This window comes from Polistes dominula, unplaced genomic scaffold (genome assembly GCF_049000335.1).
Source record: "Polistes dominula isolate Pdom_NZ unplaced genomic scaffold, Pdom_raw_medaka contig_23, whole genome shotgun sequence".
Lineage (NCBI taxonomy): Eukaryota > Metazoa > Arthropoda > Insecta > Hymenoptera > Vespidae > Polistes > Polistes dominula.
In genome coordinates this window covers 5,910,737-5,975,859 of record NW_028300963.1, presented here as the reverse complement: position 1 = coordinate 5,975,859, position 65,123 = coordinate 5,910,737, and the positions used below count along the sequence as shown (strand labels likewise).

At 32.7% G+C, this 65,123-nt stretch overlaps 2 protein-coding genes, 1 long non-coding RNA gene and 1 pseudogene across 7 annotated transcripts; 3 read left to right on the top strand and 1 right to left on the bottom strand.

The window, feature by feature from the left end:
- Window positions 1-15,767: 15,767 nt before the first annotated feature.
- Window positions 15,768-17,837, bottom strand: LOC149032562 (uncharacterized). Its single transcript, XR_016176593.1, has 2 exons — window positions 17,261-17,837; window positions 15,768-16,035 (listed from the first exon to the last, which is right to left on the bottom strand). It is a non-coding gene; the product is annotated as an uncharacterized LOC149032562 (long non-coding RNA).
- A 2,104-nt stretch (window positions 17,838-19,941) lies between these two features.
- Window positions 19,942-31,831, top strand: LOC107073738 (fatty acid synthase-like). The gene is made up of 15 exons (XM_089172530.1): window positions 19,942-20,126; window positions 24,306-24,559; window positions 24,640-24,871; window positions 25,046-25,473; window positions 25,561-25,854; window positions 25,929-26,148; window positions 26,227-26,387; window positions 26,475-26,792; window positions 26,884-27,189; window positions 27,262-27,482; window positions 27,548-27,822; window positions 27,888-28,271; window positions 28,838-30,672; window positions 30,755-31,492; window positions 31,636-31,831. Exons 1-15 carry the CDS (start codon window positions 19,979-19,981, stop codon window positions 31,708-31,710), a joined length of 5,889 nt encoding a protein of 1,962 aa, XP_089028656.1. The 5' UTR covers window positions 19,942-19,978; the 3' UTR covers window positions 31,711-31,831.
- An 8,530-nt stretch (window positions 31,832-40,361) lies between these two features.
- LOC149032561 (uncharacterized) lies at window positions 40,362-41,483 on the top strand (annotated as a pseudogene).
- An 11,930-nt stretch (window positions 41,484-53,413) lies between these two features.
- Window positions 53,414-55,918, top strand: LOC149032560 (fatty acyl-CoA reductase wat-like). Of its 5 annotated transcripts, XM_089172597.1 has the most exons (5): window positions 53,414-53,631; window positions 53,724-54,655; window positions 54,790-54,930; window positions 54,999-55,052; window positions 55,140-55,918. In XM_089172597.1, exons 3-5 carry the CDS (start codon window positions 54,797-54,799, stop codon window positions 55,294-55,296), a joined length of 345 nt encoding a protein of 114 aa, XP_089028723.1. In that variant the 5' UTR covers window positions 53,414-53,631; window positions 53,724-54,655; window positions 54,790-54,796; the 3' UTR covers window positions 55,297-55,918. The 5 variants fall into 5 exon arrangements, 4 of the variants coding, with proteins under 4 accessions (XP_089028723.1, XP_089028721.1, XP_089028722.1 ...); XM_089172595.1 differs by having other exon boundaries at window positions 53,414-54,655; XM_089172596.1 differs by having other exon boundaries at window positions 53,414-54,655; window positions 54,787-54,930.
- Window positions 55,919-65,123: the final 9,205 nt, after the last annotated feature.

Below are 65,123 nucleotides of genomic sequence, written 5' to 3'. Positions count from 1 at the left end.
TAAGGAGATCGGTCATGTAGTGGTGTGAGAGTAATAATTTTGTATATTTCTCCTGGAATGTTTAAATTCGCGTTCATAATCGACCTCCTACTCGGTATAAGCCTTCTTTGACAAGGATCGGGTTTAACGCGGCGAGTTTTGTGTTACTGACTCCCCCGCTGGTGTGAATCTTTAAAATAGGAGTTTCCCCTGAGCAGAGTTCTATATATAGATCGCGGTTTGATATTTTGGCTCCGTGTGGATAATTAGCACCTTCGTCTTTCGCGAGTTGTTTTATGGTTCGTATGGCAGGAAACGGTGCTGAGACTATTCCGAGTGTTACCGTATTGAGTTCGATTATGCGAATCTATTCGTTATGCAACCAAAATATCCGTTAATACTGGCGATCGTCTGGATGAATCCATATTTGTCGATACATTTTCTCAATATCCGCCGTCAATACGTGCCGATACGTCTGGAATCGTAACAAGTGTTCTACTAAAATGTCTTATATTGTAGGTCCGACTAATAAGGTGTCGTTGAGAGAAAGTCTTTTATCATTTTTCGCGGAGGCGTCGAATACGACCCGTACCTTTGTTGTCATGCTGGCTGATTTAATGACCGCGTGGTGAAGAAGAAAGTCACCTCCTATAGGTTCGTCTTCGACGATCGACATTTGTCCTAACTCGACATATTCCCGTATGATTCGTTTGTATTCCTTCCGGAGCTCATTATTCGCGTGTAACTTCTTCCAGAGATTATGAAATTGGCGTAGGGCTATAGCGCGTAGTTGCCTATAATCGTGTCCTTCTTCGCGGAAGGGTAGACGCACAGTGTATCTTCCCGATTCATAGCGTTTTGTATTTTAGACATAATGATTTTGTCTTCTACTTTGTTTACTGAACTCCATCGCGTTATCTTAGGAACGATGAGTAGCGAAAAGTTCCGCCTATATTTATTGTCTAGTAATCGAATGGTTATCTCGATAACGCCTCTCGATCGAGTTCTGGTATAGTTGATAGCGTGCATGGAAATCGAAGGTGGTTTAATCGGTAAGTGTGACTCTTTCGCGAAATTCTCGGTATGTCGATTAACGCGTCGATTGCCCGAGCTAATAGTATACGTGGTACCTCGAATGCTTTCAGTAAGCCCCCCCCCCCACGCATCCTTTTATTTTTCCCCGGTTAATTGATAGTGTTCGATCGTTTGAAGGGCCTCGCCGCGAAGGGAGTCGCAGAGGTATACGTGTTTTTCTAAGTCTAGATTTAAATGGGATCCATTTCCCTATATTCCCGTCGAATCGCGGGATCTCGAGTCGTTGTAACTGTATTTGTTGATCGCGTGTCTTCGTAGTATCGTTGCTTCCGTTAGAGTTATTCGGGTTGTTAACTGCAGTGGTATCGCTCGAATGAATTTAGTCTCCGATCACATGATATCTCTCTATAGGCTGATCTAATTCGTCAACTCCTATCTCTCTGGCGCTATTATTATCACATTTTTCATGCAATGATTCGTAATCATCTACTTGCTTGGTAAGACGTTCGTAACGTCTTCTTAATTCATCTATACTTATCTTTCCTTCTTCAATTAAATTCTCGAAGTGCGTTTATCGCGATCCTAAATTCTGCCGCTTTTGTTCGAGATGTTTTTGCGATGCCATTATGGACTTGTATCGTCTATTCTATTCCGCGAAAGCTACTTAAATCAATTTGTGGCAAATATAAAAATCTCCTTTGTACGAATGTATTGCCGTGCGTTGGGTTCTCGATCACGCGGGTACGGTCCTGTGGCTATGGATCGTTGGAGGGGGTATCCGTTTATCGTTAGTGGTAGGCCGATGGAGGGGGTCGACCGTTCAAATAAAGGAATGCGGCGTGGCGCTGGAGCCGCCGAAAATGTTATCGTTCTTTGTACGAGGATAAAGCTATATCCGCGCGTTTAAGAAATACCTATTTATAAATATATACGTTTCTACGTTGATATTAGTAATTAAGTTATTCAAGTATCGACTTAGAGCTTCGTATGAAATTTCTTACAGAATGATGAATGAATGGATAATGATATTGGAAATTGCGAACTTCTACTGGATTCGAAGGTGCGATTTCCCTTGAGATATCTATTAATAAAAAAAGGTGTGTTCGCATAAGCGCACGCAGGAATAATTAAAAACTACTTATCTCGCTTTCAAATCCTTTGTGGTACTGTTTCGGCTGAACGGTGTAGATGTTCGCAAGATGGCAGACTTTCTCGACTTCGTTGTTCTCTAATCGGTTTGCTCGGCATGGTGATAGTCTATTCACTGCTTCGTAAATCAGAAGTCAGGAATTGGCACCTCACAGGAGGCACCGGAATGTTATGACCAAATTCCTCAATTAAGAGTCCCCTGGAAATTATTTGCTGGGGATGAGGAAGAAGGAATTAGAATAAAATTATTCAAACATGTGGTTAAGCCAAACAAAGAAACAATGTCTTTATTAATAGCTCGTCAGGGAAAAGCCTTGCGGCATAAAAACCCTGGATGATATTTGATTATAACAAGGAGAGTTCACTACGTGGTGTTGCCACGCGGGAAAATACCGTCAATGTGAAATGTATACAAAGGAAAGATCTCACCTCTCGATCGCTTTGCTTACGTTCCTTAACTAATTTAACTTAACTCCTTTGATTTAGATATATATTCACAGGCGTCCAGTGATGAAATAAAAAGAACGCTTCAATAGTTACTAGTATCGATGCTCGCAATAAGTATCGATCTATAGTTCTAATCGATAGAATCGAACGCGCGCGATTTAACTACATCTAATTACCTTACGATCATTTCGGATTGTACATTTCTGATAACCTATGACTTTACATCTTTTTTTTTCTAGAAACATCATGTTTCTAATTGATAGATAGAATAAATGATTCGATGCACTTTATACTTTTAAATCCAAAGTTGCAAGGTAGAAATAATTTTTTAAGGTCCAGCAAATCTGATAAAATAACGTAAAAAAAAAGTTATTTTTATTTATTATAGTTTTTTTTTTAAATACTTATAGAACATTTTTAAACAAGATCAAAAGGTATAAATATTAAGATAGAGTAGAAAGATATTACTTTAAAAAGCAATTAATAGCAGTAATATTTTAGATAAAATTTTATTTAATATTCTTTGTAAAGCATTATATTTTTTGTAAAGCATTTTCTTGTAAAGCATTATTTAATTATCTTTATCAAATAATAATGCTTGATAATTGTATTGATAATAGTTAGTACTGCCTTCATAAGCTTCCTTAAAAAAAAAAGAATGTTTGTACTTATGTACAAATGTAAGTATACAAATACCATGTATAATCCAATTTAAATAACTTTTATTTAAGCGTCGTTAAACTTTTTTTACAAAATTAGAAAAATTCATGTGTAAGGGTATACAAAAACATGTACCCATAAATAAATATTCCTAATTTACCTTCTGTGCTTTAATCTTATATATACAAGGATTATAATATAGTTTTTATTTGTGAGAAACGGTAAATAGTATTTGCCACTTAGTGTCTACGTAAAGAAAATAACTGATGTTTTTAGATATGTTGTATCGTGATAAATAAATCTACGCTTACTATGTGCATTAACCAATACACATACTAACACACGTATAAACATACACATGGACTATAGCAAGTATTAGGAAGTTCAGTATAGATATAAATATTTTCTGTAATCTATACTCAATATGCGACGCCTTTTCTCTCGTTTCGGCTCGGCAATATTCAGGCGCACACAAGTACACATATTAACAATGCTTAGTTGAGAAGAGTAGAGTGGTTACAAGGGACTGCATTAAGAGAGTACTGTGATATTAGGAAACGCTGTATACTGCCTTCTATCTTATTCTCCCGCAGTCTAAAGCCTATAGATGTATTTATGTTTTTCTTTTCTTGTATTTCCGTTTCATCGAATATCAAATCACTTGAATTCTAAAAAATATTTTACGGAATACGTAAGAACATATGTACGAGAAAAGATAGGTCTTTATGCGTTAGGAGATATGGATTGACCACATACCAGGAATTATTTTAGAGAAAATATGGAGAGATATTTTATTGCTCAAACCGTTTACTTACTTACTAGCTTAATAAACTCGTCTACTTTCGTTAAACGTCTACTTATATTGTAGGATGCCAAAATATTTAACATTTATTAGTTTTTTCTATATATAGAATAGGTAAATAAATTTCATAAGAATAAATAAATAAATAAATTTCATAAAATATATTTTATGAAAGAGTGTATCCGGAAACTTATTAAATACACCAAAGATCTAGACAATAGAATTCAGTTTTGATAGATTTGTAGAACGTTTTCGAATCAATATCTAACAAATGTCTGTCTTCCACAGTCGTTAAAGACAGTTTTTATATGTGAGTGAATTCGGCATTAATAATGTGTTCGCATTATTTTAATATGATACGGATTCTCATGTGTGGTTTCAAAGTTCGTCACCTGTACGAGTGTTACGTAATAATAGTAATGGCCGGATGTAGTGGAAGGGAGGTCTCACTTCTCTCCATCAAACTGTGATCACATGTTGACGTTCAATGCTAATCCAATACTGTCGAAGAGTACTAAAGTCCAAGAGTTGCTTACGTGTACATTAGATATGCGAAAGTAATTTATATTCTTAACGTCATTTAAACTTCTGCAAAAAACTAGCTAAGTAGAAAATTATTTTATCACTTTAGTTCGTTGCAAATTTTAGTATTAAAAAAATTGTATCTACAAATATAGAGCTAATAGAAACGTTATTCCTAACATAATTCAAAAAAACATTTTTGTAAAAGAGAAAACAAATAATTAATGTTTTCAAAACAAGTCTAGCGAATGCATTATAATATATTTATATTAGTATTGAATGAATTAATATATTTTTAAAGAAAAATATTTTTTAGAATTAGAGTGATTTGATATTCGATGAAACGGAAATACAAGAAAAAAAAAACGTAAATACATCTATAGGCTTTAGACTGCGAGAGAATGAGATAGAAGGCAGTATACAGCGTTTCCTAATATCACAGTACTCTCTTAATGCAGTCCCATGTAACCACTTCACTCATCTCAACTAAGCATTGTTAATATGTGTACTTATGTGTGCCTGAATATTGCAGAGCCGAAGCGAGAGAAAAGACGTCGCATATTGAGGATAGATTACAGAAAATATTTATATCTATACTGAACTTCCTAATACTTGCTATAGTCCATGTGTACGTGTGTTAGTATGTGTATTGGTTAATGCACATAGTAAGCGTAGATTTATTTATCACGATACAAAATATCTAAAAACATCAGTTATTTTTTTTACGTAGACACTAAGTAGCAAATACTATTTACCGTTTCTCACAAATAAAACCTATATTATAATCCTTGTATATATAAGATTAAAGCACAGAAGTTTAATTAGAAATATTTATTTACAGGTACATGTTTTTGTATACTCCCATACATGCATTACTATTTGATGAAGATAATTAAATAATGCTTTAGAAAAAAAAAGTATTATTGCTTTACAAAGAATGTTAAATAAAATTTTATCTAAAATATTACCTGCTATTAAATGCTTTTTGAAGTAATACATTCCTATTCTATCGTAATATTTATATCTTTTGATCTTGCTTAAAAATGTTCTATAAATATTTCAAAAATAACTAATATAAATGGTGTTAAACGCTACGCAGTATTCTTTATTTTGCGTTTATTTACCATATCTACAAAATGCAATCGATACTTTTATGTATATAAATAATATCCGATATCTAGTGTGGGACACAGAGTGTTTTGTTCAATCGATGGGCGGTCCTTCTTAATTTTGTTTTCTTTATCCCTATCAAGGGGCAGCTGCATTTTAAGTTCTTGGAGGAGAAATATTTTTCTTTTGGTTTATTCGTTATTCGTTTCTTTCTTTTCTACTGCTGATTGAGTAAAGACGTGCTTCCACCTTATCATATAAAATAAAGAGAATATTGTGTTATAAGAAAGAGTATTTCTAATATCCCCTATAACTCAATAAATAGAATTAAATTTTTTTTATACATCGTTTTAATTGATTTGTAAGACCTTAAAAAATTATTTCTACCTTGCAACTCTGGATTTAAAAGTATAAAGTGCATCGAATCATTTATTCTATCTATCAATTAGAAACATGATCTTTCTAGAAAAAAAAGTAAAGTCATAGGTTATCAGAAACCTTAGAAAAGATATTTCTTGAATAAAAGTATAATTACAATAATACAATAATCCGGATCCTGCTACCGCATAACCGTAATAACCTACTTTTTTCTTTTTTGTTGAATTTGCCTATGAAAGCAATATTTATAATTGTCTATGAATTTACCAAGTATTACTAATTAAAAACACTTTTTAAAAAATATTAAATAAAATTTAAATTTATATTTCTTGCATATAAATAATCTTTATTATTAGAAATTCTTCTCTCTATTTTACTGTAATATTAAAAGTTTGATTTTTCATTAAAAATATTCATTAGGTATTTCTAAATGATTCACATTAGATAATAGTATATTTTTTTTCATGTCTGTTTAAAAGATTTCTAAGACAAGAAAAAAGGAATTAAAGTCACCATTCATCGGAAATTTTGAAAAAGATATATGTAAGACTTATTATGATAAAAAGTATTTATTTATTTATAGATTTTAAGAAATAATAATTATAAGTAAGTATCTATAGTATAACATAATAAACTTGTAACACATTCCTAATGGCACAGAATCATAAAGGCACCCGCTGGTTGCCTTCATTGAACATATTTACCTATCATCTCTCATCATAGGTTTTCACTACTTTTAAGACTAGATCTTTCATTACTTCTGGACCTAAAAAAATATTCAAGAGACTTCAGCACTTTCATAATGCACAAAGCAATATTATAAGGTGGTGAAATATTTCAAACACGATGAAACGCGATCTTTTTAATTAATTAACGTTCACATTTACATCTCATCCACATTTGATTGCCGAACGCACACAATAAGGTCATTTACCTGACGCCTATCGATACTCCCAGAAATATTTTGGCATAAACACGCACACGTACTATTTATCTCTCATCTTTTCTCTCATCTTTATATATATTTTATGTATTAGTGCATTGACAATAAAGGTATGCGTTTTTATGCATACTATATGCATTTAAATAACAAAAAAAAATTGCATAAGGGATTATTTTAATTAAGACGTATCTGAATGTCTATAAAAAAAAAAAACGGGCTACAATATATAGTTTATTCTATAAATGAAGTATCTGTCGACAATTTCGCTCAAAACCCAAAAAAAAAAAAACCCCCCCCCCCCCCCAAAAAAAAAAAAAAAAAAAAAAATTTTATTTATATAAAATATTAATTTTTTAAATAAAATATATTAAAACCCCCTTTTTTTAATAAAAAAAAAAAAAAAAAAAAAAAAAAAAATAATTATATTATTTTATAAATAATTTTAAAATAATTAATTTTTTTTAAAAAAAAAAAAATAAAATAATAAAAATAAAAAAAAACCCACCCCCCCCCCCCCCCCCCCCCCCCCCCTAATACCCCCCCCCCCCCCCCCCCCCCCCACCCCCCCCTCTCCCCCAAATTTTTTTTATAAATTTCTAAAAAAAAAAATTTTTTTTATACTAAAAAAACGGCTACAATAAATATTTATTCTACAAATGAATATCTGTCGACAATTTCCTGGTATAGATACATTAAAAAATATAAAATTAAAAGTGTTGCAAGATACTGCAGTTGTGTTCCAATTTCTGAAATGTCTTAAAGATTCTCCAGCAGTAACGATTTCAATGATTATATGGCGAATTTAATAAATAGAAAAGATTACGTGTCTTTTAATTAGACAAGATAAAAATTAGGTTAAAATCAGCTTAATTCTTTTTTTTTTTTTGCATTTTATATTACATCAAAGTATGTTCATAATGGTTTCCATAAATTATTATTTTTATATCATTCGACTAAAGTACCATTAGGCTAGGAGCTAGCAACCGATTTTGGAAAATGACTTTCCCTACAGAATTGTTTTTCTAGAAAAGGTTGGAACGGTGTCGGCAAAAGAGTAGCCCTATCATCAGAAGGCGATCAGAAAGATTAAAGGGAGGGCTCGGCTCCTAAATTTGTTAATTTTGATAATAGAAAAAATAACTAGAGAAATGGGTAAAAAATTTACGTAGATATCCAGAAACATGAGAGAAAGCATGGAAAAAAATGTCAGAAGTGTAAATCGATGACAAAAGGGGTGTCGGAAGCTGGAAAAGTTGTAAAAATTTTTGAAGATTTACATAAAAAGAAAAATTTTTGACAACTTGTGTGTGTCTTGTTTATGTATAGAGAAAACTATGTGCAAAATGTCGGAAAAAAAGTGGAAGCATTCGTGAGGAATTGGGGTGCAAAGTATGAGAGCGCGAAACGGGGTGCGGCGCGCCGACTTAGGGACTGCTCCAGTTTTTACCCCGTACATGACTCATGCTACTTCTGACGATTTACCTGAATGTTTATAGAGGTACAAAGAACGTACTATTAAAATGTCAAAAGTCATTTGAGAGGAATTCATACATTCACTTAACTTTTAATTTAAATTTTAACAGAATTAATTTGGTTTTGTTGTTAATTGCTGTCAAATTTGTTTTATTTTTGTACGGGCTTAATTGGTTCAAGTTTCACTATCAATTGAACCCGCAAATAAAGTGCATTAGCAATTCAGAAAACGTATAATGCAATAAAAGCTGAAAACAAGAAATTAAATGAAAGAATCATTGGCAACAGACTAGGGGAAGTGGAAGAGGAAGATATAGAGGAAGAGGAAGAGAAAGAGTAAGAAGATGATGATTTGGGCGAGATGATATGAAGTTTAATTACATTTCTACAAATATGTTTTTATATATTGCTACCAAAGTAATAATTATATTTATTAAGAAAACTCAAAATTTATTAAAATTATATCCTATTTTTATGTCTAAAAGTATAGAGATTGACTGTGTCGTAATAGTAATGTGGAAAAAAAAGTAATATGCAGAAATATATTGTACTTTTTTAAGTAGAAAATAATAAGTTGTATTTATTCAAGAGGTAATATTAAATTATATGTTAATTTAGAATAAGATAAGTGAAACACAATCAACACTTCGTTCGATACCGTTCTTCTTCTCTTCTCGCGGTAAAAGTCTTATCCGTTGTTTTTATTCTCGTCTATTTAAGCAAACTTTAAAGCGTTCGTAAACATATTAACTGTCCTAACGATATCTCGAAAGTATATATTTAGATTTCAAATTCTAAACGCTATCATCTATTCTAGCGTTAACAAAATATAAAAACAAAATCGTTGAGTGAAATTATTTCCCAAGAAGAAGAATTTTCAGTTCTATCGTATTTGCTTCTATTTATAGTTTTTATTGAATTTCGTTTTTGTTATCGTTTCTGCGATGTTGATATTTATTCGCCGTTGCAACGCTAACCGTTAAAGTAATAAGAAAAATCATTTTATTCATTTAAAAATATCAAGAAAATATACTATTTAATATAATTAAATGTATGTATAAAATAAATATTAACATTTATCTACTTATATAAAAAAAAAAAAAATAATATATATATATATATATAAAGTTTAATACCTTGAAGTTTCTGCTTTTTAGCTTCAATTCTAATAAAATTTTTTTATTTTTCAAAAAAAAAATTATCAAATTGTTTGTGGGGTTCAGACATAGAACAATAACTGATGATGATGAATTATATGATACTTTATTAAATTATAATGATGTTAAGCGGTATTAACATAAGTTTACAAAAAGTCACGTATTTACAAGAAATACAGAATACAAAAGAGTTATGAATATATGACCGACTGACTGACTGATATACTGATAAACTAACTGATAAAATACGCAGACGAATATAACAGACTGAAAGTATAATTAGTGAACTGAGAACTAAGGACTAAAATAAGGAATTGATTACAGACAGACGGATATACAGACTGATACAGACTAAGGACTTGATAGACTAAGGAACTGAAGACTAAAGACTTGCTTTCTTACTTTCTTTCACATATTTATATCATAAAAGAGTAACAGACACCCCTTAGGAAAGTGAAGGAGATTATGAATATTATCGACCAATAGCAGAAGGATCCACCCCACCCCCTCTTGCCGTAGTCAACCGATTGGTATAGCTTTCGTTTTTGATAATGATCGTAGTGAAAATCATGCATAAAGTAACTTTTTTTTTAAACAACGAAATATATCGTTTCTTCTTATGTCGCATGTGTTTACTTAGAAATCCAAAACAACCCGAAGGACCCGATACTGCACAAAGGTTTTCGTCGCGCTTCGTTTCACTAGGATCGATAGCGTATTCAAACAGGAAATAAAATAAAGAAAGAACTAAATATTAATTTTATCGTCTACAATAGCGTATTTGAAAAGGAAATAAAATAAAGAATATTATTTTTATCGTCTATATCTTCAGTCTATTACCTTTTTGTATCTCAGAATGTTAAATGATTTTATTTAAATTGTTTCTTGATACTCCAAACAATTGTTTTATTACATTTGTACTTAATTGTAACTATTTATTGCTACCAAAGGAATAGTTTTATTTTTAAAAAAGATATAAAATTTACTAATATTTGATCCTTTTTTTACGTCTAGAAGTTTTCAGAAGAAAATTCGTGGTAAAGTGAGAATAGGTAATCAATTGTCGGAAGCTTTTAGTATTCATAGCGGGCTAAAACAGGGGGACGCATTGTTACCTCTTTTGTTAAACTTAGTACTGGAATTTGTAGTCAAAGAACTGCAAAAAAGTATAGATATTCTGTATTAGAACGAGACAACGCAACTGTTGACATATATGGACGATATTGCTTTGCTAGGAGACAATAAAAAGTCGTTAATTATTAACGCGAAAATAATAATATGTAAGAAAAGAGATTTGGGATTACAATAAGACGTAGAAAAAACCAAATATATGGTCACTGATCGACTTCAAAATGTTCTTAATTCTGAAACTTTGGTCGTCCGGAATAACATTTTTGAACGGGTGAGCAACTTTCGGTAGGTATTTAGGATCGATCATAAATAAGACGAACGAAATTAACGAAAAATTAAAGAAAAGAATAATTCTAGCTATTTCATATTTTTATTCGATCAATTAATTATTCAGCTTGTGATTGCTGTCTAGGCGTCTAGAAATCAGGATATAAAGGACAATCATCCTATCGGGACGAAAAGAAATGTAGATTTTTGGAAAATAAAGTTCTTCGTAAAATTTTTGGTTAAAAATGCGATGGGAAAACGAGCGAAGAGAAGAAACCCTCAAACGTAGAAGTAGACCGAATGTAAAACAAACCCGACACCATTAATGTCGTAAAATCAAGCTGAATAAGATGGGCTTGTCCCGTGGCCCTCTGTTCACCACCTCATGTGTGAGGATCGAACAGTGCATAAAATACTGATCGGTACCGAACAGGGAAAAACAAGTAGATAGACCGAGACATAGATGGGAGGACAATATTAGGAGTTATCTTAGAGAAATAAAGTCTACGAGACCGCGAATTGAGGGGTCAAGCTAAGCGTCGGGAACACTGGCGGGATTTTGTATTTGCAATAATAAAATTTCGTTTTCCTTATCTAGTTATTAATAATAATTACAAATTATCATCCTGTGGAAAGAGATCTTAAATTTTTCTTATGCTATAGTCTTTCATATAATATTATTAAACAGCTTTGCTTGTAAGACTAGTTGATTGTCGAGGAGTTAACTTGTATTTTTAAATGCATGTATTGAGATAATGTATGTCTAAGCTCCGTAGTTGCAGTCTCATGCAAACACACACACACACACACACACACACACACACACGTTGTATATGTATATATATATACAACGCGTAATAGCCAAGAGTGGGGGCTACGAAGCAGCGTACAAAGAGGAGACCAAGAATAGGAAAAACTATACAGCTATATTCTATTCCATTCTTTCGTAGGTTCAATCCTATAAGTTTGTCTTCTTTTCTCTTCTTACTTATAATAGTATCGTCGGGCCCGTTTCATTGCTGCACTGGATTTCCATGATACACTGTGCCTCATTGCCGTGTTACTCCGCGCCACGTTGCAATTTTTCAAATCATCTTCATTCTAAAGAAGTTGTCACTTCAAAAATAAGAAGTCAAGCTGATGAGACTCGATCCAGCGATCTATAGGATACGAGTTTATGTCGATACGCGTTACGCTAAAAAATATTTACATTTTAGTCCCTTAGATTGAGTTATAAGAATTTATTATGTTAATTGACTAATGCTTTCAAAGATTAAAATGTCGAGCGTAGCAGATATAAAAAAATCAGTATTGTATTTTGTTTTTTAATTACAATAGAATTTTAAAAATTTATTTGCCGCTGAAAACTTTAATATATAGAAATGTTGTTAAAGTATTAAAAATTTACAATATGTATTAATCAATGAATTTTATTTTGTGAAAATTTGTTGTTTTCTGCATCGGTTTTACACAGTTATAAGACCTTGAAAAAAACGTCCTACCTAGCAGTGCTTATTGGTTTGTGAATTTAAAAGAATAAAATGTGCCTTTAATCGTTTACGTAATACATCGTACGTAAACTTTTATATTTTTAAAAAAGAACAATGGAAATTCCCAATGTCATTGCAAGGCCTAAGAAAGACATTTTCTATATAAGACTACATCGACAATGCGTCTTGCGTAAAAGTATTTACATTGCTAAACCAAATCGCACGAGTAAATATTTGAAATTAATTTATTCGTGCGGTTACATCAAACATATGTTTAATAAAATAGCTTCATAGTAAAGTTGATCTAGATCATTCTTTATTTTTTTATAAACTACATTTGATTATGTTGTTATTCTATATTAGATATTAATAGTGCGTCATCGTTCTTATCTTCTAATTTAATTGTAATTAGAAGTGCAATACTTACAACTGCAGTTATTCTTACTAAGTAAAGTATTCCTATTAGATAAATGAAAATAGCATTAAGAATATTAATTATGAATTGAATTTATAATAAATGTTATTAAACGGTTTTCATTATTATACATTTTTATTTTATTGTAATATGTACAAGCTTTGATAAGGCATTAAAAATGTATGATAAGTATTTTTGAAATAACTACATAGAAATATATTGATTTTCTTCTCCTTTTTACAAATTTATAAGACCTTTTCGAAATACTCCTACTTAACAGCTTTTACATGTTTCTGAATTTAAAAAAAGGAAGCACTTTAAATTGTTTAACCTTTACACTGTATGAAAACATGTTATAATTAGAAAAAATACAATAGGAAGTCACAGGTCATCGAAATCGTTGGGAAAGATATCTTTAAAACAAACAAAAATCAGTTTGCTCTATTTAAAAACTTTTCTATTTTATTGAAAAATTATTATAAATTTCCTAAATACGCAAACATTATAATTGAATAATTAAAAAACACGTCTTTAGATATTTATAAGAACAATATTCTACAGTGTTGTTTAATTCTTTTTCTCCGAAGTATCTTGTAAACATATTCTTTTTTTTTTTTTTTTGTAAAATATTGCTGAAAATACAATTATTAAATTCTATATATTTTATATTTATAATTATAATACTTACAAAATAAATAATAATTTAATATTCATTTTTCAATAAAATAGAAACATTTTTAAATAGAAAAAAGAAAAATAGAAATTTAAATAATAAAAATAAAAAAAAACCACGCACCTTCTTTCTTTATTTCGACCGTCGGTTCGTTTGGACCTTATACTTTTATCGCATACCTACGTGCTTATCTCTGTTTATTCTTTTACCTTTATATCGCTCGTACCTACAAACATTTCAAGTATCAAAAGAATACGTGTCCACGCTTTGTGGTATGCAGTCGCACACAAACGCACACATATACAACCAGAAGCGATAACTACGAAGCATAGCATAAAGAGGAGACCGAGAATAGGAAAAACTGTATAGCCATATTTCGTCTCTCTCTCGCAGGCTTAATCCTATATGTTTGTCTCTCTTTCTCTCGTTATTAAGTATAGCCGCCGTTTCATAGCTTCGTTACAACATAGCTGCGTTTCTTTACTTTTCAGATCACTCCCATTCTAAAGAAGTTTTCACTTCAAAGACAGATCACAAACCTACTTTCTTTATTTCGACCATCTGTTCGTTTGTACCCTATACTTTTGTCGAATACCTACGTGCTTATCTCTGTTGATTCTTTTACCCTTTTATCGGTCCTACCTACAAACAGGTATAGGATCGAAATTATATGTGTCCACTCTTTGTAGTATGCTGACGCACACAAATACACACACATATACAACCAGGAGAGATAACTACGATGCATAGTATAAAGAGGTGACACACACAGAGAATAGGAAATACTGTATAGGTATATTCTGTCTCATTTTCTCGCAGGCTCAATCTTATATGCTCGTCCATTTTTCTCTTCTTACTTCTGTTTCGCCTTGTTTTCGTTATGCCGTAGCGTTACATTTTTTCAAATCACTCCTATCGTAAAGAAGTTTTCACTTAAAAAAAAGTGATTGAAATAGATGCTTTTGATTCTTATTAGGGTTTAAAGTTGTTCGTTTTTAAATAAATGGAAAATTAAGATCTTATTTTTTTTTTTTTTTTTGAATAATTTATTATAGTAACAAACATAAATATAATAAGTATATTTATTCTAATAAAGTAATTATTTTAAAGAAATTTAAAAAAAAAAACGTTTGAAAATAAACATGGTAATTAATATTTCTAATGATTGAAGCTACTCTCATATTCTATGGCCTTTAAATTGTCCCTTTGAATATAACTTCACAATAATTTCTTAGCCAACTTTTTTATTTTATTCGAAACATAAATTAAACTCGTTAATTTAGTTCGTCTGTCCTTTTATTTTATTTATACGAATTACAGTTATTTACAAAATTTTGTCTTTTGTGAATTTCACAGTTGTAGATAGTATAGAATGTTAATAGATATTTTTAATACATGTGTGCGAAGTGAGGTATTCTATGGCTTAAAAATCGAAACACGAGCCAAAGAAACGGCGCGTTTAAAACCGTAGACCGTAAGTGGTCTCCATTTGCTGGATGTTGGTTGTTTAATAAGCTTTCACCGCTCGTTCTTGTTATTAATTGAAATTTTGGATTGGACCAGCCTGTGATCGCTGCCTATTGAAAATTTATTCAGCACAGTTACATCCCGCACTATATCCTTTCTGTTAGATATGATAAAGTCGATTTCATCCTTTGTAGAACCGTCAAGGCTGGCCCAGGACCATTTTCACTGTGGATTTTTGCGATAGAAGCTGTTCATTGCAAATAGGTTATGTTGTAGAAGAAATTCAAGAAGCGTTTGACCTCTCTCATTCCTTTCTCCAAATCCATGGATTCCCAACGATATTTCGGTTTCGTCTTTCTTATGCCCAAATTTAGCGTTAAAGTCCCCTATTAGCATGCTGTAGTTGGTAAATTCTTGCTGTATTGCGGTATTTATATCATCATAGAATACTTCCACCTCAGTGTCCTAATGTGCTGATGTAGGTGCGTATACCTGGATAATTTTTAACGAGTATCTAGTGTTTAGTTTGTATATGAGGTACATTACTCTATTACTGATACTGTGGATCTTGGTGACATTTTGTATATGCTTTTTGTGTACTAGGAACCCGACTCCTCCTTCGTCTATGTGTTGGCCTTCTCTGTAGTATAGCAAACGGCCTGAATGAAGTGTTAGTTGTTATTCGTTTCTTCTTCTATGCTCGCTTATTCCTAGTATATCCCATTTGATATGGGAGAGTTCTTCCTCGAGTTCTTGTAGTTTCTGGGTCTTTTATAACGTTCTGGTATTTAAAGTAGCAATGGTCAGTTCCGGCGGAACTACGTTTTTAAATACATTATGCAAGTTATTTAAAGGTTGCCTACAAGCTGAGACAACACCTTCTCAATGGGATCGGGCAATAATTATAATACTTTATAAGAAAGGAGATATCACCAACCTGCAAAATTACAGACCCATTAGCTTACTGTCGCATATATATAAGCTGTTTATGAGAATTATTTGCAAGAGGTTAACAAATAAATTCGACCTATATCATCGAAAGTGAGAGGAAGATTGCATGGACAACCATTGCACAAAGCTGTGTAGAGAAATACAATGAAACGAAACACACAATCACTAGGTTCGCGCCGAACTTCCTACTAAAAAGCGAAAATGTAAATATTCTACTAAAAGAATTAAAATTAAAGTTTACAGAGGATGATCTAAAAAGAGACAGGGAACAAATCTTGAGAAATACGATTAAATCTCATAACTATAATAAGAGAATCTTTGATCTCCATAGAAAAGAACTACAGTTAGAAAGGGGAGACCGGGTTTACGTAGACAATGGAAATTGCCTAAACAAGAAAAAACTAGATTAACTAAGAATTGAACCATATAAAATAATAAAGAAGATTTCCAATTCAATCTACGAAGTCAACACCGGACATAAGAAAACAAAATCGAATCTCTTCGATATCACAAAGCTAACTCCGGCGGTAGATGGGCACGGAACAATTACTTCGAATATACGTACGTAATTGTTCCTCTTCAAGGGGGGTGGGGGGTGGTGATGTAAAGATAACCGCGACATTCGTGCAACCGTGTCATCGCTTCTCTTATGGTAAAGATCTTCATTACCGACGTTGAACCGATGATGATGTAAGAATAGGGCGTTGGCGTGATAATGACAGAAAGGATAAAAGAGTTTGCATAAGTAGAGATAAAGGAATATAACAGAGAAGATAAAGAAATTTTATAAGAGGAAAATAGAAATTGTAGGAGAATAAAAGAATCCTGGAATAAGAGCTTTAAACGTTGTTTCTTTTGTTTTACGGATAAGAGTTGGAAGAGAAATGAATTAACAAATATGTACATGGTGTAAATAAATCTTTTGTTCTACAGAGAAACGCAGTTGAGTTTTATTCTATTCTAACCTAAAATCGGAATAAGAAAAATCATATAACATGCATATTAACCCCACCAATGGTCCCAATCTTTCTCGGAATCTCTAGACTATTCTCAACCGATTAAACAAAAGACTTCTTTCTGATTTCCGGTTCGAGAATAATTGAGATATTTCGGGGCACCTACAAAACGATAACATCAGCTGATATCGCCATGCACGTTCGCTTTTCTTTCCTGCCACACACATTTGTATTCATAACGCTACATGTACTCACACTCATTCTCATATCGCTGCGTGCACTCACACTCATATCCATATTGCTACATATACTTTCAAATCTTTCAACGTTTCATGCATACCATACACTCGCACTCTTCATCTTTCTTCCACACTTACATATATATATATTTAATCCCACTCGTATACAATGTACACAATTCATATTATCAATTTGCATACAATACAACAAGAAAAAACATAGTCACCGTGATAATGTTCGTTTTGCAATAACATGGCTAATTGAGTTAATCTAAATTTTACACTGTCTCATAGCAATTCTTTATCGTAAACAATTACCTTTTTGACTACGATACACTCTCGAAAAAAAAAAAAAACAGCAATTTAGACGGCGTACAGTAGTCCCAGACTTATAATATGTAGCCAAAAAATAACAATATAGTTTAATATTTTAGAAAATTAGTATATGAATTTTTTTGGAGTAGTTGACTACAAATCTAAAATTAGTTTTTTGAACAAAATAATGGGAGACATACAACCGAGGATAAAAACTATGTTAATTTGAATGAAAGTAATGTTATTTGTGGCAAGATCGTTATTTTAAACGTGTCTCCTTTTTTATCGTAATTATCGGTAGGATTGTTAGATGTGTGCTAGATAGGTAAACATGAATTACCATTCACTGAATTATTATGACTTACCTCGTGTTTAAGACTCAACATAATAACTTATAATGTATTATATATATATATATATAGAAAGTGATTTATCAATAAAAGTTATTTATATTCATTAATCTTTTTGTATATTATTTATTTAGTGGTACGAAGGAGTAGTAATACCACAAATTTTCCAAGTGTTGCTGGTGGGTTGCAAACGAACAGGCGCACATTTTTATAGTTATATTAATAATTACAAATTAAAAGTACAAATAATATTATAATAATATTATATAATAAATTATCCTCGAGACTTGTATATTTGAAGGTTTCACTTTAAACTTGTGTGATATGCGCACATGTTTTATTTTTTAATTATATATAATAGATATATAGAAATTATATATATATTGTACTTCTTTGCATGACGTAGTACACCTTCCTCATATGCTAGATTCAATTATTTTCAACCTTTCTTTCTACACGTAGGAAAATTCCTCTTCTTTTACATATTAAATATTTTACTATATATGTACATTGTTTTATGAAATGTATTTTTAATAAGTAATTTATATCTATGATACTGAATGTTAATTAACATATTGTTGATCGGAAATTTTTTGAAGAACTTATTCTCACGTCACCTTCCTATTATTTGTAATTGGATTGAAAAGTTAATGAATTTTTCTTTTTCGTATGTAAACAATATAATAATAGTACAAGACAGTTTTTAATATTGAAATATCTATTTGCGTTACGTTTTTATTTTAAACAGCGTGATATGAAAAAAAAAAGAAAACGTAATACGAGTTGACACGTGTCCAGGCAACAATGCTTATTGCAAAAAACTTATTGCTAAATACGATTAATTTACATGGAATAAGATTGCATATAAATAGTATAAAAGAATGTGAAGTTTATTCGTCATTTATTCTTTTTTTTTTAATATAAATTATTGAAAAGGCTGCATACCTGTATTAGAATTAGAAGAGATACGCATTACACAGCGTGAAATTACGAATTTAAAATATATTCAAAAACGTAAGCACACACAGTTGAAATTTATACAAATATATTCAACGATGAATTGACTGATATTAGTACGGCTTTATCTTATTGAACAAAATTTCTTTAATTTGTTAATAAAACAAACTATATATTATAAATATGTTTATATATATATTTTTTTTATTTTTTTATTTTTTTATTTTTTTTTTTATATTAAGTTATACTCGTTAATGATGCACAATCAACTATTATCCCAATAATATTAAATAATAATAATATTTGAGTAGTATAAATAATAATAAATAAAAATAAAATTTTGTAATAAATAATAATTCATTAGAAATAACATATATGAGCCGTAATATTGTTTTTACAGTCAGTAATATTTTTTATTTAAATGCGATAAAATTTAATGTGTGAAAGCAAGTAAAATAAGTTAAATAAATAATTGTAAATGTAATAAAGTTTTGTTTAATCGAGTACGAGGTAAATAAAACAAATGGAATTGAAAAAAAACAAAAATTATTCTGTCACGTTAGTTTTGTAGAAATAGTAACGGCTAATGTCAAAGGTGTGTCACAAAAGGGTCGAATATGTAACAATTTAGTGCAGGGGTAGGCAACCTTTTTCAGCAACGGACTTATCCTAATTTTGAAATTTTTTGTCGGGCCAAAATCACATTTCTTAATAGTATTTAAAATTGCATTCATATTGTAAACATTACATTAAAAAAACACGAAATGTGAAAAAAAAATAGATTACATACAAAAAATAAGAAAAGAATAAAAAACCAATATACTTATATACTTGAAGATTTTAATGCAAAGTTTGCGTTTGGCGGGCCGCGAGTTGCTCAACACTGATTTAATGCATTTAGATATCACAAAAAAAAATTAATGACGAATAGATTTCCGTTTAAAATAGTACATTATTTGAATTGTTAATAAAATTTAAATGTTATTTAAATTTATTCTTAGAGTTCAATAAAAAGAGACAAAAGATTCGTACAAATCGCTTATATAAAAGCTTCATCGAGACAAACAGAGTTCATTTCGATAGTATTGTTCTTGTCGAATTATTCTAATAATATGACGTTAAAAGATTTTGACGATGATGCGGTTGTCATCTCTGGAATATCTGGAAAATTTCCAGAGAGTGATAATATTAACGAATTAACAGAAAATCTATTGAATGGAAAAGATTGCGTGTCCTCGGATCATACAAGATGGAAATTCAGTAAGTATAAATTAAATTAATTGTTACCTAAAATTATTAACCTGTCTGTTTACCGGGGAGTTGCCTTTTAAATTACGTAACTGTTTTTATTATTTACTTATTATTTATTATTATTTATGCCTATTATAACAGTTGGGCCTAAAAGGCTGTAGGCTAACATAGTAAAACACATTTTTTTGATAAAAATCAATTTTTTTATCCAATATATCGATTGCCTTCGAGAGTCTGAAAATTAGTTAATTAGTTTCGGCGATTACCTTCTCATCAGTGCTGAATATTTTTCCCTCGAGCATTCTTTTGAGATCTTAAAACAGGAAAAAATCATTGGGGGCCAGATTTGTTGAATACGGTTGATTGGGAAGTAATTCAAAGCCCAATTCATACAACTTTGCAATCATTTTTTTGATTGATTGTGAGCAAGCGCGGCACCAACTTTGCACACAGCTTTTGCATGTCCAAGTATTCATGTATTATATGTCCTACACGTTCCTTTGATATCTTTACAGTCTCAGCTAACTTAATGAACTTTACTTTACGGTCATACAAAATTATTTTCTGATCTTTCTTGATATTTTCGTCAGCAACAGCAACTTTCGGTCGTCCGCTGCGTGCATATACTCGACCCTCATTTCGTCTCGTTTAAGGGGATATTCTGGTCTAGAAATTTGAAAAAATTGAGTTTTTTTTTCCTATTTTTAAAGCTTCAACTTTTTAAGAATATGTCCTCAAGAGGATTTTTCAAAATTCCATTTATTTTCGGAGATATAGCTGTTTTAGTGACGCGACATCCTATATCCTACCCTTATTAAGCGAAACTTTGAACGCGTTTTTTTCGAAGCTGTTTTTTTTTTTCACAATTATCAAGATATCTCAAGTTCTACTCAACCGATTTGCTTGAAATTTAGTAAGAGTCTTCTCTATGCATTACTCTATCGTGCAATATAAAATCTTACAAAATTTTTAATTTTTACTATTTTTAAAAAAATCGAAAAAGTAAAAAAAGTGGTAAAAATAATGTATCTTGTTTCAAACAGCTGTAATTTAGCGATAAGAAAAACATTTTTCAATTCTTTTAGTTCGAACGATAGCGGCATTATTCTAAATTAATAATCCGTTTTAATTTTTTATTTCATATTACCAGGAGAGCTGCAATCTTGACATTTGTCGCGTCCCGTTTTTTTTCTTTTTTTTTTGGGGGGGGGGGGGTCCCTCCACTTCATTAGCCTATATCTTTTTCAATTTTGAATTTTTTCACTATTTTTTTTTTTTTTTTTTTCCATGTATTCTCGAAATATTTATGAATATCTTGTAACATTGTAGATAGTGAAAATATTATTCGTCTTTTTGGAATTACACTTGAAAAAGTACCTAAAATTAATGCCTCTAGACCAGAATACCCCCTTTAACTTAGCAAATAACTTCTCAACGGTTGATTTTTCTGGTGCAGAGTCCGAATAATGTTTATCAAGCCAAGCCTTGACCTAAAAAGTATTTTTTTTTTTTTCAATAATTAGCAATGTTTTATTAAAACACGAAAATCTTTTTTATTCATCTTTTTGAAAACAATAAATGCTGCTTCACTCAAAATTTTCACAAAAAAACTGCATCTTACGAACCAACTACTCGACAACTGCAAAATTTTTACTTATATCTTTTAAAGGTTAGTACTAACAAAAAATCATATGGATTTAATCCTAGTAATGCCATTTATGCATTAGCCTACGGACTTTTCAGTCCAACTGTTATATATGCTTATTATTATTATTATTATTATATATATATACGCCTAACCGAACTAAACTAACTAAATAAATACGCCTACGCCTAAGTTATTTAAATTTTAAAAACAAATGGCATAAATATCAATTTTAATTAGACCTTTGCCGAGGGCTACATAAACAACAGCTACAATTTATAGCTTTAATTGATAAACAAAGTCGTATTTGAATGTAGCTTCTGTATAGATACATATATTTACTATTTATTATTATTTATTATTATTTATTATTATTTATTATTATTTATGCTTAAAATAAATTAGATGACTATGAGCAAGTAACACTATGAAGACACTAACACGTTCCGTGTTAGGTGTACATATCACCAGTGGTACACTTACTATTAGACATATTTATTTAATGCGCTGATAATTTATGTTAACAATTGCTAAATTTTAATTAAATTGATTGTTAATCGGATTGGTTCGATGATAAGAAACTTGAAACTATTCGACTATTATTATTTATTACTACTAATTAATTCAAAATTTACATATTTTAATAGTCATCCAAGACCAATCGCAAACGCGTTTACATCACGTGGAGCTATATATACGACTAACTACGGTAAAATAAAAAGGAGTCATTCGAAGAAAGTCGGATCGATTCGGATATGTTTGTCTTTTTTTTTCTTTTTTACTAAATATCGTGGCCGTTACAAAGCCGTCCGCCGTTCCGTTGTCTCACCGCCCATCGCTCCCTTGCCGCGCAAGCCCGACGACGGTCTGTAACATCACCGCTGCGTTTCATTTCTTGAAGTGAAAACTTCTTTAGAATAGGAGTTATCTGAAAAGTAAATAAACGGAAACGCAGCTATGAAACGGCTGCTATACTAAATAATGAGAGAAAAAGAGACAAACATATAGGATTGAGACTGCGAAAGAATGAGACGGAATATAGCTATACAGTTTTTCCTATTCTCCGTCTCCTCTTTATGCTATGCTTGGTAGTTATCGCTCCTGGTTTTATATGTGTGTGTTTGTGCGCGACTGCATACTACAAAGCGTGGACACGTAATCTTTCGATACTCGAAATGTTTGTGGGTACGAGCGATAGAAAGGTAAAAGAATAAACAGAGATAAGCACGTAGGTATGCGACAAAAGTATAAGGTCCAAACCAACCGACGGTCCAAATAAAGAAAGAAGGTGCGTGGACTGTTTTTACTTTACCAAACGTGTAATTTCTTTTCTATTTAAAAATGTTTCTATTTTTTTTTTATTGAAAAATTAATATTTAATTTATTATTTAGAAAATATTATAATAAATAATTATGAAGTACTTAGAATATATAATAATTGTATTGTCTGAAATATTTAAAAAAAAAAAAAAAAAAAAAAAAAGGATTACCAGATAGATCAGAGAAAAAGAATTAGAGAATACTGTGGAATAAATGAGGAGCAGCTGACAAATTCCTATTCAAAAGCAAGTAAATTACTGTCACATTTTTATATTTTTCTTCTTTACAAAATATATTTGATGCATAAAGACAAAATATGTCTATTAAATTTGATTTCCATATGTTTTTATGAAAAATATCCAAAGAGATCTATTGACCCATGCATATATGAAACTTATATTACAAATTGTGATTTTAAGAAAGTGATATTTAAGAAACTTATACTATTTTTTGAATAAAATAAAAACATTTTAAAGATGTTGAACGCCTAGTGTGAATCGGTAGAGCTTACCACGGAGCTGAAATTTGAGACTCGTAGTGTACACAGTTGGATAAGCTGTGAGAGCGATATGATTCAATGCATTTTTTAGATTTTTCGTTGTTCAAATCTTTATTTAGACGATAGTATTTAGAAAGATAAACTTGTGGTTAAAGAATAAAGACAAGACACGTTATAAATAATAAAGGGTCTCGAAGTGTGGTAGGCTATTGAGATGGAAAAGCATTTCTCGAAAAGATCTCTATTATTAAATCTTTCATTACATCTGTACCAGATCCTTCGTTCAGTCCAGCAGTATTTTCCATATGTATTTCGTAACATTTTTATTTTGTCATTCCTAAAATGTTTGTGAATGATGAAAACCATCCTAACAAATAAAATTTTCTATCTGAGTTTCACAAAAAGGATATTCTATATTTACTTAGTTTACGACGCATTATATTTTCCTCGATAAATATCCTACGATTTTGGTGTCTATCTACGACTATCGCACTTAACATTCCATTTTTATTGCTTGAATTTGGAAAAGTGTACTTTTTATCAGCTATTCCACCAAGAGACCATACCGGTGATCTTTATTATATATGGTAATAATATTATATTATATAAATCCTACAATTATCTTACTCTTGAAACTGTGCATTCGTCTCATTCTCTCGAAACGTAGATTTTTGAAGGTTTCACTTTTAACACGTGTGATCTGCACACATGATTTTTTTTCTAGATCCTATGTCTAAAATACCATCTTGTTTGGGAATAATTTCTGGTTTAACGAAATTCGACAATGTCTCTTTTGGAATTAGTACATTCCAGTCAAATAATATGTCGCCAGAGTCAAGAATTGCAATTGAAACTACGTTTGAAGCAATCATTGATGCTGGAATAAATCCTGCAGAGCTACGCGACAAGAAAATCAATGTTTACGGGGTATTGAGTTTATATGAGTCAGATGTTAATGCTATAAACATTAAAGGAAAGGTAAGTTAATAGATTCATATAATGGATTCCATACAAATGTAAATTAACTTTATGTATAGTTCGCTTTATTTTCATAATAGAAAGATGGATATTCTTTAACTGGTAATTGCCGTGCTATGCTATCAAATCGGATTTCATTTGTTATGAGTCTAATTGGATCAAGCTGTAGTATTGATTCAAGTTGCACATCAAGTGCAGTAGCAATTCAAAAAGCTTACCAAGCTATTAAAGCTGGAGAATGCGATAATGCGATTGTATGTGGTGGAGTCTTAAGTTTATTTTCTAAAACATCCTATCAACTCTCTGAATTAGGTAAAATAAGAGTATGTCAAGAATAATTACTTCCAGTACTTACATATAAAGAAAAAAAAGGCAACTGTTTCTTGTAATTTGATCATATAAATAATAATGAAAATTTCTACATAATCAAATGAATATTTTCCTAATTTATAAATAATTTTGGGTTGTATAAATTTCGTGATTTAGGTTTGTTGTCATCCGACGGGCTAAACAGGTCTTTCGACAAAAATGCTTCTGGATTCTTAAGAAGCGAGTCAATAGGAACTATTTTCTTACAAAGAGCTAAAGATGCAAAGCGAGTATATGCTGAGGTCGTTAATATTTGTGTTAGTTACACTCCAGCAATTTCAAGAAAAACTTGTATATTTTCTACAGCTGAATTTCAAGCTCAAATAATGAAACAGACATTGAAACAATGCAGTTTAAGACCTAGCGATGTAAATTACATCGAGGCTGATGGTACAGCAATCAAATCAATGGATCTAGAAGAATTAAAGGCGATAGATCTTGTTTATGGTCAAGATCGAAGTTATTCTAATCCTCTCTTAATAGGATCTATTAAATCAAACATTGGTTATACATTTAATAATAATACATTAAATTCGATAATCAAGGTAAAATAACTGAAAAGACAAAATTAAATTTAACACAATACAAATTTATTTTCATATTCTACATTATATTCTCTTTGTAATTTCTAGGTACTAATTGCTATGGAGACCGGAGTTATACCACCGAATCTTCATTATTCCGAGCCTCCGGAAGAAGCTCAATGTCTTCAGGAGGGACGCGTAAAAGTCATTACAAAACCAACAATTTGGACGGATTGCTACGCTGCTGTTAACACAGCTGCATTAAATGGTTCCTTCTCACACATTATCTTAAAACGCCATTCAAAAGAGAAGCTGGGTAGAAAGCTTTCACAAAATAATATGCCACGGCTTTTTGTAGCTTCTTGTCGAACTCAGGAAATGATAACATCGATCTTTAATACCGTAGGTTATTTATTTTACGACAAAACTAATTATACAAAATGATTGTTAATAATATGGTATACCTACGTGTTTAGTTGAATTCGAACAGAGGAGATGATGAATTTGCTCAGTTAATTAATGATATTACTGAGAAACCATTTCCTCAATCATTGTATTCTGGATATACAGTAATTCCAGAATCTGAAGTAACTAATTCAGAACAATCGATAGAGATGATTGATAATAATTTGTCACTTCAATCTCGACAGATATGGTTTGTTTTTTCGGGGATGGGATCACAATGGACTGGAATGGGTAATACAAATTTTACATATAAATAATAAAAAAGATGTTACTTGATAGCTATTAAATTTCAAAATAAATCTTTTTTAGGTGAGTCACTGATGAAAATACCAATCTTTGCTGAAGCAATAAAAAGGTGTGATGATGTTTTAAGACCTCGAGGTTATGATATTATGCATATTATATGTGACAAAGATCCAACTATATACGATAATATTATAAATTGCTTTTTAGGAATAGCGGCAATACAAGTAATAATATATATTTAATATTTACACTTTATTATTTTTTATTTCTTCTTATCTTTGTATAAATAATTTCTCATGATTGTTACACAGATTGGTCTAGTGGATATTTTATATGCTGTTGGCGTTAAACCGAATTACATGATCGGGCATTCTGTTGGTGAGCTTGGTTGTTCTTACGCAGATGGTTGCTTTTCTGCTGAAGAAATGATTTTAAGTGCTCTTTCTCGAGGTTTGGCTTCTTTAGAAAGTGACTTAATACACGGAACGATGGCTGCAGTTGGTCTTGGCTACCAACAAATTCGAGATATTTGCCCTGAAGACATTGACGTTGCATGTCATAATGGACCAGAAAGCTCTACAATAAGTGGACCAACCGAATCAATAAATGTTTTTGTAAAAGAATTACAGGTAATTCTTAGCAGATTTTAAGTAGATTTTTTAATAGACAGTCATAATAATAAGGTTTTTTTTTAATAGAGTCCTAATTTTTCATTTTTAGAATAAAGGAATATTTGCTAAAACCGTTCCAACTAATAATATTGCATATCATAGTCGTTACATTTCTCCAGCTGGTCCAAAGTTGTTGGATTACCTAAAAAAAGTCATTCCTTTTCCAAAAGAGCGCAGTTCTCGTTGGATATGCACGTCTATTCCACAAAACGAATGGCTTTCGATGAAAGCTCAATTTTCTTCACCTGAATATCATACAAATAATCTTCTTTCTCCTGTTTTATTCGAAGAAGTAATAAAACTTATTCCAAGGAATGCTATAACCATTGAAATTTCACCGCATGGACTGCTACAGGTTTATTATTTAGAATAAAATATTTATTGTATGTTATTTTACCTATATAACTTATTACATTTTATTCATCAGGCAATTCTGAACAAATCGTTAAAAGAAAACTGCATTAATTTACCATTAACAAGACGGGGTAATAAAGATAATTCAATCTTATTACTATCAACATTAGGAAAGCTTTATAATCTTGGGTTACCCATTACGCCAGGGAAGCTCTATCCGAGTATTTCCTATCCTGTTTCTAAAGGAACGCCTTCGATCTCTTCACTTATCCAATGGGAACATAGTTCTGATTGGTGAGTATATAAAATAGACTTTTCTAAAATGAATTGTACAAACTACTATTTCATATGTTGGACAGGAACGTGGAAGGTGATAAAACGTATGAAATTCAACAAGCCGAAGAACTGATAGATCTGGAATCAGATAAATACAAATTTTTACGAAACTTTAAAATGAACGATAAAGTTACTATTTCTTTAGCTGTCTATTCGAAATTAGTTTTAAATGTTTACTTAAATTTAAATCCACACAAGCATGACAATTCTTTTATACTGGAAAATATTATAAATCACAATGAATTACTAAAAATACCTGAGAACAACAAAATACATTTAATAATTATGATATTTAAAGGTAAAAATTGTAATCATCAAAATATATTATTTCATAACTATGTTTGAAAAAATGTAAAATTTTAGGCTCAGGAAAATTTGAAGTTAAATGTAAAGAAGGAATCATGTTAGCTTCTGGAACTATACGAGTAGCAGAAACTGGAAAAGAAGTTATTCCTGAAATTATTTTACTGAAAAAGGAAACAGAATTTTTAAACGAAGAAGATATTTATTTAAATCTTCATTTACGTGGTTACCAGTACGAAGAATCTTATAATATTATTAGCAGACTTTCTACATCGTGTACCAATGGAACGTTTAAATGGAGCAGTGATTGGATGTTATTACTAGAAGGATTAATTCAAGTGCATATTATCAGCAGTAGGAACAAAAATATGTTGATACCGAGTAGGATAGAAAAACTCGTCATCGACTTGGCACAATTAACTGACAAAATGAAAGAAAATAATGGTAAGCATTTGAATGTTAATGTTAACTTTTTCGTGGTTATTAAGATGAAATATAGACCAAGAGTTGTGTGTAAAACTCTTCAAATTCTCTAACAGATAAATCAAAATTAGAATGTATTTATACTACTTTATGATCATATTAGGAGTAAAACGAAATAAATTTAATTTTCATTTATTTATAATTAAAGAATAAACAATTAAAATTTATATTATTTATTGAATTTTGCCTTGATATTAAATTATTTACAATTATTTCGTTATTTGTAATAATCGGCAGTCTTTTCGTAACGTTTTCGTACTAACAGTTATAATTGTAAAATAATAAAAAATTTATTAAAACAAAAGTCATTGTTAAGAAAGAAGGCAATATCTCTAATTTTCTTTTAAACCATATTCAAGTAATTTCTGCATTAAACATTCTCGTAAATTATAATTGTTATTTTATTGAAATACATTTTTTTAAACAATTATTTAAATATTTTTTTTGGTAAGTTCCTCCACACAAAAAAAAACGACATATATCATAGTCTAATAAATTATACAGTATATTATGATTTGTTTTCACAGAGCTATCTATGAAATTCGACAAACAGATAAATGTGATAGCTTGCCCCGGAATTGAGATGATTGGGATTCAATTTCAAGAAATAATATTTGACAACAGTCATTGGGAAATTATCGCGGATGAGCTTCGATTTATCCAGAATATAGATAAAACAAAGATGAATATTGACGACGTATTAAACGTAGTACTAGGAATAATTTCCACAAATATTAGCAAAAAAAATATAGAAAAGATATTGGTAATAAATGACTCAGAAAACAAAAATGAAAACATTTTGGAGTTTCTCGAGAATATCATACAAAGGACGAGGAAAAACCTCAATATAAAATTAATTAGCAGAGAGTTCCTTAATCAGACAATGAATGAGGATTTTATTTTGACGATTATAAATAATGCGCATTTTAAGGATATAAGAAAATTCATTAGTACTCTTGGTAAAGAATCATTTTTATTGACAATCATAGAAACAGAAGAGAAAGATAATGTGATTTCTGCATTAGCAAGTGTTGGATTAAATGTCATCTTAAAAATCAACATTTCTCTTTGTCGTATTGTTCTACTTTTACGTAAAGAAAGAAATTTAAGAAAAGCGATTGTTTTAAATAACCAAGAAAACTGTCTAGATCGGTTAAAGATCTGTTTACGAGATTCAAAATATGACAATGTTTTATTTGTGGTTAACACTATCCAGGATAATGATTTATTTGAGATACTTCAAGGTATAAGACAAGAACCGGGATATAAGAAACTCCATATTTTCGATCTACAAGATGCAAAAGCACCAAAATTCTCACTTCAAAATGAATTCTATGAATCACAAGTAAAACTCAATCTTCGTGAAAACGTCTTAGCGCCAAATGGGGAATGGGGCACATACAGATGGATGCCATTGCCAGTGAAGCTCACTTCTTCTTTTCGTAAGAAAGCAAAAATTAATAAACCAATTTCTTTAGAATGGACGGAAGACCTACCATTGTCTAGAAGAAAAAATGAAAGTGTCGTAAAAGTAGAGTTTGCAGCATTCGACTTGAGTGTTTACGAGTACTATTTAAATAGTGACGTCAGCTTAGAATCACAAATATTTCTTACAGAATATTCAGGAAGAGATGAAAAAGGTCGTAGAGTAATGGGGCTTGTTAATAATTTAACTATAAGTAATGAAATTTTACCAGATCCAGATTTAACTTGGATTATTCCAGACACTATGAGCTTCGAAGATGCTGCAACGATTCCCCAAGCTTATTTGGCAGCTTTTATTATTTTACATTCAGATAAATGGAGGTTAAAAACAATTAAAACTGTATTGATACATTTTGGTGCTAGTGATATAGGACAGGCTCTTATAAATTTATCTTTATTATATAATTTTGATGTTTACACTACTTATAAAACGGAAGCAGAAAAACGAGTGATCGAGACAATACGACCAAGCTTACCACAGACTCATATTATAAATGTTAATAATTATAAAAGTTATATTCAAAATATTACAAAAGGCAAAGGTTTTGATTTTGTAGTTGCAAACTTTTCCATCTTAGACAATATGGCAGATTGTATAGATATTGTTAAAACTTTAAAACATTTAGTAATGATTTACGATTGTAAAGGGCCTAGTTACAATCCGATACCACTATCTAATTTTATACGATTCCTAAGTATGTACGGCTACTGTTTACAAGACCTTATTAAGTTGCCAACGAAAATTAAGAGAGAAGCAGCAGATCTGATGAGAACAGCTCTTAAAATGGGCAGCTTAAAACCAATTATATCACGAAGACTTTTTCTTCAAGGAGCAACGGAAGAAAGAAGCATTGATGCTTGTGAACGTTATGGAAAAGTAAATAATTATTTATACTGTTTATCTAATAAAATTTAATTTTCTTTTTTGACAATTATATTAAAAATGCATTTTTTTGCAGGTTTTAGTCAACTTGCAAGAAGACAAAACACTTTCCAATATCATTTCTCAATTTTGGTTCTATAGTGATAAATGCTACCTTGTCATCGATGGTTTCAATATCTTTGGCAAAATTCTGATCGAGTGGATGATCGAACAAGGAGTTAAAAAATTAATCATCGCTTCTGATATGTCTATAGAGGGTCACGAATGTGCGGTCCTTAAATGGCGCGAAAATGGAGTAACGGTCATTGTCCGACATGAAGATGACTTAAGCAATGTCACATGTATTGAGAAATTATTCAAAGAAGTTTTAACTATAGGTCCACTAGATGGCATATTTGATCTACAAAGAACGAAGATTGATTCTTCAATTTCTTCGTTAAAATATTTCAAAGTTACTGAAATACTAGATGAATATAGTAGAAAGTTTTGTCTGTCTCATGTTAAATTATTTATTTTCTCTTCGTTCGACTTAAACGGAGATGGATTAAGAGACACTAATATTGAAAAATTATGCAAAAAAAGAAAAGAATCTTCCCTTCATGGTTTAATTATTTTATTGCCTAATCTTTTAGAAAATGCAGTAGCTGACAATAAATATAAAAATGTATATTACAAAAAAATGTCATTACTTTTAAAACGATTAAACTCTATACTATGCACAGAATCTTCAATAATCGCTGTTCGCCATTTAATAAAAGATAATTCCGTAGATGGCAACGAGAAAAATATTCTTGTTGGGGAGACCGAAAAGGAGGTAATTTATTTTATTTTTATGGTATAAATTTCATTATTCACTTTTTGTTTCCATTAGCTAACGATAGTATTATTATTTTAAATATTTTTATTAAATATAAGCTTTACATCTTATTAATCATGATTGTGTTTAAAATTATTTAGCTACGATTTGAAGAAAACAATCTACAAGAAGAGGAAGTACGTCAGTTCGAAAAATACATATATAACTATGATTAAATAAATACATAATATTTTAAGGAAATAATGCAAGTTACTGTACTTAAAGTATACACGATCAATACGTTTAATTAATTTTCTCTTTGTATCTTAAAAAATAAATAAACAAAATTATACTGTTTTTCGATTTTTATGGCTCTTTCTCCTCTTTTTGCGACTAGTTATTCTAAGTTATTCACTTGTTCCATGAAACACATTTTCTACTGTCTTATACGTATGTAGGTACATAGCTTTGTCCAAGCAAAAAAGTTTTCACTAAAAAAATGTTCTGCGATTAATTATTTTAGAGATGAAGAAAAAAAAAACTAATACGACATGTTGCTATTAAGGTTGTCTTTAACATTTAACGATAACTATCGGTCAATTTTATCATTTATAAACTTTTATGAAACTTTTACATTGTTACGTTCTTTTGTCTACTACCAGTATTTTATGCGCCGTTCAATCATCCCCTATGCGTTCCACGTGACATGCCCATCTTAATTATCTTGATTTTACGACGTTAATGATGTCCGTCTTGTTATACAGTTGATCTACTTATACGTTATGGAGTTTTCTTCATTCGTCCGTTTCTTCATCGCGTTTTGCACGGTAGATGTGGCAAAAAACTTTATTTTTTTAAACCATAAATTTTGTTTTGTCCCGCAACGTAAGCGACATCATTTCAACACCATAAGGGGTTATGCCTAGTTAGAATTTTCAAAAAATCAATTTTTTTTTTTTTTTTTTTTTTTTACATTCTCAGAATGTACATATATTTAAATATATTCTCTGAAAATTTAAAGCTAATCCGATAAATATTTTCGGAGATATACTTGAATTTGTAAGGCCATGTCAGAGTGTAAAGTTGTGCGTTCTGTTCTGTTAGGTACCAAATTTTTTGTAGACTTTCTGTGAAACAGATCTTGCGATAAGCCTATGAAATAAAATATCATGAAATACGATAGGTAGCAGAGATAAGATATTGTTTACCTAAATATTAAGTATTTTCTGCGATAAGTCATTGTACGATCCGAAATGATCGTACGGTAATAATCTATAAGTTAAATCGCGCGCGTCCGATTCTATCGATTTAAACTATAGATCGATACTCATTGCGAGCATCGATACTAGTGACTATCGAAACGTTCTCACAGTTACCCCCACATCTCGCATCCCAACTTCTCACATCTCTAGTGCGTACGCCCTGCTGGGCCAGTACAAAGGGGCATTTTTTCTATTTCACGACCGGACGCCTACGACGACACATCTTCAACAACTAAGGATTATAGAAGCCATATTAGACAAAAGATTTAAGAATTCACAAGGGACAACGAAGAGAATATCCTAATCTTTAAGACTTGTGAAAATAAGCCCATTCAACATCGCAACCCTTAAGGTCGTGATCGCTATACTTGAGGAGTGCAAGAGGTGAGATCTTTCCATTATATATATATATATTTCACATCGACGTTATTTACCGCGTGGTAACACCACGTGGTACACTCTTATTGTATAATCAAATATCATCCAGGGTTTTTATGCCACAAGGCTTTTCCCTGACAAGCCAATAAAGCTTCGCATCTTTTATTGGCTCAATCACGTGTTTTATTTTACACCTTAACCTAACCCTTTATTCTCCACTTCATAGCATATACAAAATTGCCAGAGGACTCTTAGTTGAGGAATTTAGGCTATAACAGTCATTATGTGAAATGTAACTCTAGTGACGGAAAATTAAAATTTAAAACTGCATCTCCCCGTGGATTTGCTTTTAAAATCGTTGTAGTGTGTGATAAGTGTGAAAATCGTGTTAATGTTCAATAGAAAAACTCAAAGTTCGTTATAGAAACTATATAGGTGATGGCGATTCAAAAACATATTCTGGGATTCTGAAAGCTGCTCCTTACGGTGAAGTCAAAGTTGTCAAAAAAGAATATATCGTGCATGTTCAGAAGTGAATGGGTACACGACTCCGCGAGCAAGTAAAACAAAATACAGAAACAGTTAAAAAAGGTGGAAAAAAAATTACAAAAAAAGTACTTTTAGGGAAAGGTAAACTCACGGCTAAGCTATTAAATAAGCTGACAGTTTACTATGGCTTGGCAATAAGGAGAAATTGTGATTCTGTGAATAATATGTATAATGCAATTTGGGGAACATATTATCATTATTGTTTAACTGATTAGAAGCCTCAACACGAAATGTGCCCAGGTGGAGAAGGTTCATAATGTAGTTGGCAGCAAGGGCTAGTAACAGACACATTAACTTCTTACACCTATGATTATCCAACTTTATCAGCTGATGTTGCTAAAGCTATATATCCAATTTATAAAGACCTTAGCAATGTAAAATTATGGGAAAAGTGTGTTAATGGATTTACACAAAACAATAATGAGAGTTATAATCAACACGCCGAAAGAAATTTGGGAAAAACTAAATACGCTGTACGGGGATACCAGTGAAGATCTGAAGCAGAGCAACTGGCAAGCATTCTACAAATTTCGAATTTCTGATGGTGAATCGGTAGCATCGAGTATTGAAGAATTCGAAAGCATTTGTAGGAAATTAGAAAATGCCGGAGATAAGCCTTCCGATAGCGCGGTTATGTCGAGACTCCTAGATAGTTTACCGTCGAAGTTTTCTACATTTAGAATGGCATGGGAGAGTACAACTGCAGGAGAGAGGAAGAAAGATAAATTAATCGCAAGAATAATCCGAGAAGATAAGCGTCTCACATCGGTCGAAGCAGAAGAATCGTCGTTAGCGTTAAAGGTGAGAAATATGAATTTGCAGCCCGGGAGGTCCAACGATAAGGCAGTTTCTAGTAATCAAGCTGGGAAAAAGAAAAGTAAAGCCAGAGTGGATGAAATGAAACAAAAATTTTCGTGTAATTATTGCCATGAAAAAGGACACTGGTATCGTGAATGTAAGAAAAGAATTGCTGATAAAGAAAATAAAAAGAAATCGGATAAGCCGTCTAATCTTGAAGAAACATATAATGTCGCGGCGTTTTCTTTGGAGGCAACAAATGAAAAACAATCGATATGGATAGCTGACTCGGTGGCGTCGATGCATATGTCGCCACATAAAGAAATATTTCGAGAATTGAGACCGGCCGATAAGATAAGATATGTGAAAGTGGCAGGAGGCGAAACTTTATCCGTGGCGGGTATGGGGACAATAGATATCGTCGCGTGTGTGGACGGTAAAGAGGAGAGCCGCCAACTTTCAAATGTTCTTTTTGTTCCGGATTTGGAACAGAATTTGTTTTCAGTGGGAGCGATTACTGAAAGAGGGTTCTCATTTCATGTTATCGGAAAGCGGTGCGAAGTTCGAAATAGTAGCGGTGCTTTATCTTCAGTGGGAGAGCGCCATGGACAATTATTTAGAATGCTATTTAAAACGAAGAAGTCTATGGAATGTTATTTAATACAAGAAAGCTCGTTAAAATTATGGCACGAGCGATTAGGCCATATCAATGTGAACGCCATCAAGAAAACTGATGAAATGAAAGCTGTAAATGGTATGAAAATTAAAAATGGATCACAGTTTTTCTGTGAGGCTTGTACGCTGGGGAAACAGGCACGAAAACCTCATTTCTCAAGTAGGCGGGTCAAGGCAGATAAACCGGGCGAGATGATGCATTCGGATGTGTAAGGCTTAATAAATGTGGAGTCTGCAGGTGGTTCGCGGTATTTTCTACTGTTTAGGGATGATTGTACAGGTTTTCGAACAATTTATTTCCTACGGAACAAATCGGAGGTTCTAAATAAATTTAAGGAATTTGAAGCTCTTGTCCACAGGCAGACAGGTAACAAGATAAAAATTCTACGTTCGGATAATGGGAGAGAATATATTTCGAAAGAATTTCGAGATTTTCTACAATCGAGAGGAATCATCCACGAAAAATCTACGCCGTACGTTCCTCAACAGAATGGACGATCCGAGAGGGAAATGCGAACTCTTGTAGAAAGTGCAAGGTCCATGTTAATTTCAAAAGGCTTACCAAAATATTTGTGGGCGGAAGCGGTAAAAACAGCAGCGTACATTCTTAACAGGACTGTTACAAAACAGTTGGATGAAATGACTGCATATGAAAAATGGACTGGACGAAAACCGGAAGTACAACATATGCGAATTTTCGGAAGCATCACCTACAAGAACATTCCCAAGGAAAGTAGGAGGAAGTTGGATAGTAAAAGTCTTCGGTTAGTTTTGGTTGGCTACGAAGGCGATTCTACTAATTATAGACTATGGGACAAGAAATCACGGAAAATACATATAGCCTGTGATGTCACCTTTAATGAAGAAGCTGCAGAAAATTTTGATGAAGAGTCCTGTAAACGTTTTTCTGTAAACTTGGATTTTGGAAATTATAATGAATCACTTGAAGAGGACGAAGAAGATTTTGAGTCGGCTGAATCATCAGGTGAAGATAATGACGAAGCATCTCCAAGTGTAAGTAACCGTCAACAGGATGAAGTGCAACAAACCGGTAGACAATTGCGCGATAGAAGAACATTACGTGTGCCAGACCGCTATAGTGAGTTTGGTTATGCCTCCATAGCGGATGTAGTGCCCCAAACGTATGAAAGTGCGGTGTCTAGTGTAGAAGCAGTGCAATGGAAATGTGCGATGAATGAAGAAATGAGTGCGCTTCGTAAAAATAAAACATGGACACTAGAAAGATTACCAGAAAATAAAAAGACTGTAGCTTGTAAGTGGGTTTTTACTAAGAAACTGGACTCGAACGGTAATGTGCAGCGTTATAAAGCTAGGCTTGTGGCAAAAGGCTTCACTCAACGAGAAGGAATTGATTTTTCTGAAACTTTCGCGCCGGTGGTTAGATATGAGTCTATTAGAATATTATTGGCGATCGCGGCGAGAGATGATTTGGAGTTAGCACAATTTGATATTAAAACTGCTTTCCTTCACGGTGAGTTGAAAGAGCTTATTTTCATAGAGCAGCCACAAGGTTTTGTCGATAAATGTCAACCACAAGCAGTTTGTAAATTAAATAAGAGTTTGTATGGGCTTAAGCAGTCACCACGGTGTTGGAATTCTAAATTTACAAATTTTCTAAAGAGTTTTGGTTTCTATCATTCTGAAAATGATAATTGTGTATTTTTAGGGAAAGTGAATGATGCAGACGTTATTTTAGCTTTATATGTAGATGACGGGTTAGTGTTGTCAAAATCAAAAGAAGCGGTTAAAATGGTTTTAGATAAATTAAAAGAAAATTTTGAAATCACTATTGGAAACGGAAAACAATTTATCGGTATGGAAATTGAGCGCGACCGCAAAAATCGTACTATTAAAATAAAGCAGGAACAGTACATCAAAAGAATGCTTGTAAGATTTCGAATGGAGGATGCAAAACCAGTTAGTACAGCGTTTGAGCCTGGTTTGCATTTGTCATCACAAGAAAATGTAAAAATATGTGATGTACCATATCGGGAAGCTATAGGTTCATTATTGTTTACAGCAAGGGTCTGTAGGCCGGATATTGAATTTGCGGTGAATAAATTAAGTCAGTTTTTAACGAATTATGGGCGGGAACACTGGCAAGCTGCGAAAAGAATTTTCAGATATTTGAAAGGAACGCTAGATCATGGAATTGTGTACGGAACAAGTGGGAGTAATGGCATTCTAAACGGGTATACGGATGCAGATTATGCAGGATGTGTAACTACTCGTAAATCAACGACAGGTTTTTTATTTGTATTAAATAATGGGGCAGTTTCATGGTCTAGTCAGAGGCAGCGTGTGGTAGCATTGTCAACAACTGAAGCGGAGTATATTGCACTTGCGAAGGGTACTCAGGAGGCTTTGTGGTTAAAGCAATTTTGTTTAGATATTGGTTTAAAATGTGAAGCGATACCTATGAATGTAGATAACCAATCAGCGATTAAACTAGCAAGTAATCCTGAGTATCATAAACGAACAAAACACATAGACGTTCGTTATCATTTTGTGCGAGGAGTCTTCGAACGAGGCGATATTATTGTAAATTATGTCGATACCACACGGCAGCTTGCAGATGTTTTTACGAAGCCCTTGAGTAATCAACAATTTGAAAAATTACGACACGGGATCGGTGTATTAGTCTAAATAAGTGGGAGTATTGGAAGAATATTTAGGCTAATGTAGTATTGAGAGTGCCGCGTGGCGTCGTGACGGTGCACTCGTGGACGCTACATTGTTCTTCCGTTGTTTTCTTTGTGTGCTGTACGTCTCGAAGTGCGTGCGTTGTTAGTTATAGGACGTCAACCGAAATGCGTGGACGTAGCGTTTCTTATTCTTAGTTTTTCTTTTGTTCTTTTATGTAATGCATATTATTATATCTGAAATATAGTTGTTCAGTATCTTAACCAAGAGTGTTGGAAATCATTAGATAGAATTTTCCAATAATACCCATTAAGGAACATGCCGCTAATGCTACTAAATTTGAAATACTAGTCGAAGCAATTGGCGCATTACTTTCCGTTGTACGCGAACTTAGCCTAGAATCAATCAGCATAGCAAAGACGACCTATATCGATGGCATACCGTGGTCGCGCGTCCATGGGGTACTATGTAATACTTTCGAGTCCGAAAACTGCCAAATTGTGATTTGCCTTAATAAGGTTTCAATTCCAGAATTAGATCAAAGATTGAACATCCTTATGGAATGCCACTCGTCGGTTATCGGTGGACATGGGTGTAACCAAAACATATAATCGTATTAGACAGAAGTATCATTGGCAAAATATGAAAAAGGACATACAGGAATTTATTAGAAATTGTGAAAGTTGCCAAATAAAAAAATTAGAGTTAAGTCCAAGGAGCCAATGATACTCACCGATACTCCGGGAGCGGCATTCGATAAGATTGCCATGGATATCGTTGGACCACTTCCCAAGACAAGAAAGGGAAATAAGTATATCCTTACTATGCAAGACTCTTTAACGAAATTTTTCGTTGCGGTGGCTCTTAAAACAGCAACATCAGTCGATTTTGCGGAGGCTATGGTCCAAAAATTTTGTAATGTTTTCCGATCAGGGAACAAATTTCACGAGCTCCCTACTAAGGGCGGTAGCGAAGCAATATCGTTGCAAACAAATTAGAACAACAGCGTTCCATCCGCAATCAAATGGGTCGCTTGAACGTTCCCATATAGTCTTGACGGAGTACTTAAAACATTTCATTAATAAAAAGAAAGAGTGGGATAAGTGGCTCACTCACGCTATGTTCGCGTACAACACTAGTACTCATGAGGGAACAAGATTCACCCCTCACGAGTTAGTATTCGGCAGGCAAGCGAATGTTCCTTCGGGAACAGCGGTTAGTGATACTGGATTGGAAAATACGTATTTGAAATATTATACAGATCTAGTTCATAAGATTAGGACAGCCCAGGAAATAGCAAGACAGAACCTGGTGGGTGCAAAGATAAAATCAAAATTGTATTATGATCGAAATGCTCGAGGCCAAAATCTTGCAGTCGGACAAAATATTTATCTTTTAAAACAACCGACACCTAAATTTGGAGATCAATACACTGGCCCCCACCAGATTCTAGAAGTGCTGCCTAGAAATAATATTAAAATTAGCTACAAGAATGGGAGCAAAATTGTCCATCGAGACAAGGTAAAGATAGCTAGACAAAAGAATTAGAATGTTCTTCATGAACCGACATAGTTATAATATGTATATCTTCATGTTTTTATTTGTATATCACGTAGTTTTGTAACGAGCTGTACGTTTGCAACAGAGAAGATGCATTCCGAACTTTGCTGCATCATCATCTTTTACGTCAACGTAGCTTCTGCATTGTTGGGATACGATTGCGGCGGAACAGCCGCCAACATAACAACGATATCATTGCTAGAAACGGGGAGTGCAATCTCCCCACCAAGACGCCCAACAAGACGACGACCTACGTACAGCTGTTGCAGCTGACTGATTATGAGACGACACCGGTATATCAGTGTCGGATTGAAGTCGACCGTACCATCTACTATTGCGGCATGAACTCACACATATCAGCTGATCACAACGGACGCCGCATATATTTGATGGATGTGTCTGCCGACGTTTGCAGATCTATCGTTAACACCGGTGCACTTTCCTTGAACTCGTTTACTCAGTTGAATGGATTACGCGTGAATACGACCGATTTTCGGAGTGTTACACTGGCAGGCTCTATAACCACCGGCGGTGCGTGTCATGGCACGCAGTACTCAGATACCGACGGAACGTGGGACAGTGTAGTAGTGCAAAGTGTAGTGCGAACGAACATCAGAACATACACGGGCACTGTGAAAGTTAGTGACGATGTGATCTCACTGGGAGGGCACGTCCGATGCACTTTTTCACAGGGGTCGTGCCTCACGGATGAAAATGGGAATGCTTTCTGGACAATATTTCCGAAATCAGCGTGCAACTTTGAACAGTACACGGCCTTGTATGAAGGTCAAGCAACAAAGATAACATCACCTATCACTACCTCACTACTATCAACAATGTATACGGTAACCGAGGGAGATACAACCTTCGCGTTAGTCAGCAAGGAAAAGCATAATATCTGTGGGTATAGTTTGATCAGGACAGAACATCCTAAATTATTCATATTGGAAACACAACAAGGACAGACGTTTACGACAAAGGCAAGAATAACACCAGATAATATGGATCTATTCGCCTACATAAATTCGAAATTCGTATACGTAGAAAAACATCATCGAGAGCAACTCGAATCACTATACCACATTATATTGCAACAAAGGTGCAATTTGGAGAAACAAGTAATTAGGAACGCGCTGGCTTTGGCAACTATTCTCCCCGATGTGTTTGCTTACACAGTAATGAAGAAGCCGGGATACATGGCGGTGATAGGCGGCGAAGTTGCACACATCATCAAATGCACCCCAGTCCCAGTGAAGGTCAGGCACTCAAATGAGTGCTATCGCGAGCTCCCGGTAACTTATCAGAACACTAGCATGTACCTGAAACCCAAGTCTAGAATTTTGGTCAGTAGGGGAACCGAGGAGTCTTGCAGTGCACTACTACCAAAGGAATATCTGGTCGAAGGGGTTTGGTACCAGCTGCTACCCAAACCAACTTACGTGGGGGATTCACAAATTTTGCAACCAAGCACGGAAATGTTTTGGAAATATACCGATGCAGGATCCTTGGCTACGAGTGGAATCTACTCGCAGGCCGATTTGGACAACTTAAGAGACCACGTAATGTTTCCCGTGGAACAACCTTCTATATTAAACACGATTGCCAGGGGAGCAGCAGGACAAAAGGTGCCCACAGAAACTTTGAACCTAATGAACTTTGTGAGTGAGCATGATATAAACAAATTTGCGGAAAGTGTAACGTCACGAGTGTGGAACGGACTTTTGAAGTTCGGGTCAGTCAGTGCTGCAATATTGGGCATTGTATTTATATTCAAACTAGTTAAGTTAGTGATCGACTCTATTCTGCGTGGCTACGCCTTACACACAGTGTATGGGTGGAGCATACACCTATAAGGTGCTATTTGGGGCTCAATAACTGGCCTACTCCTCTACTTGAAGACCAGAAGAGACTTTAAATCTACATCGGAAATGGAAGAGGGAACTGAACTTCGAGAAATCTGCACGGGGCAGCAAAAACCAACCTGCAGCGTGGCTGGCAGACCTCAAACGTTGAGGGCCACAAGCCGCTCCCAAACCGACTATACATCCGGTAAGCAAGTGCGGTTCCAAATGGACAATGAACTCTTTCAGAAAATCCGCGGGTGGCGAAGCCCTAGGGAATAAATTCCCTAACGCTTCTGTTTAAGGGGGGAGGTGTCACGTCCCAGTGACGACTAATTTCGAACTTTGCTGCGCCAATTATGCGAGTGTCCTATTTGTAAGTCGTTAGTCGATTACTATTTAGCTATATTCGTACCTTGTAAAATTGTACTCCTAATTTTGTCTTATAACCACTTTCATGAACAACCATCGATATTGGCATTAGTTGATCACACGTAAATGTGATGGCAAGGATCCATTGTCGTTCATGATCGTGAGGAAGTAAGTAAAGGGTAGATTTTTGCAGTCCTACAGTATCCACTTTCTTGCTGACTATAGTTGAGATCACGCTTCAAAGATAGAACGCGCGTGACTTTTTGTAAAATCTACGGGTAACCGTAACTGATATCTGTTTAGACGAAAAACGATATTTTTCTAAATTAGCAGAATCCACAGTCGATAGAAACTGATATTTTTTCATTTCGAGGAATCGTAGTCAGCAGCATGTAATACCCCAAAATCTGCAGTTTACCGAATGAAAGTGGGTAGTGAGGGAGGTATCTTGCGCAAGTGGGAGGTGTTCCCACCCTTTCGGATTGGGCCCGACGGGAAAAACTGTGTTCTTCCCTGCCGGCAGTCTACCATATTCCGCAGTAGAGTTCGCATTAAAATTAGCCTTTACTTTGTTAGCGATTTACAGCATCTATCGTTTACTTACTCTTCGCGACTAAACTTAACTTCTAACTTAGCCATATTAGTACCTTATTTTGCTTTACTGTTAATAAAGATCTTGTGTAATTTTAACTTTATTTAGTAATATACTGTTATTTTCGTAAAATTGGAAGTGTTTGTGCAAAGTTGAATTAATTTTCTCATCATACACAAATCCTGTTGCCTACCTACACGGCGCTAGCACTACGGAACCCGAGCAGCTTCAGGGGTCTGACGATCAAACGACCAAGGAAAGGCCATCTTCCAGGAAATCTTAAACATCTTAAAGCAATAGTAACATCGGGTAAAACACTATCATTTACTCGTTTGGTGGGTTACTCTCTCTCTTAGCCCAGATCCCGGGTAAAGTCTGGCTTTACAGATTGACCCAAAACAGGGCACTCTTCCTTTGACCGAGTAAACGCTGGTGGCGTGACCTAGTCAAAAGAAATTATCTTTGAAATTGTGCTTGTTCGTTGACATCCCCTTCTGGGACGTCACACATTAGATCAGAGTTCATATATCAAAACTATTCTTCAAAGGTTTAATATGCAAGATTGCAAGCCCGTTAGTACACCCCTTCCTACTGTATTAGATCATTTAGCTTTGAATTCGGATAAAAATATGATGCACCCTGTCGAAATTTAATTGGATGTTTGATATACATAATGGTTTGTACAAGACCCGATTTGAGTATTGCTGTAAATACCCTGAGTCGGTACTCAAATAAAAATAACAAAGAACTTTGGCAAAACCTGAAAAGAGTTCTCAGATATCTTAAAGGATCAGCTGATATTAAATTAACTTACACTAGAACTGACTATAAGAACATATTGAGTGGTTATTTTGATTCTGATTGGGGAGGTAGTGAGCAAACGAATCGGAGAAGTACAAATGTATATTTATTTAAGTTATACGTACAATGTACCATCAGTTGGAATACGAAAAGACAAGCATCGGTAGCTACTTCGTCTACAGAGGCGGAATATATGGCTCTCTTCGAAGCCGTGAAAGAGGCACTCTGGATAAAATCATTAGCGTTAAGTATTAATATATATATTTCCGAACCGATTGTAATATATGAAGATAACATGGGCTGTATGAGTATAGCATATAATCCAGGCAATCACAGACGATCGAAACATATAGATATCAAGTACCATTTCACAAGAGAACAAGTTGAAAAAGGTGTGATAAAACTCGAATTTATTCCTACAGGTAACCAAGTAGCAGACACTTTAACTAAGCCACTGCCAGCAGTCAAATTCCTGGAATTCAGAGATGGAATGGGACTGAAGTAAACATATGAATAGAAGACTTAAAATCATTTATTATGTATTCATTTATCGTTTTAAGTGGTCTGAGTGGGTTTTTCTGGGTTTCCCCACTCCTTAGCAATGAATATTGGACCATATGTATTTGTTCCCAGAAGTAGAGTCAAACTTAGTGGAAGTTTCGTCTTTACTTAGATCATTTATTTGTTGATAGTATAATCTTATTTAAAACGACATAAAACTTAGACATTTAATCGATTGAATTTTGAGGGGGCGTGTTGAATTCTACGCAGTATTCTTTATTCTGCATTTATATTACCATATCTACAAAATGCAATCGATACTTTTATGTATATAAATAATATCCGATATCAAGTGTGGGACACAGAGTATTTTTTTCTATCGATGGGCGTTCCTTCTTAATTTTGTTTTCTTTATTTCTACCAAAGGGCAGCTGCATCTTAAGTGCTTGGCGACAAAATATTTTTCTTTTGGTTTATTCGTTATTCGTTTATTCCTTTTTTACTGCTGATTGAGTAAAGACGTGCTTCCACCTTATCATATAAAATAAAGAGAAAATTGTGTTATTAGAAAGAGTATTTTTAATATCCCCTATAACCCAATAATAACATATCCCGGCAAATTCCAGTAAGCGCATAATCAGCTTGCTATAAAATCAAAAAAATATGAAAATATTTATATACATTTATTAATATATTTAATTTACCTGCCCTTTTTCGTAGAAGAAACATTTATCTGACTCGAATAAAGTTAATGCTCTGTAAACATTCGTTTTTGTTTTCTTTAGATCAACATGATTAATCCCAGCATCAGTGATCGCTGCGAACGCAACTTCCATTGCCAATCTTGATGCCGGATTAATAAATTCTGCTTGTCTTGCATTGATTCCAAAACAAATGTTATAGTCTAAGAGCCCGTGAGCCCCAGACTTTCGTTATTTTATAAAAGCTGAAAGTTTGTCAGCGCATGCTCCCAACACAGGTAAGAACGATGGACCATTATGAAGTTTACCGTGGTTAAGGTTATCGTTGCTTTGGCAGGTAAACGGTACTAAAGGTGTGTAGAATACCGATTTAAATTCATCAAATAATAAAGTGTGATTTTTTGGTATTACCTTCAGAATAATATTATAAATCAAGTTATTAATTGCCAGATACTTACCATCGTGGCAATCTTTTACCAGATACCCTTAATGTTCATAAAATTATAATTCTACTTACGTTATAGTATAAAGCTGATTTTTATATGCAATACTTGGGTAATAATTAGATGATGTTTCCTTATTAGCCAAACATTTTTTATAGCTCCAACCCCGTGCCAGACTAGCATGTAGATCTTAAGAAGACATTCGTGATTAGAATGACTTATGCACATAAACTTTTGGGCATTACATGAACATTAAGGGTGTCTGGTAAAGGGTTGCCACGTTGTTAAATGTCTGGCAATAAATAACGTGATTTATAATATTATTTTGAAGGTAAGACCAAAAAATCACACTTTATTATTTGATAAATTTAGATCGGTATTTTACACACTTTTACTACCATTTAACTGCCAAAGCTAAGGTAATCAAAACTTCATAATGTTCAATCGTTCTTATCTGTAATGGGAGCATGCGATGACAAACTTTCAGCTTTTATAAAATAACGAAGGTCTGGGGTTCACAGGCTCTTGCTCTATTATCAAACTTTGTTATTGGTGACATCGTTCCAATACGCACTGGAGTCTTAGCGTCATCTAAAAATAATAATTTAATCGATGCATCAAAAAAATTTATTTATATTTAAAATTACTTTCTGCAACCAACTACATTCATTTATACTCACTAAATGGCCATTTCGTTTTATATAATGTAATGGGTTATAGGGGATATTAAAAATATTTCTCTTTCTTATAAAACAATTTTCTCTTTATTTTATATGATAAGGTAGAAGCACGTCTTTACTCAATCAGCAGTAGAAAAAGAATAATCGAACAATAGAAAAATATTTCGTCGCCAAGCAGTTAAGATGCAGCTGCCCTTTGGTAGGGATAAAAAAAACAAAGATTAAGAAGGAACGCCCATCGATAGAACAAAACACTCTGTGTCCCACACTAGATATCGGATATTATTTATATACATAAAAGTATCGATTGCATTTTGTAGATATGGTAATATAAACGCAGAATAAAGAATACTGCGTAGAATTCAACATAATGAAACGCAATCTTTTCCATTAATTAGATTATCTATTAAATTACTTATATTATCACTTTTAGGAAATCTACCTGATATTCCAGAAATGACCACTGAACTATCTTCCAATATTCTACTAGATTCCATATTTGTTAATGAATCTATACGAACGAAGCTATCAACTACAACTTTGTTTGAAAAATAAAGATTTCTATTGTAGTCTGCTTTTTATATAGACAAACAGATTTTTCTAATAAAAATAACTATATACGCAATTCGTTTTTGTAATTTAAATGCGCTTAGTAAGCATTAAGCTACATTGTCATCGAACTAACACAAGAAACACATCACTCCTAAGACTTCTGATGACCTGTGACTTTAACTTCCTTTCTTTTTTCTCATGTAATTCTTTCAAACTGACGTAAATAGCAATACACTAGTATATAAGATAGATCATTTAGAAATACCTATCGAACATTTCTAATAAAGAATTAAAGGTTTTAAATATAACGATAGATTAAGATTTTAAATTATTGAGAATCATAAAATAGCAAATAATATAGAAATAAAAATTTTACAATTTTTTTTAATCCTTTATCAATTTAAATCACTTTGTAATTTAATCGATAAGTGTAAATGTTGAGATTAGAGGTTGTTGATAAAATGATAAGCAGACTTAGTATCCTAAAACGATATTTAATTAAAACAAAAACGCGCAATGCCTACCGCGTGGCTCGTGCGAGGCTTATAAGCCTTTGTCCGAGTAGTTTTGGACAAAGGACTACTACATAACGTTACACATAAAGTGCTCCTGCCACTGCTTCTAAGAAGGGAGATTAGGAAGGCATATGGTAGGGAGTAAATAGGCCACGTGTTTTTTATTTTTTTATTCACGCAGTAAATAGTGCTATATCAATTTACATTTCCCAACAGTAAAAATTTGTGTCATAAAAACCTTTAACAAGAAGAATTAAAAAATCCTGTGTGCAGATCACACGTGTTAGATGTGAAACCTTCAAAAAACTAAGTTTCGAGAGAATAAGACGAATGCACAGTTTCAAGAGTAAGATAATTGTAGAATTTATTTATTATAATATTATTACCATATATAATAAAAGTCACCGGTATGATTAGTGAGTGGAATAGCCGATAAAAAGTACACTTTTCCAAATTCAAGCAATAAAAATGGAATGCTGAATGCGATAGTCGTAGATAAACACCAAAATAGTAGGATGTTTATCGAGGAAAATATAATGCTTCGTAAACTACCTAAATATAGAATATCTTTTTTGTGAAACTAAGGTATAAAATTTTATTGCTTATAATGATTTTCGAATTCCCATTTTCATCTATACTTTCGTGCTGTCTAACAAATATTTTAGGAATTAAGACGTTACGAAAAACATGGAAAATACTACTGGACGGAACAAAGTTTCTGGTAAAATGCAATGAAAAATCTATTAAAGATATTGTCTAGAAATGTTTTTTTAACTCTATAGCCTGCCACACATCGAGACCCTTATTATTTATAACATATCTCGTCTTTATTCTTTAGACCACAAACTTATCTCTCTAAATACTCTCGACTAAATAAAGATCTGAACAAAGAAAAATCAAAAGAACGCATTGAATCATATCGCTCTCTCACTTTATCGAACTGTGTTGACAACAAGTCTCGAGTTTGGGACCCGTAGTTAACTCCACCAATTCACGCTGGGCGTTCAGCCTGTCAAAAATGTTTTTATTTGATTAAAAATTACCATAAATCTCTTTATTACGTAAGTATTATAATTATTTATATAATTTCTTTGTATTCCTGGGTCAATAAAAGTCTTCGTATATTTTTTATAAAAACATATAAATTGGAAATTCAATAGACTTATTAAATCTTAATAAATCGAATATATTCTATGAAGAAGGAAAAGAAAAATGTAACAGTAATTTACTTGCTTCCGAATGGAGTTTGTCATTTGCTTCTAATGTTTTCTACAGTATTGTCTAATTTTTTTCTCTGATTAAAGTTAAGAGACTAGCAAAAGATTAATCTATCAGTAAAATATTTTCTTAACGCGGATATTTTCACCTTGTAGAAAGATTTTTTAGAAACCTTTTTGAAAAGTTTAAAGCTTTGAAAGAAATGTTTTAGAAAGTTTTTAGAAAGTTCTTATGTTATGTGGATATTATAGCGCGCTTTTTCAAGCCGTCTGCTAAGGCTTTAGCCCCCAAATTTTTGTCTGCCATTTAGTAAATTGTTTTCTTAATGTTTAAATAATAAAATAAAACAGTTTTTGTTCATGAACCTTGTGATTTTTTTTTAAATTAATTTTTACACCCCTTTGGCGCGCTCTGGCGGCACTTTAACCCCGAGCAAACTGTCTGCCAATATTTTTTCGCGATTCCTTAATATTAATTCAAGCTTTTTCCATAATTAGAATCCGTGTAATTTATGATTTTTTTCACACCTAAATTTCACGTTTTCAATCGTACCCCCTCCCCCCCAGCCTTAGGCCCCAGTTTTGCGATGGCAGACTTGCAGATTTATGTTCAGCTATACCAAAGGTACCTTTTTAAATAGAAATGAATCTTGAACCAGATAAAAGCAATATTATTTAGCCAGCTCTTAGACTAATTCTAGTCGTCTTTTTTCGTTTCATTGGGTTTTGAATTACAACGATTTTATAATCTATTTATCTTTTCCGTTGTTTTATTTTATAATATTAAAAATTTTTTTTTAAATTTATTTTCTATATTTTTTTTCTCTAATTGTAAATTAGGTTATATTATTTTATTTCTATTGAAAATATAAAGTAAATAAGGTTTATTTGTTTTTGTCACGTGTCTAGTTTCTTCTATTTAAAAACTTTTCTATTTTATTGGAAAATTAGTATAAATTTTCTAAATACGCAAACATTATAATTAAAATACATGTCTTTCGATATTTATAAAAAAAGTATTCTACAATGTTGTTTAATTTTTTTTCTCTGATTTATCTGATAATCATTTCATTTTTATGTAAAATATTGCAGACAATACAATTATTATATTCTATATATTGTGTAATTGGTAATTATATTATTTGCGAAATAAATAATTTAATACTAATTTTTCAATAAAATAGAAACATTTTTAAATTTAAATGAAATACCACGTTCGGTGAAATAAAAACAGACCACGCACCTTCTTTCTTTATTTCGACCGTCGGTTCGTTTGGACCTTATACTTTTTTCGCATACCTACGTGCTTATCTCTGTTTATTCCTTCTACCCTTCTATCGCTCCTACCTACAAACATTTCGAGTATCGAAAGAATACATGTCCACGCTTTGTAGTATGCAATCGCACACAAACACACTCATCTAAAACCAGGAGCGATAACTACGAAGCATAGCACAAAGAGAAGACCAAGAATAGGAAAAACTGCATAGCTATATTCCGTCTCATTCTCTCGCAGGCTCAATCCTATATGTTTGTCTCTTTTTCTCTCGTTATTTAGTATAGCATCTGTTTCATAGCTTCGTTACATAGCTCCGTTTCCGTTTATTTACTTCTCAGATCACTCCTACTCTAAAGAAGTTTTCACTTCAAAAAAACATGTGTGCAGATCAAACGTGTTAGAAGTGAAAGCTTCAAAAATCTAAGTTTCGAGAGAATGAGACGAATGCACAGTTTCAAGAGTAAGATAAGTGTAGGATTTATTTATTATAATATTGATACCCTATATATATCAAAGTGCACTAGTACGATCTTGTTAAGGGCGTTGCTAATAAAAACTATCAATATTCAAATTGTATCAATTAAAATAGAATGCTGAATGCGATAGCCATTGATAGAAACAAATATATATATATATACATAGTTCACGACACTTATAATAATTACCCAGTTTTTCTTATCTTAGGATAACATATTAGAACCTAGATAAATTTTTGTATAAAAATCTTCATTTAAAATAAGAGATTAATACCATCTTTAAGTGATGATCCAACGTCAAAGACTGCAAACGGAAAGAGAAAGAAGCCAATTAATGTTGTTTTAATTTAACTAAATAATAGTCTTTATTATCAAAAAAATTATCTCGTGAATTGTAGTTCATGTTTACCTATCTAGCACAGATCTAACAACCCTATCGATAATTACAATAAAAAAGGACACGTTTAATATAACGATCTCTCGCCACAAATAACATTACTTTCATTTCAATTGACATAGTTATTATCTTTAGTTGTGTATTTCCCATTCTTTTTTTCCAAAAATTAATATTAGATTTGTAGTCAAGTACTTTAAAAATATTCATATACTTATTTTCCAAAATATTAAACCATATTGCCATTTTTTGGCAACATATTATTAATTTGGGACTACTGTATGCTGTCTAAATTGCTAGTTTTCTTCGAGAGTGTACCGTGGTCAAAATGATAATAGTTTACGATAAGAAAATGCTATGAGACCGTGTAAAATTTAGAATAATTCAATTAGCATTTATTGTAAAACCAACATTCTCACGATGACTATATTGATTTCTGTTGTATTGTATGCAAATTGATAATTTTAAACGTGTACATTGTACGCAAGTTGGATTGACTCTATATAAATGCAGAGGCCGACTAACTAATATTATTCAATCATTAATTGGAGTTGAACTAGGTTATTTAGAAAAAGTTCAATAAATTTTTCTATCAAGAGGCCATTTTTAATACTTTGGTTATTATAAACTTTTTTAATAACTAACAAACATACTCAGTTTTTCATAAGATAAAAAGTTATTAAAAGTTTTTGTGTAATAGTTAAAAATCGATAAACTTGTCGTAATATTTTATTATATCTATTGTGATAAAAGTTGTTGAGATAAATAGGTAAGTTTTTTATTTTTTAATATTCTATACTATTTACAACTGTGAAATTCACAAAAAATAAAATTTTGTAAATAAGTGTAATTCGTATAAATAAGATAAAAGGACAGACGAACTAAATTAACAAGTTTTATTTATGTTTCAAATAAAATTTAAAAAGTTGGCTAAAAAATTATTATGAAGTTATATTGAATGGAACATTATAAAAGCCATAGATTATGAGAGTAGCTTCAGTCATTGGAAATATTAATTAGCATATTTATTTTCAAACGTTATTTTTAAAAAAATTTTAATTCAATGCAATAATTACTTTATTAGAACAAATATACTTATTTTATTTATGTTTGTTACTATAATAAATTATTTAAAAAAAATAAAAGCTGAATTTGCCATTCAACTAAAAACGACCAACTTAGAACCATAATTAGAATTAAAAGTATCTACTACAATCACTTATAAATATTTACTTATCTTTAAGATTTCTTTTGTTACCAATCAGAATTGTACATTAGTTATAAGCTTTAAATCACAAATTTTAAATAGATTTTGATAGAGATTCAAATAATTTGAAATAAATAAGAAAAATAACCCTCGAGGTTAACACTAAATCTACCAACATTTTATGTGTACCTAATCTTTTCATAAGAGGTCAAAGACCGTTTCAAAAAACATATGTATTTTTATATATAAACTTATATAAAAACATAATATAACAAACTATTTTTCTGGTGCTACATTAAAAACCTGCTCTTCGGTTTTCTATTTAGAAAGTTTTATTTACCTTTATGCATTTTAATTACATATTTTACAAATTACCGCATTTTGTATTGCACATTTTCCACATACGTATTTTTTACATTTTATGCAAACTTTGTTAGTCTTATTTACTTTACGATATCTTATTTGACAATATTTCCGTCCAAAAGAATCTGAAGCTGTGTTTATTTTTTTTTTTTTTATGAACATTCTCTGTTTAGCTTTCTCTTCTTTTGATATTCGGTCCCAAACTCCTCTACACATTGAAATAAAAATTCTTGTCTCGATATTTCTTCACCCGTCGTTTCTTTATGTAATTTCCAAGCATTTATCCCGAGTATATCTAAGATATTGAAAATTTCGTAGAGAAGCGTGTCATGCTATCCTTTGCCTGTCTCGCTAATTTTGGTAACTCTCTTTTATTTCTGCGGATAATTCCAACAAGCGTAGTTTTTTTTTGCAAGAAGTTTACTCGCTAATGACGCGCTTGTAAAAAAATTGTCAGTTGTTATATTTCTCCCATTGCCCATATATGGTCCTGTTAATTTTAAAGTTACAAACTTCCAAAATGGGACCGATGATTCTCTCCCTTTATTTTTTCTCAAATATGGAAAGCTGTTTACCATATACTTACTATTTACATCGGAAGCTAACCAGAATTTTATGCCAAATTTGTCCGATTTCTCGGACATGTATTGAGTAATACAAGTGTATAAAAGTATTTATAACATGCTTTTGTAGAAAACAATTGTTCATATATAGCAAGATATGCACCTGGTTTATAATAGTTTTGACTATTTTCGATAAACTTGTATCAAACTTCAGAAATCAAAGCGAACTTATTGTTTTGTAAGCGTTAGCTTCGTTGATATTTGTTGTCAAACCGAATAAATCTCTTGATTTCTGTGGAATCATTCAGGCTCTTAATTGACGAGAAAAATGACAGACCCTATTTCTTGTTCTATAATTGTCTACACTGTAGATCCATAATTACATTGTACACTCGTAAAACAATTACTGGGGTGCGTTTTCTGAAGAACGTATTTGTATATAACATAAATATTGTAAACGGTCAAATGACCGCTCGCAGTAGACTAGACATAGTATACATTTTTTCGGAAAGTAAACAATAAAAAATGTTTTGAATATTGAAAAATGGGTTGTGTGTATATTATAGGAAAAGTCAATAAGCTATATGGTGATACAGTAAAGTTGTATACGAGAAATTCTAAACGAAATTTAAAAAAGGGTCATTTGACCGCGCATGGTAGGTTAAGTGTTAAGGTCTATAAATTATTTAAACTTTTGTACCACAGGAATTTAAGCTTTTTATATAAAAAAGATAGCATAAAGTTTTTGTCATAAAAAAAAATAGATTATTTTTTTAGCAAAAATAATTGCTAGAAAAAATATTAAATTTAGCAAACACTATCTATCTAAAAATACCTGTCTTTAAAAATAAACATAATTTTTCTTTATTTCTTTTATTTTCTATTTCTCTTTTTACTTCTATATGTAAACTTATTTAATAATGTTTTATTTTATAAGAATTAATTGGCCGCTAAGAACTTTTACTATAAATGCCATTTTGCAGATGTTGTCCAGAAATAAAAACGATTTTTTTGCTGATAATAGTAAAGAAACAGAAGGATCCGCAAACTCGATTTAAAGAATATTTCAATGATATTGTAAGTAAAGTTACATGCTTTGTACTAATTATTATGCGAATAAAAGTTATCACCGAAATTACAGTTTATAATTAAATCTTTAGATTTTTGATATTTTGAAGAGAGTGCAAAAAGATGTCGAAAAGAAGATTATTCTGATAGAAGGAGACACGAGTCAATTGAATATAGGATTGTCAGAGAGGGACCGCGAACGCATTAAACATACCGATATAATTTTTCACTGTGCAGCATCCGTACGTTTTATGGAAAATATTCGTTTTATAGTTAACACAAATAGCAGAGGAACAAGGGATCTTTTCTTGCTTGCACAAGAAATGATAAGCTTAAAGCTACTTTTTTTTTAGTTAAATTATCCGTATACAAATGCGTATGTTTAAGCACAATTCCCGACTAGATCAATTTATTTTTATATTGGCATTAGTATAATTTGAAAAAAATAAATTGTTTTAATTTTATAATAATTTTGTTCTTTAGGCCTTTGTTTATGTTTCGACTGCTTACTCGCAATATGTTTACAATAAAATCGAAGAAAAATTGTATAAGCCACCTATGAAGACAGAAGACATAATTTGATTGACAGAGATTTTAACCGAAGACCAATTAGATTTAATCACCCCAAAGTAATAAAACATTAAACCTATTGCATTCTCTTAAAGATAAGTCGATAAGCATATTCGTTTGTTTTACCGGCTACTGGGTAAGTGGCCCAACACTTATGCATTTTCAAAGGAAATCTGTGAAGATACTGTACGGCAATACTCTAATGCAATTCCAACTTGTATCGTTCAGCTATCCATTGTTGTATCAACAGAAAAGGAACCAATTGTTGGTTGGATAAACAATTTGTATGGATTTACAGGTGTTTTTTTTGGTAGCTTGAAAGGTTTTTTACGAACAATGTATTGTGATAGAGACTTAAGGGGTTATATACAGTTAGACGGCCGAAAAAAAGTGAATTTTCCAGAATTTTTCTGAGAAACCTTTTAAATTTATTGATCCAAAAATTTATACACATATTATGGTGTCTTTTAACTGTATTTTAAGACTTAGTGCTAGCAAAAATATTTATTTGAAAAAGAGCTACAGCTGATCTCTAGGAGCTCCTCTCAAAAAAGACGTTTTGCGGTGACCACTATATCTCGGAACTGGATTATCTTAAATTAAAAAACCAAACAGATTTCGGTAAAATAATGTTAAATCTAGTAATTAATCGAAGGAATAGGCAAAATAAAATTTTTTGACAAAATGGCGGTTTCTCAAAAAAAAAATCGATTCTTTACCAAAATTTCGGCCTTAAATTGTTTATAAAAAAAAAAATATCTATCGGAGAGGAAAAATCTTCGATTAATTACTAAAAAATATATTTAAGAAGGTCGTGTTAAAATTTGAGACTAATCGGTTTAGCCGTTTTTGAGTAATGTTGGTCACTGACTTTGATAACACCATTTTGAGAAAAACGCGTTTAAAGTTTGTACCTTGTACTTCCAAGCACTCTGAAACGCCTTTTCAAATTAGCTTGTAGCTTTGAAAATATTCACCGGAACGATATGAAATTTTCTGTGTGTATTCTTAAATATATGTACATTAAGAAAATAAAATTAAAAAAAAATTGATTTTTTGAAAATTCTAACTGTATATAACCCCTTAATTTGTGATATAACTCCTGCTGATTATGTTGTCAACAACATTATTGCTGCAGCAGGGGACGTTGCAGAGAAACGGTAATTTTTTTCTTCTTTTTCGAATAATCTCTTATTTCAACTTTTAATTATTCTCTTAAAATATCATTTACATTAAATAAGATAGAACTTTTATCGCATATTTTTATATGACATGGTGTTAATCTTTCCAGCAGGGATAGCATGTACTTACCTGTTTACGATGATATTCCAGTTTATAATTCTGTTTTCTCCGTTCAAAGACCAGTTACTTGGGGTACTATAAAGGATGATGTATTCTTTGAGGGATATCAAGTCTCGTCGAAAAATGTGCTTTGGTACAGCACTTTATGGACTAGAAAGAACTATTATTTCTATATTCTTTTGACAATTTTTGTTTGCACAGGATACCGGCAATTATATTGGAGTCCTTATTATATCTCAGCGGAAGAAAGCCAATGTAATATATAATGATATTTAGATTAACAAGCAATTTATTATCCGTCGATGAAATAGAACATAAATAAATAAATGATATTTTTTTCAGATTGCTTAATGTCTACAGAAAAATAACAAAGTTTGAACATGTAAATAATTTCTTTACAATGAATGAATGGGAATTTACAAACGATAATGTCTTGAAATTATGTGAGAGTGAGAGAAAGACGAAGAGTGCGAGTGTTGGTGTGCGTGAAAACAATTGATGAATGTGAAAGATGTGTAAGAGTATGCAGCGATATCGGTATAAGTGTGAGTGCACGCAGCGATATGGACATGAGTGTGAGTGCGCGCAGCGATATGGGTATAAGTGTGAGTGCATGCAGCAGTATGAATATGAGTGTGTCCAGTAAGAAAGAAAAGCGGGCGTGCACCCCGAAGTCTCTCGAATATTCCCGAACCGGAAATCGGGAAAAGGTCTTTTGTTTAATCGGTCGGGAATAGTCTGGAGATTTCGAGAATGATTGACGGAAGTGATTGGGACCATTGGTGGGGTGAATGTGTATATAAGCGCGGCGAAGAATGCGTTCTTCGCCTTCTTGATTCGGTGCGACTATTTGTGAGTGAAAGAGTGTAATACGAGTGTACTTAAGATTTCTAACTATTGTTACTTACTTTTCTTATCTTTTCTATCTCTTTAAACCTTAATAATTAAACATTTGTTCTATTATAATAAATACTTATATTTTAAATTTAAATAAATCTTACAATTATGGGACAAATTATCTGTTGTTGATAAAAGTAACTTCTTTTTTAATGTTGCTGATATTGATTGGAAGTGTTTTTCTATTACTTACATCAGAGGATTGCGAGTATTTTTAATTAAAGACCCAAGGGATACGGTTGAAGAATCGAGACCTTTTTATAGAAGGTAGATGTTTTATTATCTTTTTTTTATAACAAATATTACCTTTATCCTATTTAAAATTATTTAACCTTTTTAATGTTTATCGTTTCAAGTTAAAAATTGCTCATTATACATTGAAGTGGTTTATTTATATTTTGATTCTTTGGATTTTATACTCTTTATTGAAGTGAAAAATTCTTTATAATGGGAGTGATCTGAAAAGTAAAGAAACGGCTATGAGCTATGAAACGAAACTATGAAATGGCTGCTATACTAAATAATGAGAGAAAAAGAGACAAACATATAGGATTGAGCCTGCGAGAGAATGAGACGGAATATAGCTATGCAGTTTTTCCTATTCTTGGTCTCCTCTTTGTGCTATGCTTCGTAGTTATCGCTCCTGGTTGTATATGTGTGTGTTTGTGGGCGATTGCATACTACAAAGCGTGGACACGTATTCTTTCGATACTCGAAATGTTTGTAGGTAGAAGCGATAGAAGGGTAGAAGGAATAAACAGAGATAAGCACGTAGGTATGCGAAAAAAGTATAAGGTCCAAACGAACCGACGGTCGAAATAAAGAAAGAAGGTGCGTGGTCTGTTTTTATTTCACCGAACGTGGTATTTCATTTAAATTTAAAAATGTTTCTATTTTATTGAAAAATTAGTATTAAATTATTTATTTCGCAAATAATATAATTACCAATTACACAATATATAGAATATAATAATTGTATTGTCTGCAATATTTTACATAAAAATGAAATGATTATCAGATAAATCAGAGAAAAAAAATTAAACAACATTGTAGAATACTTTTTTTATAAATATCGAAAGACATGTTTTTTAATTATAATGTTTGCGTATTTAGAAAATTTATACTAATTTTCCAATAAAATAGAAAAGTTTTTAAATAGAAGAAACTAGACACGTGACAAAAACAAATAAACCTTATTTACTTTATATTTTCAATAGAAATAAAATAATATAACCTAATTTACAATTATAGAAAAAAAATATAGAAAATAAATTAAAAGAATAATTTTTAATATTATAAAATAAAACAACGGAAAGGATAAATAGATTATAAAATCGTTGTAATTCAAAACCCGATGAAACGAAAAAATACGACCAGAATTGTTCCCTTCTTTTACAGCATCTTCAGGTATTAGTTGCAACACAAAAAGAAATACTTGTGTGTGTTAACCCATGATAAAGATATCTCACATTCATAGAAAGTGTGAAAAGTTTAAAAGAAAAAAAATTCTTTTACCATAGTTTCAAAAAAAAAATATTATATTTACTTAGGTTAAGATAGGATATCTTTCCACCGACAAAAATTCTACCATTTTTGTTTCTATCTATTGCTATCGCATTTAGCATTCCATTTTTATTGCTTCAATTCGGAAAAGTGTACTTTTTATCAGCTACTCCACCCAGAGAACATACCAATGATCTTCATTATATATGGTAATAATATTATAATAAATAAATCCTACAATTATCTTACTCTTAAAACTGTGCATTCGTCTCATTCTCTCGAAACTTAGATTTTAAAGGTTTCACTTCTAACACGTGTGATCTGCACACATGATTTTTTTTCCTGCAAGCAATCTTTTGAGATCTGCAAATAGGATAAAGTCATTGAGAGCAAGATCTGGAGAATACTGTGGATAGGGAAGGAGTTCGATGCTAATTCATACAACTTTTTCGTTGTTTTCTTGATCGATTGTAAGCACGAGTCATATGGCTCGGCCCCTGGGCCTCTGGAATGCCCGGGCGGCCGGCCCCGTTATCAGCATGGGTAGACTAAACATCCTCCTGGTGCTCGATTACGATGGAAGGACAAGGGAAAGTGCTATCCATCGCTGCCTTCGCGTCAGCGACGATCATTCTCTGTCGGGCTTCTTAATTGTAAAGACGTAAATAAATCGGAAGTATTTTAATCAACGCTTTTAGTTGGATTATTTACTTGCCTATCCGAACCAAACAAATTCGTTATCGTTATTTTCTTGCGTATTCGTAATTCTCTATTTCGGACGCTTGTAACATAACTGGCGCAGCCGGTAGGATACTGTGAGGCTGACAAATCTGGATTCTCCGCCAGATTCTTGACGGAAATCATCAAAGAGGAGGCAGCTGGTGTTTTAAACCTATCGTCACAGTCCACTACGTCAAACTTTAGAGTCCACTTGCAAGCAGAGTCTCACTTGGAATCGTCAAAGAAATTAGTAAGTCTTTGAAATTCCTTTCATTCCATTTCATTATAACCCTATTCCCAAATACGATTGTTGGAAAATATACAAAATGGCTCTGAATATACAAAGTGGTTTAGAACAATTTAAATTAAGATTAGCAATATGGCGCGACGCGATTCCCATTTATGAGGGGGGAACTAGATTTTTGTCGCACTTTCTACAAACGTTTGACAAGTTTGTCGAGAATTTGGCAACCAATGATGATGCCATAAATGTATCATTATTTGCACTCATAAAATCCAAAATACAAGGAGAAGCATTAGATTTGGTAGTTGCGAATAACCCGCCGAATTGGGCCGCATGTAAAACACTCCTAATAAATAGATATAGTGATCCTAGCTCCGAGGAGTTATTATTTAATAAGCTCAGTACGCTTTACCAATTGACGAACCAAAACTATGAAAACTATGCAGACGACGTCAAGTTGCGGTTAAACAAACTAAAAGCGCATGTACAATTAAATGTTCAGGACGCGCCATCGGTCGTTTTAAAATGTTCATTTTACGAAAATGTCGCAAAAAATGTATTTATTAATGGTATTAAGGAACCTTATCATACATATCTTACACACTTCGAACTGGAGGATATCGAAGCCTGCCTAATGAAATGTAGGAAACTTGATAATCATTAGCAACAGGCGGCATTCCTCAGTTTTGCAAGGCACCGGGAAAATAAACCAAAATCTAACATTTTTAGTTCGAGTAATTCAAGAAACACAGATCTATTTGTAAGAGGAAATTTAAGAAATTTTAATCAATTCAGCACACCTGGAACATCAGGAAATGGAAACTCATTTCAACGATTTCAATCGTGGCCAATAATTGCACATACACAGCCTAGATTCGCAATGGCAAATTTTGGGGGTAATTCCGGAAGAAACTTTGGAAATAATTTTGGAAGCGGTGTCAATAACCAGCCTAGACAACAAAGTTATCGACCTACACCCATGTCGGTGGATACCGGAAATACTAGTAGACCAAATGGAAATCTAGTTGATAAATCGAATAATTTATCTGCGACGCCAAGTAACTTTGTACCAAAAGCGAATAATTTCTTTAGAAGCACAGGACCCCCGAATTTCATTTCAGAGGAACTGCATAATCAGGAGGAGCGCGAAGAGACACCAGAATGTCAGGAGGAATTGCATTTTATCGATGATAACGTCGACAATTACGGAAGGGAAGAAATGTGTGATGCTGAAAATTTTCAAAGAGACCCCAATCTCACCGAAAAGATATAGTCAATTTAAATAATATTGGAAGCTCACCTGAATTGCCACACCTCATAACTAACAACCCACCGTTGAAAATTCTCATAGACACTGGAGCATCATCATCTGTCATAAATTCAGAAATAGCGTATAAATTATTTTCAAAAAATATTTTCCCATATAAATTTGAAATAAGGTCAGTGCATAAGGTAACACAGGGTACGCATGCTCTCACGTTTCCGATTTTACAGGAATTTGGAGACGACACGCCTATCACATTTCTAATAGCGAGATGGCACTCAACATATGATTGTTTAATCGGAAATAAAGACTTACAATACTTGAAAGCAAGTATAAATTATAAAACCAGGACATTCAGCACAGGAAGTTTTGAAATAGATTATTTGAATAATATACCGGGCAATGTAAGCCCGTCGTTATGAATCACCATCAGGATACGAAGACGATGATAAGGACGGATCATATGAACAGCGAGGAGAAAGAAAGAATCGTAACACTATGCTGTAAATATCGGGATTGCTTTTACAGCGATAACGAAAAGCTATCAGCAACCACTGCAGTAACACACAACATTAGAACGAAGGATGACCATCCAATCTACGTCAAAGGTTTTAGATATCCGTATCACCTGAAAGAAATTATACAGGAACAAATAAGAAAATTGCTAAACGACAAAATTATTCGGCCAAGTAACTCACCTTATTCGTCACCGGTTTGGGTCGTCCCGAAAAAATCAGATGCTAGCGGAAAAAGGAAATGGCGTATGGTCATCGACTATAGAAAATTAAATGACAAAACTATCGAAGATAAATAACCGTTACCAAGGATGGAAGAAATCTTAGAAAACTTGGGTAAATGTACTTACTTTAGCACGTTGGATCTAGCGCAGGGATTTCACCAAATACCTGTAGACGAGAGCTCAATAGAGAAAACGGCTTTTTCAGTCGAAAACGGACACTACGAATATGTCCGAATGCCTTTCGGTCTGAAGAACGCTCCTGCCACATTCCAACGAATGATGGACAGAATATTGGGAAAATATTTACACCGATTTTGTTTCGTATATATGGATGACATAGTAATATTCTCCAAATCACTGCAGGAACACCTACAACATTTAAAGCTCATATTGGAAGAATTAAGGAAGTACGAATTAAAGATTCAGATAGATAAAAGTGAATTTTTAAGAAAGGAGGTTCCATTCTTAGGACACATAATAACACCCGAGGGGATAAGGACCAATCCTGACAAGATCGATGCTATAGTCAGGTATTCCATTCCGAAAACGCAAAAAGAGGTGAAATCGTTTCTGGGACTCACCGGATATTATCGAAAATTTATAAAGGACTATGCTACAATATCCAGGCCACTTACAAAAGTACTTACTAAAGGTGAACAGATAGATTGTCAAAATTCAGATTACATGGGGGCGTTTAACAAGTTAAAAGAGTTAATTACGAATGCGCCCGTACTAGCATACCCTGATTTCTCGAAGCCTTTCATTATTACTACGGACGCGTCGAATGTTGGAATCGGGGCCGAATTATCCCAGGAAAAACACCTTATATCATGCTATTTGAGAACCTTAAATTCTGCGGAACAAAATTATTCCACTATAGAAAAGGAACTATTGGCCATCGTGGAAGCATGTAGGCATTTTCGGCCATACATTTATGGGAGAAGATTTACTATTGAGACAGATCATAAGCCGCTTACCTGGCTTTGGTCCTTAAAGACACCCAACACTCGCCTAATTCGATGGAGAATTAAATTAGAAGAATATGATTTCGACATTAAATATAGGAAGGGTCGTGAAAATAGTGTGGCAGATGCCTTAAGCAGGATAGAACTCAATGCTCAGGAGAAGGATGACGATATGGCAACCGTTCGTGCATCGGATGAAAATCTAGACTTCTCTTTGCCCATAACGGGAAAAAACATTCACATGTTTAATTACGGTGTAATAATCAAATCAGGAAGAGACTATGAGGTGAAAACGATCAAATTTTTTAAGAGAAAACATCAACCCTGATAAACAATATGGAATTTACTTTGCAGACGAGAATTTGGAAACCCTTATGTATAAAATACTCAAGGAACATTTCAAAGAAAGATTGAAATTGATTAAAACTAACATCTACACACCTGTAATAGATCGAAAAAACTTTGTGAAAAAATTGGAGGAGTGTCATAACCAAAACCATAACGGCATACAGGAAACTATAACTCACTTTAAAAGAAAATTTTACACTTTAAACATGGACTGTATCATTCAAAATTATATAAACCAATGCGAACTATGCCTAGAGAATAAATATGAGAGAAGACCATATACAACGGAGTCTTATGGTCCTATAATTGCTAATAAACCGCTGCAACACATACACATGGATATTTTTCATATTGGTAAAGAAAAATTCTTAACGATCATAGACATATTTTCCAAATACGCTCAAGCCTATCACCTAATGGACGGAAACGCCACAACCATTTTAAATAAATTAAGACATTTTGCCTCACATCATAATTTTCCAGACAAAATCACTACAGATAACGGTAGTGAATTTAATTCGGCTGTATTCAGGGAGTTTAACCGCATACACAAGATAGATTACCACCAAACCACCATCAATCGCCATACGTCAAATGGACCGATGGAACGTTTACATTCCACTCTAAGAGAGAAATTAAGTATCCTTATGGAACAAAATCCTGGAGAAACGATCAAAAACCATATTACTACAGCAATTTTAATTTATAATCAAAGTATTCATTCAACCACAAACTTTGCACCTTTTACCCTTTTATATGGACCGTACGAAGATTTACATAAACACGTAATCGAACCGGAGGCCGACACAATCGAGAAATATAATGAGATACGGAAAAATGAAATTTTACCTTTCTATAACACTTTATATAATAAGCAAATAAATAAGCAAAAATTACCTAACGACTCCGATAAAACATTAGAAAATAAAGAAATCTATATTAAAACACATAAACAACAGCGTGACAAAACGGCAGCACGATATCAGAAAGTACTTGTAAACGAACAAAAGGGTCCCGCGTTAGAGTGTTATATACATGGTCAACCCTGACGCTATAATTTACGAAGCGCCAAGAAATTAAGAAAGATCTCTTCTTCACAGGACGATGAGGATTGCACTGATCCTGTTACTCACGGCAATGCTCGCGAGGGATGACAATGAGGGGGACATTGGTTCGGCCCATTATGATTATCGGCAAGGAGTTGGAAGAATCATAGCAGAGTATCACCACATACACTTCAACATAAACATTCATAATCTAAGAAGCATATATACTCAAATTCTCACTAATTACCATATGTTATCTCTAAAACAAGAACTTAAAGAATCAGGATTATTAAAACAAGTTGCAATCATTTGTGAAGAAATACGTCAAAATTTACAACAGATAGCACCTTTCAATGAAAGGAGTAGGAAAGGCTTGGTGGATGGATTGGGCACTGCGATTAAATATTTTTTTGGGAACCCGGATGCGGAAGATTTGAGAAAAATCAATAGTAATTTAGAACTACTTAACTATCAACAGCAAGAGGATATAGTCATGATAAATAAATCAATAAGTGTAATATATAAGGTCGGCAAGAATATAAACGCTAACATAGGAATTATCAACGGAAGTTTGTTAAATATGGCAAAAACTTTGAATGACCAAAACATCAAATTTAATCTCTTCGAAGGAATAACCACGCTTATTATACAGGGACAAAATTTTCTCGATTTGTTAGGCAAAATAAAAAGATCTTTCATCTTTTCGGAACAATTATTCGATTTGGAAATACTTACATACGAACAAATGTCAAATATTCGTGCACACCTTTTGGGTATTTATTCTTATAAGGAGCTTATGTTACATTATCATAGCTTGTTAGATTTTCGCTTTACTAGGGGAACAATCGTATTTACCCAAGACTCTATCATATATGTCCTTAAAATTCCTATCCTAAATCCCATTGAATTCGCCTTAATTCAAAGACTTGCTATTATCAATAATAATAATCAAACGGAAATTATTACCACACCTTGGACTTTAATTGGACCTACAATTAAGCTATATATATGCAAAGGAATGTCGGCTCGTTGATAAAGAAGTACACTTATGTCAACAAATAACGGCCGTCGGAACGGGGCCGATCATTGTGGGTGTGGGCTCTTCACTGGTGCTCGTTTACAAATTAACCGAGAATTCAACGTTAATATCAAGCAACTACTATATAAAGATTAAGTATGGTAACAACGAAAACATGATCAGGAGGACACATTTGGTACAGGGGGGTAACCTACAAATCCAAGGGTACGAACTCGACAAAGATTTCGGAGAAGCAAAGCAAATTAATCTTTTACAACCTCTCATAATCAGGAATCATCAACTGAATTTCGAACCGCTGAAAAGTTTGGTAATACCCACAATAACTACCCCAAAATTCATAACTCCTAATAAATCATTCGGATTGGAATTTCATACATCGGTAACCTCGATTGTACTGGTGTTGTTGCTAATATCGGTCATGCTTGTTTACTTGTTGTATAAATGTAAGAACAGGGGGGAGGCAGCATGGGGGGAGGCAACATACCACGGACGTCAAGGACGAGGACGTCCTCGAACTTCGGCAGGGAGGAGTCATATGACTCGGCCACCGGGCCTCTGGAATGCCCGGGCGGCCGGCCCCGTTATCAGCATGGGTAGACTAAACATCCTCCTGGTGCTCGATTACGATGGAAGGGCAAGGGAAGGTGCTATCCATCGCTGCCTTCGCGTCAGCGACGATCATTCTCTGTCGGGCTTCTTAATTGTAAAGACGTAAATAAATCGGAAGTATTTTAATCAACGCTTTTAGTTGGATTATTTACTTGCCTATCCGAACCAAACAAATTCGTTATCGTTATTTTCTTGCGTATTCGTAATTCTCTATTTCGGACGCTTGTAACATAACTCGCGCGAGCAGTGACATGAGAAAACAATTTAACAGGATCATGTTAGTTGATATCTATTCGATATATTCGATATATTACCCTTATCCCATATTTCTATATACGTTTTATGCACACATTTTATATACAAAACATAGTGTTTTATATCGATACGACTAAAAATTATTTTTATGTTTCTTTTATAATTAACTTTAGTTATAATTGTTATTAAATGACTGCGAATATATTTAAAAAAATTTTCTATTTGTTATTATTAGTTATAAAAGTATGAAATAATTCCTATTTATAAAATTATAATCTTCTCTCATTTTGATCTGTATAAGTATACATTTAAATTTATGTTTTATTATTACACTTATTAGGATTAAAAGAAAGAAAATATTTTCTAGGGGCCTCAATTCCTTAATTAAGAAACCTCTGGCAATTTCGTATATGTGGAAAATAAAGGGTTAGGTTCAGGTGTAAAATAAAACACGTGGTTGAGCCAATAGAAGATGCGAAGCTTTAGTAGCTCGTCAGGGAAAAGCATTGCGGCATAAAAACCCTGGATGATTTTTGTGAGATACAACAATAAAGATCCACCACGTGGCGTTGCCACGAGGGAAATTATAGTTCGCGTGAAATATATATAATGAAACGATCTCACCTCTCGCACGCCTGGTGTATAGCGATCCCAACCTTAAAGGTTGTGGGGCAGAATACGCTTACCTCACAACCGT

Coding starts and splice junctions, on each gene's coding strand:
- LOC107073738 (XM_089172530.1), top strand. CDS start 19,979: ATGACGTTAAAAGATTTTGACGATGATGCGGTTGTCATCTCTGGAATA. Junction 20,127..24,305: donor TCATACAAGATGGAAATTCA/GTAAGTATAAAT, acceptor TTTTTTTTCTAG/ATCCTATGTCTAAAATACCA. Junction 24,872..25,045: donor CTATCAACTCTCTGAATTAG/GTAAAATAAGAG, acceptor TTCGTGATTTAG/GTTTGTTGTCATCCGACGGG.
- LOC149032560 (XM_089172597.1), top strand. CDS start 54,797: ATGTACTTACCTGTTTACGATGATATTCCAGTTTATAATTCTGTTTTC. Junction 54,931..54,998: donor TCGTCGAAAAATGTGCTTTG/GTACAGCACTTT, acceptor TTGTTTGCACAG/GATACCGGCAATTATATTGG. Junction 55,053..55,139: donor CTCAGCGGAAGAAAGCCAAT/GTAATATATAAT, acceptor TATTTTTTTCAG/ATTGCTTAATGTCTACAGAA.